General features: G+C 36.0%; 1 pseudogene; it reads left to right on the top strand.

The window, feature by feature from the left end:
* The first annotated feature begins 57865 nt into the window (after positions 1-57865).
* Positions 57866-60456, top strand: LOC101434115 (desmocollin-2 pseudogene; annotated as a pseudogene).
* The last annotated feature ends 11633 nt before the right edge of the window (positions 60457-72089 follow it).

Below are 72089 nucleotides of genomic sequence, written 5' to 3'. Positions count from 1 at the left end.
CAAAATGCCCCATGTTCCCTCTATTCTATTCATGCCTCACCCTCCCCTCAGGCCCCATGGTAACCACCAAGATTAACTAATTAAAGGACAAGATTCACAGTAACTTGCAATAACATTGAGGACTTGACGTGGTAGCCTGTCCTCCCCTATTAGGCACTGCCTTTTATCTCAAGAGACTCCTGTCCCTGTATTTGAGAACATAGCAGGACCCCCAGGGTGCGAGTCCAACACCACTAATAATGTGGGTGTCCACCCACTGATACAACACTCTATAATAAGATGAACACTACACATTTCCTAGGAGCCTGTCCCAGCTGTGCCCTGTCCTGCATGCTCCCCACATCCAACATCCTAAACCAGTAACCCTCCCCTGCCATATTTGCCAAAAAGAACATTCTTAACATTGTAGTTTCAGTCATATACCCACGAATCTTGAGAGTTCACCTGCTCCTCCCCACATCCTTCCCCCAGTTCCATGGACAGTCCAACCCAGCCTTTTCACTCTACTCCTCTCACAGATCAGCACTGCCTAACCCAATAGCATCACTGCACCACTGTCTTGCCCATTCATTCCACACATAACCCATAACCCTTCCACCTTATCACCGATTTTGCCCATATGGGCACTGGCTCACAGCCTTCTTCTCCCTTTCTGTCTCCTGTAAACCGATCTTCCAGACCCTAGCTCTGTGAGTCTGCTCAGTTTCCCTAATTCATATCAGTGATGTCATGTAATATTTGTCATTCAGTGCCTGGCTTGCTTCACTCACTGCAGTCACCCTCGGGCTGAAGTGTGGTTTGCTGGCCTGGCGGGGCAGCAGCCGCGGCAGGCCAAGCCGCTGCCCCATAATAGGGTGGCTGGTCGGACTCACCGCCACCCCTGAAAGGAGCTCGGCATGGGCGCAGAGTGCCCTCAGGTCTCCCCTTCTCGGCAGCCATGCTTCCGCGGCCGCCCCTCCTCCCCGATGGCGCCACACGATGCCTCTGGGGCGGCACCCTTCTTCTTCTTTCTCCCTGCGCAGGCGCAGGGTGGAAAATTCCAATCTGCCCTTTTCCCCTCCCCCGACAGCAGCAACAGCCAGGCGTGGGCAGAAAAATCCAGTCTGCCCTTTTCCCTCCCCCCGATAGCAGCAACAGCCAGGCGTGGGCGGGAAACTCAAGTCTGCCCTCTACCCCAGCAACAGCAGCCACCAATCACTAAACCCTGCCACTTCCCCCAGCAACAGCAACAGCCAATCCCTAATCACCACCCCTTCCCCGTCCAGTACCGCCCACTGACCTTTCTCCGGCAACCAATCAGAACAGGGCGTGGCTTCGACCAATCAGCCTTCCCCAGCCCCTATAAAACTGTTGCCTCTCCCTCAATAAAGTGGACTTGCGTGTTTACCTTGTCTCCGCAGTAGTTCTTCTGCCATGCACCCTCCAGTCCTGAGAGCCCCCGACAAGGGTCTGGCCTCCCTTGTCCCCAGTTCATCGCCTGCTTCTCTGGGTGACCCCCTCGTTGCCGGCTTCGCTGGGCGACCCCGTCAGCCGAACCGCGCAACCCCTTGTGAGACCGATCCCTCGTCTGCTGCCGGACCGACTCCTCGTCCCAAGCGGGACCGACCCCTCGTCCAGAGCTAGACCGACCCCTCGTCCGCAGCCAGACCCCACCTCTACCGACCGAGCAAACCGCCGCAGTTGGCGCCCAACGTGGGGCAAGGCAACTCCACCACAGCCTCACTCCATAACCTGGCGCCCCCCCCCCTTCTCACCGTGGGACTTCTCTCGTGCAACATTGCTGCTACCTGAGCCTTGGCTACCTCATATGATCCACGGCGGTCTGGGAGAATCACTGGATGGCTTTCTCCTTCCATGTCGGGGGCTTATACAGACCCGCTATGATTAAGAGGAGCCTTGGATTTCTCGGAAGCGCGCGCTTGCACGTCTGAAGTAACCCTCCCACAGCCCTACGCCCTCCTCTCTTCTCACCCCTATCTTTTCGCTCTGCATTGCTGCTCCTGAACCTTGGTGACCTCATACGATCCACGGCGGTCTGGGAGAATCGCTGGATGGCTTTCTCCTTTCATGTCGGGGGTTTATACCGACCCGCTATGATTAAGAGGCGCCAATAAAACTCTCAGGAGCGCGTGCCTGAGCACCTCCACCCCTGCCTTCACCTCTGCCTCTTCCCCTCCACGCTTGCTACCCTTTGCCTTGCTCCACTGCTCGTCGTTCCGCCCTCCCCTCGTCGGGGCCTTCCTTTGGCCCGCGACCACCGTCGGAGTCCCCTCAGCTCCGACCCCTCGTCTCACTGCGCACCTTGGCTCCCATCGCCGCGCTCTCAAGGTAAGGACCCCTTTTCTTATCCGCTCCAAAAGGCCATTAGCAATGGGTAACATCCTATCTGCTAAGCAAGCCCCACAAGTTCGGGCCCTCGCCGGTCTCCTAGACACTCACCAGTGTAAGATCTCTTTGAAACAGCTTCAAGTATATTGGGACCTTCTTCTCCCCTTTAATCCGTGGCTTACCACGTGTCAGCTCTGGGACCTGGATACCTACACTCGCCTTATAGATAGGGTCACTTCTGTTTTGGAGCAGGAAGGTAAAAGATTCCCTCCTGGCTTATTACAGGCAACATGAAGTCCAGAAGAAATCTTGAAGTGTATAATCTATGATATGCTATATAAAAAAGGATTTAAAAGCAGCTATACCAAGAAAGTAAGAATTATGAGTCAACTGTAAATAAATTATATATTTCTGTTAATGTGTTGTAATTGTTCTGTGTTTGTCTGTCTGTTCGTTCAATGTCAACGTATATTGTGATACCTCCGGATGGTAAATATAAATTACTAGAAATCTTTAAAAGAGCTCTATTCAAATGGCCAAAAATTAAATAAGTGCTTATATTAATACTTAAGTTTATTATATTAATACATAAGTTTAAATGTTAATAAGATATCTACAATTTAAAAAAATTGTAAGTCTTAATTAACAAAATTAACTGTACGTCTTCATAAAAAGTTGTTCTTGCCTAGATTAAAATGAATAACTTATTTTTCTTCACAGGATAATATAAAGAATGTAAAACTTATATGAATATTAAAAAGGTTAAAAGTTTGTAAAAATGCTAACTGAAATGTAATACGTTTTGCAAAAAGACGTATTTTGTCCTAAAGTAGGATGGCTAATTTTTCATAAACTCTTGAAATTTAATTTGCATGCGGCAAGTGTAAAAGGTATTGTGATAACTTTACGTAAGGGAATGTGTTCTGTAAAGATAAAATTTATCTTCAGTAGTTTACATTAAGGTATTAAATGGCTAATTCCAAAAGGTCATTCTTAAATATATATATATATAAAACTGAATTGATGATAATAATAATAAAAGGTAATTTTATAACATGAAAGATTAACAGCAACCAAGCTCCCCTGCCAACTTGCTTTTAGGAAACGGTTTCTAATATTGCATGCTACTAAGTATTTAAAGAAAAGTTATTCTTAAGGAAACAGAAGATGATTTTGTCTTTGCAGCCATTGTCTATTTAGCAACACCCCTCGCTATCGGCCTAGCCACTGTTGCGCCGGACGATTGGAACCTTAAAGAAAGACTCCTCCTCACTGTCATCTTCCTATCTATCGTTACTATATTTACTGCCCTCATTCTCCTTCGTTTATAAAGCAGTCTCCTACAAACCACAAAGCTTCTGTCTTAAACATACCATTCTCAACCCTATCCTCTAAATGATCTTCTCACTTCCCCCACAGCCTTTAATACTTTATTTCTTCCTCATAACCTTTGCTTTCTTGATAATATTTTCCGCCATCTATCTAGCTGCTACCGCCCCCAGAAGATTGGAACCTCAGCCAACGAATTCTACTCTCCATTGCCTTTCTGTTTATTATCCTCTTTTATGCTTTACTCCTTATCTTCCTCCCATAATGACTTCACCAAGCCTCCTCTTGTCCAAAACCATCACCCTTCCTTTCCTCACACTCCCCATTGCACTCATCAACCCCAGCCATCAGCCTTTTATTTTTTTTCTTTTTTTTTTTTTTTGCTTTTTTATAGCATTGTTTTTTTTTTAATTTTTTTATTTTTTATTGACTTTGTAATAATATTACATTAAAAATATATATGTGAGGTCCCATTCAACCCCACCCCCCCACCCCCCCTCTCCCCCCCCCCAACAACACTCGTTCCCATCATCATGACACATCCATTGGATTTGGTAAGTACATCTTTGGGCACCTCTGCACCTCATATACATTGGTTCACATCATGGCCCATACTCTCCTCTATTCCATCAAGTGGGCCCTGTGAGGATTTACAATGTCTGGTGATTACCTCTGAAGCACCATCCAGGGCAGCTCCATGTCCCGAAGACGCCTCCACCTCTCATCTCTTCCTGCCTTTCCCCATACCCTTTGTCCATTATGTCCACTTTTCCCAATCCAATGCCACCTCTTCTTTGTGGACATTGGATTGGTTGTGTCCATTGCACCTCTATGTCAAGAGGAGGGTCAGATTCCACCTGGATGCTGGATGCAATCCTCCCATTTTCAGTTGTAATCACTCTAGGCTCCATGGTGTGGTGGTTGTCCTTCTTCAACTCCATCTTAGCTGAGTGTGGTAAGTCCAATAAATCAGATGCCATCAGCCTTTTAATTGGACAGTAAGCCTCTGGCAGGAAAAAGTAATCCTCTCCTACAATGTCTTCTCTGCCAAGGAGAGATCAACTACCTGCAACGCGCTGTCATCCTGGACTTTTAACAACAGATGGATCTTATAGCCGCCGAGATCAACAAGAATTGGACATTGGCCAACCTTGCTTGCAACGGCAAGATACCACCCCCTAAATTGTACATTTATATCCCCGTCATACTCACCTCCCTCTTCAGCCCTGCTTCCCTCATTGCTTACTGCCTCTTGGGCCTCGGCTACTTGTTGCTGCTGCCATCCTGGCCCTTATTTGAAAAGAAGGGGGAAATGCGGTCACCCCTCGGGCTGAAGTGTGGTTTGCTGGCCTGGCGGGAGAGCAGCCGCGGCAGGCCAAGCCACTGCCCCCATAATAGGGTGGCTGGTCGAACTCATCGCCACCCCTGAAGGGAGCTCGGCATGGGCGCAGAGTGCTCTCAGGTCTCCCCTTCTCGGCAGCCATGCTTCCGCGGCCGCCCCTCCTCCCCGATGGCGCCACACGATGCCTGTGGGGCGGCACCCTTCTTCTTCTTTCTCCCTGCGCAGGTGCAGGGCGGAAAATTCCAGTCTGCCCTTTTCCCCTCCCCCGACAGCAGCAACAGCCAGGCGTGGGCGGGAAACTCAAGTCTGCCCTCTACCCCAGCAACAGCAGCCACCAATCACTAAACCCTGCCACTTCCCCCAGCAACAGCAACAGCCAATCCCTAATCACCACCCCTCCCCCGTCCAGTACCGCCCACTGACCTTTCTCCGGCAACCAATCAGAACAGGGCGTGGCTTCGACCAATCAGCCTTCCCCAGCCCCTATAAAACTGTTGCCTCTCCCTCAATAAAGTGGACTTGCGTGTTTACCTTGTCTCCGCAGTAGTTCTTCTGCCGTGCACCCTCAGTCCTGAGAGCCCCCGACAAGGGCCTGGCCTCCCTTGTCCCCAGTTCGTCGCCTGCTTCTCCGGGCGACCCCCTCGTCGCCGGCTTCGCCGGGCGACCCCGTCAGCCGAACCGCGCAACCCCTTGTGAGACCGATCCCTCGTCTGCTGCCGGACCGACCCCTCGTCCCAAGCGGGACCGACCCCTCTTCCCAAGCGGGACCGACCCCTCGTCCGCAGCCAGACCCCACCTCTACCGACCGAGCAAACCGCTGCAACTCACCATAGGGTCTCAAGATTTATTCATGTTATCCCATGTGTTAATACTGCATTCCTCCTTACAGCTGAATAATATTCTTTTGTGTGTATATACCACAATTTGTTTATTCATTCATCTATTGATGGACATTTGGGTTGTTTCCAACTTTTGACAATGGTGAATAATGCTGCTATCAACATTAATGTGCATATATCTGTTCGTGTCCCAGCTTTCAATTCTTCTGGGTATATACCCAGCAGTGGTATTGCTGGATCATATGACAGTTCCATAGTTAGTTTCCTGAGAAACCTCCAAACTTTCCTCCATAATGGCTGCACCATTCTATATTCCCACCAGTAGTGGATGAGGGTCCCCATTCTTCCACATCCTCTCTAACACTTATAGTTCTGTTTTTTTAAATAGTCTCCAGTGTAATGAGTATAAGAAGATATCTCATTGATTTGCATTTCCCTGATGTTGAGCATTTTTTCATGTGCTTTTTAGCCATTTGTATTTCTTCTTTGGAGAAGTGTCTATTCAGATCACTTGCCCAGTTTTTAATGAGCTATCTTTTTATTTTTGAGGTGTAGGATTGCTTTATATATTGAATATTGGGCCTCTAACAGATATATGTTTACCAAATATTTTTTCCCTTTGAGTATGCTGTCTTTTCTACCCTGACAAGCTTCTTGACAAAAGTTGCAACACCTACTCTCCTGTTCATTGGAATCATCTAGGACATCTATCAAGGAGATGATGATGGATCATGGTGATCCCAAGGAACAGAGAGCATCTGCAACAGCAAGCAAAGAGTTTTCATCCATCTGCTCCACGGATTTAAGCTTCCTCTCAATTAGAAACAGAGTGGGCATCACCATCCCAGAATCCTCAGGATTGGGGAATGAATGATGGACTAGAGTAGACTTAATGCTATTTTACTATAGACTTATGATTCTAGCAATGGAAAACTGTTATTGATGTGGTCAGTGGCCACTGAAGGTTCTAAGGGGAGGGAGAAGGAAAAACTGGTGTAATACATGAGCATTTTCAGGACTTGGGGATTGTCCTGAATGACATTGTAATGACAGATACAAACCATCATATAAATTATCATAACTTACAAAATTGTCCTGGTGTGAGTGTAAACTAAAATGTAAACTTTAATCCATGCTTAGTGGCAATGCTCCAAAATATGTTCATCAATTGTACCAAATGTAAAACACTAATGAAGGATGCTGTTACTGTGGAAAAATGTGCGAGAGGTGGGGCATAAACAAATCCCCCATATTTTTTTATGTAACCTTTATGTAATTGAAGTATCTTTAAAAAAAATAAAAATATATATTTAAAAATAAACAATTAAACAAACTAACTAAGAAAAAACGCATATTTGCAACCACAGGAGGAAAAAAAAGAAATAGACTGGGTACCTAAAATATAAGAAATAGAAAATTAGGCCAGGGACTTGAACAGTTACATGAAAAAATGTATTCAATTTGTCGATAAACATATGAAAGCTGTTCAATCTCCAATCAGAATCGTAATGAGATTAAATAAACCCTAAAATGTTTGTTAAAATCTAAAAGTTGGAAAATGCTACATGATGGTGATAATGTGGAGCTCTGCAAATATTCAGGCAGTGGTAGTGAGAGTATAAATTTATTCCACACTTTGGAAAGCTGGGAATATCTACTAAATCTAAATTTAGTAGATATTACATACATGTTCAGAATGGTACACCAATCTCAGTCTTTGATAAAACTCGGCAGAAACAAGTGGTTATATGGTCAAAAGACATGCAAAAGAATACTCACAGTAGCATGTTCATAATTACTCCAATTGGAAACAGCCCACATTTCCATCAACAAAGATATATAAATAGTTGTGTTTTCATGTGGTAGCAAACTATTTGAAAAACCAACATGGAGGCATGACCATAGAATTTAGAACAAAAGTATTTTCACAAATACAATTAGTGAAAACAGTCTGTACATATATTAAATTATATACTTCATTCATCTCCAGCTCCACGGGTGTGTGATCTATGCAGTCACACAGGATTTGCAGATAGTTAATATTCTAGTATCATTGTCTGGAAGTTCTTAATGATTTTCGAATAAGGGCCTCTGCATTTTCATTATGCACTGGGTCCTACAAATCATGTATCTGTCCTGACTGTCTAATTTCATTTATATAAATGTAAAAAGAAAGAGCCACACTAATATAAGGTGTTAGAAGTCAGGATAGTGGTTATCTTGGGGGAAAGAGAGGCTGATTCCTCTTTCTCTGGAGTTCCTGTAAGATTCTTTATCTGGATCTGGTTGCTGGTTACAGGGTATGCTCACTTCATAACTCATTGAGTACTTTTCTGTATGTATATTACACTCCAATTAAAAAACTTTCAGTAAACATACTTAACTCACATTTTAGAATTACAGTGCTGGTGATCTTAAAATTCCTTTTGCAATGTTATCTATGAGGTCCAGGGCTTGGGTATCTCATTTTGTCTTTCCCCAAATAGAAAAGAAAATAAGTGGAAAGCTGATTCCATTATCTGCACCTTTCCCTGAAATATATTTTGTGGGCTTGAGCCATTGTAATTACTCTAAGTTTGAAAGACAAGTATATTAACTACCTCGTCAGACCGACAAGCTGAGTTACTTGAGAATTGGGAAAGTGAATGAGAATTCATTCCTGTCCTCATTATGTGCCAGCCCCTTAAATTGTGTGAAATTTAACTAAGCCTGCAGCCTTCACACTTCAGAGGTAGGAAAACAGCATTTGGTTCCATCCAGCAAAGCAATCATACTTAACAGCCCTAAACAAAGTGATTTGATGTCTTGAAGTGGGTCTGGAGGTGGCTGAAACTCTAAGAGACTCTGGAAATTCGTGTGTCATCCAGGGAAATTTTAAATGAGAGATTTTAACCCAAAGATTTTTTACAGATGAAGCTTCTTTCAGTAAGTGCCCCATATTGTACTACAGACTTTGAGCCTGTGGTTTTTGGCATAGTATGGATTTATTTTTTAGAAATGACTGTAGTTGAAGAAGAAACCTTTAATGGAAACATAATTAAAACTAGATAGAGTTAAAATCAATGAAGAAATGACTGTTGTTTCAAGCTCTTTACCTGCCAATCATTATCTAATACAGTAAATACCAAGTGCTAAAAAGGTTTTCTTTCCTATTAAATGTTTTAATATTTCATCCTGCTTTAGACTTTTACAAAGATCCTGTGTGTATATGATATGCAACTTGAAACAATCAGAAAGTGAATGTAACTGAGGAGTGTGTGTTGATTTTTTTAAAGATTCCACTTTTGGAACATTTTACTGGTCTCTGTGCATGGGAATAGCTCACACAATTATCTTATGTCTCTAACAATTTTTCTTAGATTTGAAACTGTGCCTGGTGGTTGTCGAGCCAGATAGTCTTGGAAATCCTGCTTTTGTTTCTTACAATCACCCTGTGGTTGTTTTATCTCATTTAGTAGTAGCCAGGACTCTATCGTTAATGTTCTGATTTCCCAGCAGGGCTGCATTGTTGGAAGTTGTGCTTCAGGGTGTCCTTATACTTTTGTTGTTGCTGTTTTGCTTTTTTTCTTGTGCATGGATGACCTACTTCAAATCACCCTATAAGAACTGCTTCCTAGTCCTCACCCATAAGGCTGGAGCATTACATTATTAATTCTCAATTATCAAACCTCAGTCAGCCAGTTGCCCATCCCAACCCCAATCCCAACTCTGATATCATGGTGAAGGGTAGGATTAGCTTGATCAGAATAGAATAGAACTTGATCATTATATCTCCTTTTCCCCAAAGAGAAGCTTTTCTATTTAGAAAAAAAGTAGGACACCAAAACAGTATGAGAGTCACTGAGTAGTGTATGCCATAGTACATGCCATACTCAGGAATTAGCAATAATTTGAAGTAAAATCCATTTAGTTATAACACAGGAAGATACTTGAAACAGTGGCAACAACAGGGGAAGCTTAGGGTAAGAGATGAATGAGCAGCGGCGAGGATAGATAATTCCTTGGCCAAGGCCAAGAATATGGACTGTATGTATGTATAGATGAGAAAAAAACAGGAAGGGCAGACAGAGAGAGAGAGGACACTATAAAATTGATATGAACAGATACAGTGTGGTCTAAACTCTGGGAATACTAGATTGAAAGAATGCAAGCAAGGAAGACGTTCAAGGAAGAACTGATCTTTATAATTGGCTCTCTTAGACTTTCTTGAGAAAAACTGGAAGCATACTGTTGCTATGAAAATATGGATGCAGGAAAAACAATGGTGTAACACCATGTGCTTTTTAGGCAGAAGAATTCTCAAGGCTATTCATGAGAGCATGTGGCTCAGGGTCTCTGATTTCTGTTACATCTGCAATCTTAAAAAGCCTGTGACATTGGAATCCTGGCATTTGCTTAATTAAACAGCAAAGTCGTCTTTAAAATTTTGTGGTTGGCTAGGGAGGAGAAAGAAGAATGAGAAAGGAAATAGCTGAGATTCAACCAGGGAAAAACTATACATTTTTGTAATGGTTTCTCTGAGGTATTAGCTCCTCTCCCTAAATATTAATTTATTTCCTGCTTTGAAACTGAGTCAAGCTTTTTCTTCAGTCTTCAGAAAATTGAGATTAAATGAGAGTTGGACAAATTTAATTGTCAAAGGTGGATTTCTATGGATATTAAAGCTGACCATAGCATCTCCTCTAAAATGAAATAATCATTCTCTGCCAGCTACGGGCAGGACACTGTGCTCAGCAAAGGGTAGTGGTATACAGGGAACTGTAAGTTTGAAAACTTCCTGTGGTAGTTTAAACCCTATGTACCCCAGAAATACATGTTCTTTAATCTAATCCATTCCTGTGACTGTGAACCCATTTTAAGGAGGCTCTTTTGATGAGACTACTTCAATTAAGGTGTGCACCACCTCATTCAGGGTGGAGCTTAATCCTAATCCTATTACTAGTCTATTATATGAGAATGAAATTGAGACACAGAGAGAGAAAGCCACAGGAATTAAGAAGCTGAAATTAATGAAACCTGGAAGAGCAAGGAGAAATCAGGGAAACTGCTGTGAGATAGAGAGGAAGGGAGAGAGAGAGAGAGAAAAAAAAAAGCGTTCTGTTGCTTAACCTCATGGACTTCAAATAAGCATTTCTTTTAAACAAAGTTTGGGATTTTCTTAAAGTTCCGTTGTCTTTTTTGTCACTCCTACTAGGTTTTCTCCTTCCTTTTGGTTTTGTAGACCACTAGTAAGCTGAAAAGAAATGTCTTATGATTTTGTTTCTTTTTAATTTTTATTTCATACATGTATCATCTCCCCTGCTCAGAAAGAAATTTTATGAAATTATAGCCAGGATAACGGTAACATATTTCATATTCACTGAAGTTGAAAAGCATTACTTTAGTGATTTACCAAAACCACAGTAATATATGCAACATGAAATATTGAAATAATTAGAGTCATCATGTAAAAAGCGATCCATGTCTTATTGATTGCATTAATGGACTGAGGTGAAGTTATTTTCTTTTCTACCCTAATAAGTTTCAACGTATATTGATGCGTAATACTAAGACATATTCATATAGGGAAACAATTTCTCATTGGAGAAAATAGGGCTGTATTATTAAAAACCATGTGAGATATTAAAAGAGCTTTTCTTCCAGTAATGTGATTGTTAATCAATTTCTGGTAATGGGATGGATTAATAATAGTTACTACCATTTTTTTTCCTCCTTCTTTCTAGATGCCTTTAAACACTTTGAATTCATTTTCTCTATTTTAAAAAGTCATCTGAGTATATTGGCTTGCCCTTCTGACTCAGTGAGCATATCTGTGGGCTGCTTAGGCAGTTCCCTGCCAAAGAAGTGTCAGTATTATTCTCAGTCCCCAAAGAACATGGCTTTTCTTTAGCTCACATTAAATTGCTAAGTGTTTGCTATATTTCAATGAAGCCCTTGGACTTAGTACAAGAGCCTTTCAAATTCTAAGTGCTGTCTGACTGGTGCTTGGAAGAAAGCTCACTGGGAGGGCCAGAGGGTAAGATCCTGGTCTCAGTTTTGGGCTCTCAGTCCTCCCCATTCTGTGCATATACTCCTGTGCAGTTCACCTTGCCCCTGCCAGTTGCCAGCATGTTCATGGTCTCTCTGTTCTCCCCCAGTTCAAAACACTTTGAAAGCATGTTCTTAGAAAAGTGTTCAAAATTCAAACAGCGTTAAGTAGTATCCATTAGCTGATAATCACACATAAAACAAATGATGCTTCTCTCCAAGTCTTTGTGAATAATGAATTAAACCAGGTAACCAACTGGGGATAAATGAGGCAAGCAGGAGAGATTAAAATATCAATCATTAAAGGATATTGGTATTTTAACAATGATATCATCTTGCAATGGAAGATTAATGTCACAAAAGTGTGTTTCTCCATTCTAGTGATCAGCTGGGTTGATATTTTGAGAAAATGAGAAAAATAGTAGAATATGAGTGCAGTCTCCCAAATTGTGAATCTCAGGGAAAGATACGGAGATTTGGTGATGTGTGTGGTTTCTTTCTATATATCTGATATAAAAGACTTTTTTCAGATTTTGAATATTATTAGAAATATAGCAATTCCAACTGGAACCCTGCATAAGCACAATAAAATAGATAGCAGTAGTAAAATTTGAGAGTCAAACCATCCTCCTGAGCCAGAATATGCCTCTTAGAATAGCTGCATTGTCATACAATGGAATCACATGTTCTTGAGTCTTGGGATGTTTAACCATTCATCCATCCATTCATTCATTCATTCACATTAACAGTCATAAAAATATTGCTATTTATAAGATACTGCCTTACATGTGCTACAGAAACACTGTTCTAATTCCACGTAATTTTTTTTTTTTTTGCACAAGATGGACCTGCTTTCCCGTATCCTTTATACTGAGAGAACAGAGAGCAGAAAAAATTGCCTTAGAGCTGATGCCTTTTCTCTAATACTAGGTTGATATATCATATACATGGTCCTACAGGATTCAGATCATCAATGGTAAGAGAGAAAATCTAATATTAGACAAAGGAATGTTTTGTGGAGGCAGGAGTGGGGGAGATAAGAGGGATGAAGGAAGGGAAACAGAAGGGCTCCTAATCTGGGCGTTAAGCAGAAGATTTAACTTAAAAGTAGAAGAGACTAGAATAGTAAGAATGAATTTTTGCATCATTTCCAAAAATGAAGAAATAATTCAACTTCCATTATAATGTGTTCAACATTGTTCCCCTGTATGAAAATGTCTCTGTCCTGTTTCTCTACCATTTATCACCTACCTTTCTCCCTGTATATGCAACATAATTTCATATTTCCGAATATGTATCATCTTATTCAATAATTTCTATCACCCTTTATATAATTTTATCCATAATTAAGAATATATCATATATAACAACTGATATTATTGGTGGATTAATAATGCTTCATTAATTTATATACATAAACAAAGTTGACATAGCATATCAATTTTTTAAAATTTAATTTAATTTATTTTATTTTATTTTTTTTAAGATTTATTTTATTTATTTCTCTCCCATTCCCCACTCCACCCCAGTTGTCTGTTCTCTGTGTCTATTTGCTGCATGTTCTTCTTTTTGTCCACTTCCGTTGTTGACAGTGGCACGGGAATCTGTGTGTGTGTGTGTTTTTTAAGGTTTTATTTATTTATTTATTTCTCTCCCCCTAACCCCCCCACCCCGGTTGTCTGCTCTCTGTCTATTTGCTGTGTCTTCTTCTTTGTCCGTGTCTGTTGTTGTCAGCGACATGGGAATCTGTGTTTCTTTTTGTTGCATCATATTGTTGTGTCAGCTCTCTGTGTGTGCAGCACCATTCCTGGGCAGGCCGCACTTTCTTTCGCGCTGGGCGGCTCTCCTTACAGGGTACACTCCTTGTGCGTGGGGCTCCCCTATGCGGGGGACACCCCTGCGTGGCAGGGCATTCCTTGTGCGCATCAGCACTGCGCATGGGCCAGCTCCACATGGGTCAAGGAAGCCCGTGGTTTGAACCATGGACCTCCCATTTGGTAGACGGACGCCCTATCCACTGGACCAAGTCTCCTTCCCAAAATTTAATTTTAAAGAAGCTTTAGATAACATCAATGTTACATCAAAAATATAGGGGATTCCCATGTACCTCAACCCCTCCACCTCCCACACTTCTCCCCATTAGCAACATCTTTCTTTAGTGTGGAACATTTGTTACAATTGATGAACACATATTGAAGTATTGCTACTAACCCTGGCCTATAGCTTACATTACAATTTACAAATTGCACTGCACAATTTTATAGATTTTGATAAAATGTATAATTGCCTGTATCTGTCATTGCAATATCATGCAAGAAGATTCCAATGCCCCATTAAAGCCCCATGTTCCACCTATTATTCCCTTTTTCTCCACTCAGACCTCTTGTGACCACTGCCTCTATATCAGTGTTACAACATCTTCCATTGATAGAATAATAAAAAATCGACTTGAGTTCATAATTACATTCCCCCCCTTCATAGCTGAATCCCCCCTTATGTTCATTCCTCAATCTTAAGGAGTTTGGGATGGCAATACCCATTCTGCTTCCGACTGAGAAGGACCTTGGATTACATGGGGCAGATGCTTGCAGTTGTATATACTCTCTGTTTAGGGGGATAGTTGTTTTCTATCATTATCCTTTGTTAGTTGTCGTGGGTGAGTCCAATGAGCTGGAGAGTAGGTGTTAGCTGCAAATTTGCTGAGATTCAGAGCACAACTGGCATATGAACAGATCAAAGATTTAAGTCTCTGGGACATATACTTAATAGGTACTGTGCTAATTATAGGTTTAATTAAAAAGGGCATAAGAACCATATGTAGGAAAATTATAAATGAGTGTAACTCTGTTACAATGGGGAAATAATTCATTAACAAATATTCCAAGGTAAGGCGCACAGATGGAGTACCAATTTCCTGGGGTTTTCTTCTCTGCCTATAGTGTCTAGATGTCTCTAGAGCCATCAGGAGCACCCCTGCTTGAGACACTATTTGCTGTGGCAGTCAGTGAGATCTTTCTGAGATGTGCTTGAGTGTAACCTCTGGAATGACCTCCTGCCTCTTTTTGAAAACCTCTTAGTTGTAAAAAATCTTTTGAATTTGATGTCTCCCCCTTTTAGTCAAAGTCTTTTTCCAAATGCATCACTAGTTGGTGCTTGGTAAGAATTCCTCACTGCCAGGGAGGTTCATCCCCAGGGGGCATGTCCCACGTTAGGGATAAGGCAGTGATATTATATGCTGTTTGGCTTAGGGAGAGGTCACATTCGAAAACAAAGAGATTCTCAGGAGGTAATTCTTAGGCAATTTATATATTATTAGTCTAAGTTTGTCTTACAAGAATAAGGTTCATAAGTGCAAGCATTATTATCAAGGGCCTAGCATACTGGTCTGTCCTTTTGTCAAGGCACTGTCTTTGTGCTCTAGAGAATCTTGCCATTTTATTAGAAAATGTAGCAGGACTCCCCAAGATGGGAACTATTATTTTTTGGTTATTTTATGGGTTTCCACCCACTGAGATAACACCCCATTGCCACATGAACACATCCATATTCCATAGAAGCATGCCCTGTGTGCATCCTTCCCCACACATCCCACTGTCAACACCCTGCACCAGTGATCCTCCCCTGCCATAGCTGAAAGTTTTCTGTAATTTCCAACCTCCCCAAAAACAAAGCCAAAAATTTTCTTGCTTTGTGCCTTTCATCATCTTAAGATCTGTTATCTTTTACATATGTTTACAATTTTTTCTGTATGTTTCCCATTGTCTTATTTTTTTTCCCTCACTTTATTTACAGAGGCTTTAGGTTACAGAAAAGTCACATCAAAAGTATAGGGGATTCCTATATACTATATACACTCCCTACCCCTCTCATATTTTCCCCTACTAATAACATTTTACAGAGAATGTTACATTTGTTACAATTGATGAACAAATAGTGAAGCATTGCTACCAACCATGTCCAGTGGTTTATGTTGTGGTTTATACTTTGCACTGCACAGTTTTATAGGTAAGAATATTCCATGTTCATGGATTGGAAGACTAAACATCATTAAGATGCCTGTCCTACTCAAATTGATTTACAGATTTAACACAATCCCAATAAAAATTGCAACAGTATATTTTTACTGAACTGGAAAAACCAATTATGTCTTGCCCTCAATATTAATGCATGAAACTATGAACTTTATTCTTGAAAAATGGAGACTTATTGGTTACCATAGGTTCTGAGGGGAGAGGGAAGGAAGAATAGGTGAAACATAGGACATTTTTGGGGCATTAGAATTGTTCTACATGATTTTGCAATGATGGGTACAGGCTATCATGCATTTTATCAAACCTATAAAATTCTATGGTGCAAACTGTAAGCCAATTTTCTTCTTTTACTCAATAAATTGTGTCTGAGAGACAGTGTACTGTGCAATTTTTAGTCAGCAGATAGAATGCCCATGCATTTTCTACCACCCAACCTTTTCTCATCTGTTTTCATACTCCCACACACTGTTGCCTTTCTTCCAAGCTGTCCCTCTTTCACCTAACAATCTGCAGCTACTATTGTTTCTTGAGCATCCTACATTGAACCAAAAGAGGGTCAGAGTCCCCTAGTGTGTTCTGCCTCTTCTCTTGAGGCATGAACAGAAGCCGTGCAGGCATACCAAGCAGGGCCATGGAAGGCTCACTCGATTGTGGATTTACCGATAATATTCTCTTCTAGTCTGTACCCTAAGAGCTATGTCCTTGTCATTATTTAACATGGTAGGAAGCACTTTTACTGGAGAGAAGATTAATTATGGGGTTGGTAAAAATATTTTGACAAAGTGAGAAATAGAGTCTCTACTAACATTTCCACTTCTACGCTACTGTAAACTACTAAAAGAAGCCACAAATGCTTTCATTTTTAAGTTAATCTTATTTTAGACTCAGGTGCTCTCAATCAGCTGCTGCCTTTGCTTCCTGAAAAAATGCTCTTGATTAGCAGATTTCTTTGTTTACATGGTTGCTCAGACCATACTGCTACAGAGCAGCTAATTCAACTTCTCTCTCTTATATTAGGGAGTCAAAGAGTGTAACAGAGAAATTTACATTTATTTAAGTTTTACAAAGTAAAATATGTCACAATTTTATTGGATATGGAAGTTGCTGAAGGCAGGGAGAGGGAAAAAGAGTTGTGATATGGGGGCATTTTTGGGACTTGGAGTTGTCCTGAATGATATGTCAGGGATAGATGCAGAACATTATATAACCTGCCATAACCCACTGAAATGGATCTGGAGAGAGTATAAATTACAATGTAAACTATAATCCACACTGTGTAGCAGCGCTGCAAAATGTATTCATCAAAAGCAATGCATATACCACACTAATGAAAGTTGTTGATGTGGGAGGAGTGGGGGCTATGGGAAGCGGGATATATGCGGAGCTCTTATATTTTTTAATGTAACATCGTGTGTAATCTATGTATCTTTTTAAAAAAAATAATAAAAAATCTGTGAAAAATGCTACAACAAAGAAAAAAGGATTTTCTCTATGTAACTTTTACCTTATACCTTTATTTAAACTAAATTTCAGTCACCACTTAAAACTCTTTTTGCCTGTTAATAATATATGCATATGGCTACAAAATTGAGTACTTTAACACCTAATGATATTATTTTAATAATATTTGGAAATTCCAAGCATAGACTTAAAGACAGGCTGCTTTTCACCATCTGGTGACATAGACGCTCCATCAGAAATCTTATCCTCTTCTTATGGATGTTCATGATCTAGAAGCGATCATCAGAATAAATGAAAACCAGTTATCACAAAATCATATTTATTGGCATTAAAAAGTTCACTGTATCTCTACTTATATGAAATCTATGCTACCAAATATAAAAGGCCAAGCAAAAACTGTCTTGGCGCAAGAAGAGATAGATCATGCTAAAATATTTACTATTATTTTTCAATGTATGAGCCAGTAAAAAGTTAAAAGCAATAAATTATTTCTAGATTATGTATCTAGTCAGGATATTTTTGAAATTATCACTCTTCTGCTTATTGACTTTCATGATAATGAGCTATATAAATGTATTTCAACTTTTGAATTATATTTTAAATTAAAGATTTTAAACCAGTAGACTTTACTAACATTTTCCCTCAGGATCCTTGTTTACCAAATTTTTGAAATCAGTTGCTTGACCTCTGTCTATCTTTGTCTAGAAGGAAATCTCAGTCATTAAAGTTAAGCATTTCCTTAAACAGTATATTTAGTGGTCCTTCCTTCCTTCTATCCCTTTTTCATTTCTTCTCCTGGAGCTACTTAAAAAGTAGCTCTGTAAATCTAAAACTGCATTTACTAATTTCTCTTCTATACCCATCATTGAAAATATGAAATTCTAATCCAATGAGAGACATCCTTTAAAATAAAATAAAATAACTTGAGGCATTAAAACTGCATATGAAACGGACTTTGGCCCAGTGGTTAGGGCGTCCGTCTACCATATGGGAGGTCCGCGGTTCAAACCCCGGGCCTCCTTGACCCGTGTGGAGCTGGCCATGCACAGTGCTGATGCGCGCAAGGAGTGCCGGGCCACGCAAGGGTGTCCTCCGCGTAGGGGAGCCCCACGCGCAAGGAGTGCGCCCGTGAGGAAAGCTGCCCAGCGTGAAAAGAAAGAGCAGCCTGCCCAGGAATGGCGCTGCCCACACTTCCCATGCCGCTGACAACAACAGAAGCGGACAAAGAAACAAGACGCAGCAAATAGACACCAAGAACAGACAACCAGGGGAGGGGGGAGAAATTAAATAAATAAATAATCTTAAAAAAAAACCAAAAAAAACCCTGCATATGTGTGTGTATTAAATTGGACATGTAGTTATTGCCTTATAAATGGAAACTTCCTAGGCTATTGACTCTATTGTAATGTAAGTTATCAATAATTTAGTTCTTATGGGTGCATTTTTACTTAGACTTTCCAATCCACTAGTTATTTTTCTTTCCTGTAAATGAGAAACTTTAGGGCGCTCATGTACTCCATTGATTTCCTTTATCCAAGATTTGATTCCACTTTGTATGGAATTTTCTGAATAAAATAACCCTCTCTGCCTATATTTATTATTAATTTTTTTTGTAAAGATTTATTTTATTTCATCCCCCTTCTCCATTGCCTGCTTTCCACGTCCACCTGCACCCTCCTCCATGTCACTGGGAAACTGTGTCTCTTTTTTGTTGAGGCATTTTGCTGCTCCAGCTCTCCATGTGTGCAGTGCCACTCCTGGGCAGGCTGCACTTCTTGACATGGGGCAGCTCTCCCCGTGGGGCACGGCACTCCCCACGCCCGGCAGCTCTGCTCATGGGCCAGCTCACCACACCGGGCAGGAGGCCCTGGGCATCCAACCCTGGACCCTCCCAAATGGTAGGCAGATGCTCTATCAGTTGAGCCACATGCACTTCCCTCTGCCTATATTTAGAGAAAAAAATAGCAATTTAGAGGCAATAAGTCTGAACAGACTTTCTGGAAATGAGGCAATAAGTCTGAACAGACTTTCTGGAAATGAGTGTTAAAATCTGATAACCAAAAAGGAATGGTTGTGAAACTAAAATAAATAAAAAATAAGCAGTTCATTTCATAATAACCATTTCAATACATCTTCAAATGTGGTGCTTCAGCACAATAAATACTTTAATATGTCTATATAGCAAAGTTGCTTTTAATGAAATATAAGTTGGTTTTAATGAAATTTTATGTATTAATTTTTGCTATTCATGAGGATTGATGTTTTGAAGCTCAGTCTGTCTTATAGTCCTTCCTTGATGAGTATATGCACTTATATTACAAGGAGAAAATGTCTTCTCTCAATATCACTGCATCTTGAACAACAAAAAAGGACAGGTTGATTGTTTTGATATTTGCTCAGTGGAATGTCTTAGTCACCTTTTAAGTCTTTGAGAATCATAACTTTAAATTGAAACTTCCAATTGTAAATCACTTCTAAACTTTGCTTAGGAATATAAATTATTCATTCTTAAATTGAGTTGAAAAGTTATCTGTATGGATATCCTGCCTATTTTATAATGCTTCCTTTCAAACAGATCCTAGGTAAATTTTACCAGTGATTTAGTCATTGCAAAGCCTAAGCAGAATTGGAAGAAAATGATGTTTTCTTGCTCTACTTCTATCGCTGTTCCATATTTCTTACCTGTTTCCTGAGCTCTAATTCCTGTATGCCCCATTTTGTATTCTATTTAATTAGTAACATTACTCTCCTGAGGTTTAAGGTAAGATGATTGCATTTTATTGTGGGATTTTAAATGATCAAAAGAATAAAAACTCAATGATATAACTTTAGACATCAAAAACCAATCTAAGCATAAAGGATTTTAATTTTGACTAGGGGTCTTGGGCCTTCAAAACAATGTAATAAGGGACTGTTTATTGTGTTCAATAGTAAAAAGCAGATCTAGGATGTGACTTTATTTAACCTTTATTATAGCTCAGATATATGCAAGTCTTAGAAAGAAAGATACTTATAAATAAAATAAAAATTTAAAAACCCCTAATCTCTCCCCCCAGTGAAAACCATTGTTAATAATTTGGTGTGTAAACTTATTTTTTTATTACACAAATATACATTCAGAAACTTATGATGTAATTGGTTTCAAGGTTGCACTGTTCACATATTTTTCATTGAATTACTGCCTTTCATTATTTGAATGGGTTTTAATCTATCCTACCAAACCCCTGAAACTAGCCATTCTGTTTTGTATAAGAATATTGTTATTTCATTCAGGGTTGCTAAGACTATCTTCATAGCCAATTTCTTAGTCCCCTCTTTTCAAATATTTAATTATTTAATTCAGAAAAATTTCCCACATTTAGAAATACAATTGTAATGAATAATTGCATATATATTTTTTCTATTTATGAACAATTTTGGGGAACATGAGAAGACAATTGCACCTTGTTTATATTAGGTCGTGAATTCCTCTACTGGATTGATTTCCACCCTTGAGTTTTGGTCATTCTTAACATGGCTGCAATATAGAAGAGGTTATTAATGTAATTGACAGATTTTGATAAAAGATATAACTCGTCCATTTTTAAAGGTCTCAGACTTGGGTGTGATTTACTTCTCTTAATATGGAGTAATACTTCCTTACCCCAGAGGATACTTGCTGAACATCTGGTTGTCATGAGTTGGTAAAGGAGCATAGTAGTTGCTTTTCTTTTTTGGCAACAGAGTAGATTATATGGCAAATAATCTATTTTATTTTATTTTGCCTTTTGTGGATGCTTTGTTACACTTGAATCAAGTATAATGAAGTCATTTCATTTCTAAAATCCGTACCCAGTTGTGAATTAAAAATTTTTATTTTTCTTAAATAATATCTTTTTGGTCATTCTAAACTAACATACAGGTTGAGCAGTGTTGGGAAAAAAACATCATTCAGATTAAAGAATATTATCCTAAATTAATGGACAATCACCTCATTTTAAATGATTGAGTAGTACTCTGCAATTGTCTTTGTGTGAGTAATTGTGAGTGTGCCTGGAAAAAGAGAGAGACTGAGTTAATGACAACAATATTTATAAAGTGAAAGTTTTTCTAATTTATAAGTAAAGACATTGGAGAATGTATTGGGCTAAAATAAAAATTCAATCATAAGTCAGGAAACTTGGGCTCTCTCCTTTACAAAAATTACGACTAAGAAAAAAGTGAAGTAAATTCTCTACTTTAGTTTTTAAAACAATGATTATTTATTTATCATTATTGAGTGTTTTCAGTCAACATACAGAGGAGTATAAATTTAAAAACAATTACAAAAAGAAATTAGAGAAAATAAGCGCTTCAGGTAAGGAGATATAGCTATTAGGATTCTTTTGGTTTCAAATAACATAAAAGCTACTTCAAAAATTCAATATTGCCTAATAAAAAGAAAAACAATAAAATATATTGACTCAAATGCCAATGCAGTCCAAAATTAAGTCACAGTCTAGGTCCAGCTTGATTCATAACTCAGATTATATCCATACTATTCATCTGCATTTTGATAACACACATGATGGTTACGATTGTATTGAAGCTCAAATCACATCACTTAATTCAGGAGAAGAAAAACTTGGCTTCCTAAATAAATTAAACGAATTCCTCAAATGATGAACCATACCTCCATTACAAAATTAATTAATACTACCAGGAAAGCTCTAAGACACCTACTGCCTTGGTCTAAATCTTAGGCAACATTGAAACATCTGTGCTGAGAGTGGGAGAAGATAAATTTCCCGGAACCAAAATTGAAGGAATGCTGCCAGCTTACCCCAAGAAAATGGAGCAAATGCTGATGGATAATAAATAAATGAACAAATAAATAAGCACACTCAAACTTACATATTACTCAAACTTACATATTACAAGCACTTCATTAAGATGGTGTTTGTAAGACATCCCCCAGAAATGTCTTCTTTCAAAAACAACACATAAAAGGACAAATGTCATATTCTTACAACTTTCTGCAAAAGAAACAAACAAACCACTAACAAGAAGGTAAGAGATCTGGGACTTGGACCTGCCAATTCAGACCTCTCTCCCTAACTTAGTCCCATGCTACTTAGTCACACAGCAACAGCATGGCTCAGGTACCTCCTGCCATGGATGCAGATCACAGAGCCACTCACAGCAGTGGGTTAGAACCCAGGCCTATTGAGGAACATGGATTGAAGCCTGCATAGACCAAAGGCAGAACTCAAGCAGCTGGCAAGCATGTGCATACAAAAGGGACCAGAGGGGAAAAAAAAAAGATACTCATGGCAGAACTGTTAGCATGAGGTGCACACATCCATCCCCATCTCTAGTTGCTGGGGCACCTACACAAAAATAATAGGTGTTAAATTTTAACCTTATCTGACTCCTTGGGGCAGGACACCCTAACATGGAAATAAAAGAGAACTGTAGCAGAACTATCTGCAATCAGTGCACAAATTCAACCCTGACCCCAGCTGGCTCTCTGGGGCAGAATGCCTGTAGCCATTTGGTGTAATTGATGAATTCCAAAAATAAATATTGGATTATGATTGTTATCTGATCTGTACCTGGGCATGATTGAGTTATGATGAGGGCGCTGTGTCCCTACCCCTTGATGGGTGGGGACTCACAAATAAAAGGCATGGCGAAGAACAGAGTTGGGGATTTCTGATGTTAGAGTTTGATGCTGAAGACCCAGGAAGTCAGCACCCAGAGGAAAGAGAAACCAGCACTAGGAAGCAATGAACCTTGAACCCAGAGAAAATCAAGCCCTGGGAACATAAGAACCCAGGAAGCCTGAACCCTTGTAGATGTCATCAGCCATCTTGCTCCAAATAGACTTTGGTGAAGCAAGTAACTTATACTTTGTGGTGTGGTATGTGGTATCTGTAAGCTCCTACCCCAAATAAATACCCTTTATAAAAACCAACCTGTTTCTGGTATTTTGCATCAGCACCCCTTTGGCTGAATAATACAATACCCTAATGTGGAAGTTAGCCAGAAAACTATCATGGGATAAAAAGGGAAAACTTAAATGCTGTAAGGCAGGATGGGTGCCAGTACTGAAAATTGTAGTGAGAAAGGGATACAGAATAAGGAATAGCAGTTGAACAAATCATAGTAGCTGGGGACAAAACTCTGCACAAAACAAACAGAACAGATCAGGACTCCCAGAGAGTGAACAGAGGAAAGGAAGCCCTCTACTGGAGGTGACACAATTGCACATAAAGGCATAATCTTAAAAGTAGAACCACATATCCAGGGCAAGTCACAGGTATAAACCCTAATAGACACCAAGACATATATTAATCAAAATGTTAAATGCCAAAGATAAAGAGAGAATTCAGAAAGCATGAAAAGAAATGTGATTTATCAAATACAAGGGAGCCTTGAGAAGATTAAGAGCTGATTTCTCATAAGAAAACATAAATGCAAAAAGCAGTGATATGATTTATTTAATGTATCAAAAGAGAAAAATTGACAGTCAAAAATTCTTTATCCTGCAAAACTGTCCTTCAGAAAGAAAAGAGTAGTTAAAACATTCCAAGAAAAACAAATGTTTACAAAGGTCATCCTCAAAAGAACTGCCTGACAAGAATTGCTAAGGGAGCTCTGCAGGCTGAAAGGAAAAGACAGGAGAGAGTGGCTTGAAGCAGTAGAAAGAACTGAAGATCTTCAGTAAAGTGACTAAATGACTGAATTAAAAATCCAATAGTACTATATCCTCAATATATAACAATACCCTTTAATTCCTATTTAGCATGCAAATGAATAGGGTAATTATATTTCATGGTTACAAGCACACAAACTATGAAAAGGTAATGTGTGACAACATCAAGGCAAAAAGAAGGGAAGTGGAGGTATAAGGGGGCAGATAACTTGAATGCTATTGATGTTCAGATGGTATCTTTTCAAACCAGTAGTTTATAGGATTAGGCTGTGGAACCAAACTCCTGGGTAACCATGAAGAAAGCATTTAAAAACATGTACAGAAATAGAAATGAAAAAGGGATCAATTATATACACCATAAAAATCAACTATATGCAAAAGGGGGCTGCAATAAAAGAAAAGAGAGAGAAAAAAAGGGATAAAATACATATAAAAAAACAAAGGACAAAAGGCAGAAATCCTGAATTTAGAGTAATGACATGGAATGCCAATGGATTAAGTTCATTCCACAATTAAATGGCACAGATTGGCAGAATGGATTAAAAAGCAAGATCCAACTATATGTTGTTTATAAGAGCCTCACCTTAGACCCAAAGACACAAGTAGGTTGAAAATGAAAGGATGAAAAAAGATAATTGTTGCAAAGAGTAATCAAAAGAGAGCCAGAGTAGCTACACCAATATTAGACAAAACAGACTTGTTAAAAACCCAATAGTACTGTTGGAAGCTGCTAAAAGCTGTTACAAAAGAAAATTAAGGACACCATAGATACATAAAAGGATCAATCCACAAAGAAAAAAAACAAAAATAATTATGCTCCTAATTCACTGTACCCCAAAATACATGAGGCAAACACTAGCATAACTGAAGGGTGAAATAAACACATCTACAAAAATAGTTGGAGATTTTAATACAAAACTTCTTTCAAGGTATAGGACATCTGTGCAGAAGACCAATAAGAAAACAGAGAACTTGAATAATATAATAAATGAACCACACCTAAAAGACATGTACAGAACATTGTGTCCTTAAAGAGCAGGAAGCATATTGTTCTCAAGGGCACTTGGGTCATTCTCCAGGATTACCACATTTTGGGTCACAAAACAAGTCTCAAGAAAGGTAAAATGATTGAAATTAAACAAAGCATCTTCTCTGACCACAATGGAATAGACCTGGAAATGAATAACAGGTGGAGAACTAGAAAACCCACAAGTATTTGGAAATTAAATAACACACTCTTAAAAATAAATGTGTAAAAGGGGAAATCACAAAGGAAATCAATAAATACCTTGAGAGAAATGAAAAGAATAACACAACATATCCAACTTATGGGAAGCAATGAAGGCAGTGCTCAGAGGACATTTACAGCAATAATTGTCTACATAAAGAAAGAAGAAAGAACTCAAATCAAAGACCAAACCACATTCTTAGAAGACTTAGAAAAAGAACAACAAACTAAATCCAAAGCAAGCAGAAGGAAAGATTGGACCATAAATAAAATGAAATAGAGAATTAAAAAATTGAGAGAATTAACAAAACCAAAAATTGTTTCTTTAAAAAGATTGATGAAATAGAAAAAAAATTTAGTTAGACCTACAAAGAAAAAATAAAGAGGCTACAAATAATTAAAATCAGAAATGACAGGGAGAACATTACTATTGACCTGATGGTAATGAAAATGTTCATAAGAGGATGCTATTAACCACTGTATGCCTACAAATCAGACAGCCTGGATGTTTTGGACAAGTTCCTAGAAGCACACAACCTACAGTGACTCAGGAAGAAATAGAATTCTCAATCAACCAACTGCAAGGAAAGACACAAATCAGTAGTGTTTCTATGAACTGGAAATGAACATTTTGAGGTAGAAATCAAGAAAAAGTATTCCGTTTAAAATTGAAACTTGAACCAAATATGAAGAAATAAATTTAATTAAGGATGTAAAGGACTTAGACACAGAAAACTATAAAGCTTTGCTAAAAGTATTCAAAGAAGACCTAAATAAATGGAAGGACATCTGTTCTACCAAGAAAGAGGCAGAAACTCAGAATACTACCTAAAAGAGACTTAGTTTAGTTAAATGAAATAGGTCAGTTAGATAACATAAGGGAAAAATGAAAGTATATGTACAATCACTCACTAAAACAACACGTTTAAATTAAAATAGTTCGTAGAAATAGCTGCTTATTATTAACAAAAAAAAAGTGTGATTGTGAGCAGCAAACAGGGGTCCAATTGTCCTGGAAATGCATAAGCCACCAGATAGTTAATAAGAAAGTAAGTAATGATATATGTATATACAAACTTACCAAATGGGGGGACACACCAACATCTGATCTTTTCATGAGGTTAGGAAGTTCCATTCAAAAGCCGACCAGAGTCGTGATTGGAAACAACACCTGGGTAGAGCAGACTAATAACACCAGGTTCAATACAACACCAGGCCCTGGGTAAAATTCAACATCAGGTCCTGGATAAAATACAATACCAGGTCCTTGGTACAATATAACAAGTTCCTAGAAGCACACAACCTACAGTGACTCAGGAAGAAATAGAATTCTCAATCAACCAACTGCAAGGAAAGACACAAATCAGTAGGAAAGACACAAATCAGGTCCTGGGTATAATTCCACACCAGGCAGAGTGTCCTCACTCTGGGTGAGATTTCCACAGCAGTTTTGGGGCTGCCCCTTTTAAGGGATTCTGAATCTCAGAACTCTTGCCAATCTTGCAACTTGTGCATGGGGAAGCTTCGACAGAGCCGTCTGCGTACTTGCAGGCATGACCTTCAAGCACATCCTCCCACCAGCCAGATCCCAGGTAATATTCCTTGGTGCCTATGGGAAGAAGAATCCAGGCACCTGCACATTCTTTACTGTTGGTTCAGAATTCTTACCCATTCCTTGCTTACATTTATATTTTTATATCAATATCCCATACTCACAGACTAGAAAACTAATTATCAAGAAGCCAATTCCACCCAAAGTAGTTTCCAGTTTCCATGCAATCCCAATCAAAATTCCAAGTACTTTATTTGCAGAAATGGAAAAACCAATCATTAAATATGTTTGAAAGGGTAAGGGACCCTAAAATGTTAAAACCATCTTGAAAAAGAAGAATGAAGTTGTAGTATTACCGTAAGCACAGCTATTTCCAATAGAGAGGGCTTCCTGATCAAGCATTACAAAGGAGAAACATTTTTGTAAGTGAGAAGGTGATTTATTGTAGTGCAACAAACAAAGAACTGGGGGAATCTTCCCAAAATCTGTTCAAAGTGAGAATGGAAACTATGGTTTTAGAGGCGTAAGGGGTGGGGGAAACAAGTGATACCAGAGATCTTGAGAGGAGGGTACATGGAATTTCTCAGTCTCCCGTGTTGTCTCAAGCTGCAATTTCTCAGTCCCGTGTTGTCTCAAGCACGTTCAACTTGTCCTTGGTTCCACTGGCTAATAAAGCACAGTTAGATATTGCTGTGCAGGTGCAAGGCCTTTATGGCTTCTTTCTCAGGACATCAACCACTCAAGTGTATCAAGACCTAAATATAAAACTCCTAGAGGAAAATTTAGGGAGGCAACGTTAGGGCCTTGTGTTAGGCAATAATTTCTTAGGCCTTACCTTCAAAGTATGAGCACCAAATGAAAAAATAGATAAATGGTATCTCACAAAGTTTTAAAGTTTTGGGCATCAAAAAACTTCACCAATAAAGTAAAATGACTTCTTGCAGAATGGTAGAAACCACTGATCTGTGACGGGTTTAATTTCTAGAACATATAAAGAAATCCTACAACTCAGTAACAAACAACCCAAAAGAAAATGCTCAAATACTTGAATAGGCATTTCTCTAAAGAAAATGGGAAATGTCCAAAAATCACGAGGAAATATTCAACATCATTAGGCATCAGGGAAGTGCATATCAAAATCTCAATGAGATACCACTTTACACCTATTAGAATGCCTACTATTAATAATGGAATATAAGGAATGTTGGAAAGGATGTGGGGGAACAGGAGCACTAATTCATTGTTGGTGGGAATGAAAAATGGTGCAGCCTCTGTTTGGAAGTTCCCCAGAATTCCCACTTCTGTGTATATACTTAAAACAATTGAAAGGAGGGACTCGCACTGATGTTCACAGCAGCATTATTCACAGTTGCCAACAGATGGAAGCAGTCTAAGTATCCACCAACAAATGCATGGATGAGCAAAATGTGGTATATACATATGATGGAATAGTGCGCTGCTGTGAAAAGGAATGGAGTTCTGACACCTGTGACAAAATGAGGGAACCCTGAAGACCTCGTGTTGAGTGAAGTAAGCCAGACACAAAAGGACAGATTTGTATTATATCACTGATATGAAACAATTAGAATTAGCAAATTCATGAAGTCAAAACCAGGATACAGTTTACCAGGGGCTTGCAGGGATAGGAAAGGGGAGTGTTAAAGCTTAACTGATAACATAATTTTGTTGGGGTAGATGGGAAAGTCGTGGTAAAGGATGATGGTGATAGTTGCACAACATTGTAAATGTGATTAATGCCACTGAGTTATATATCTGGATGTGGTTAAAAGGAGAAATTTAAGTTGTGTTTATGTGTTACTCCAATAAATATTTTAAAAAAGAAAATTATGGTATATTACAATAAAATCATTGAGTGAAAATCTTAGTAATGATGATAAAATAAATGATCAAAGTTTACCAATACAAAACTGAAATAAATAGTGAATGCCTGAAATTATTGAAAATATACAAACTGAATGACTACTATTTAATAGTATCAGTGCAAAGAGATGAGAATAGAAACAGGAAGTTACCTTCATCTTCAAGCAAGTCCTACTCTTTCAGAGAGGGTATGGAAAATGGTAGGAAATTATATTTTAGATAGGAAATTATATGGATTCAGAGCTTTTTACTGAGTTAGATTGGAGAGGAACAGAAGAAAAGGGATGATTAGTATTTATATTATTGTTTTTATGACCTCGTGCAATGAAGCATAATTATTTCAAGTAAACATCTTTGTTATATTCTACTTGCTGTTCTAGCCCATGGAAAATTTTGAATACTGTGTATATATATCAAACGTATATGAAATATATATATATCTGAAAAATCATACCGCTTTTTGCCATAAGAAAGACTTTAGAGACTTTGGACTTCACTCACAGAGACTATGGAGTATTGGAAATGAACATGGAGCTGTTTCCTCAGTTATATACCTTAAGAAATGGCAGAAATTAAACTAAGGAATCCTAAGTAAAGGTTATATTGTAGGAGAAATACTGAAATCTTAAGAGTCTGAGTAAATTATACAGATTTAGAGCAGAAAGAAGTGAATGTTTTACATGTTATCATCAGGGCACATGTTGAAGGGTCCTGCGAGACTTAACAGGAAGTTAGTAAAAGGATTTGCATATTTCTGTGATCCTTGGTAAGATACTATAATAACAAAGATTTGAAATAATTCTCCAGACAGGAGCCTGTATTTACAAGATGAATGAATTTCACTCTCTATAAGTCCCTGGGTTTGTAACACAATTCTTAATCAGGAGTAGGAAATAAATGAGTAAAACTAAAGGAGAAGATAGAAGAAATATAGGCAAATACAAGAGTGGAATTTTGGGAGATCAGCATAGGATTGAATGATTGTAGGTAGGAAAAAGGGATGGGCAGATGCTCTGAAGTAAAGAAAATGCCTGGGAATGTATAGGTTAAGGTAGAGAAATACGTGTAAGATAAGAGTCACTCAGTCCAGACCTAAATTAAATGATAATCTATTATGGGAAGATGCATTCTGGATGAATTTATTCAATCATCAGGAGTAAATGTCTCCTTATGGAAACATGAGGATCAATTAATTATTCCTCCAACACTACCTTTTCCTTAAGTTTACTTTTTATAATTTCTTTTTCTCTAGGGTTTTTTATTCCTAGCACCCTAATTCTGAACCGTTTGACCTCTGTATTAAAGAAGACTCTTTGCTTTATTATGAGCAGTTGTCCTTTTATTTATGTAAGGAAATAATTTAATCTGGAGTCAATAATACTCAGTGGTTAAGAGCATGAGGGTGGTGTCAGAATTCCTGAGATAAATTCTCTGATTTTTAACTTGTTAACTGTCTGATCTTGGACTAGTCACTTAATCTGTCTGTATCCTCGGTTTTCTTTCATTCTTTCTTTCTATGTAAAAGGAAATAATAAAATGCTTTAAGTATTAAATGAGATACTACAGGATAAGCTCTGGCAGAGAGTAAGCACTCAATATAATTTGGTTATTTTTGTTATATTTTAAAATCGTAATTCACGCTCTCAGAGTATCCTATAATCCTTGTATCTTCTTATTGTCTTAATATTTTCTTATTTCTCTATTTCCTGAAAAATTGCAAGATTTTCTTAAGTCTAAGCTATACTTTTAATCAAAGTCTCCATTGTTGCCATGTCTTGCCAAATGATTTCTTAAATTAATCCTATATGGGAAAGACCAACCTCTTATTCTCTCTTTTATTTTCTTCCTTCCCATTGACATACAGTGGTAGAATGCCATCCTAGTTTGGTCATTGTCTCATACTTTTGCTTTACTGTTCTCTAGTTCTCTTACTCTTGGATCTCATTGAAGCAGTCTGGGTACCAAACTATTTTGGACTCAAATTTTAGCATAGGAAAGAAGGGATGGTAAAAAAGCAGAATATCCTGTGGACATTTTGTTAGAAGCTTAAGTAGGGATGGCAAATGCATGCCCCTGCTGGCTCAATTCAGTGTACCAGAACCGAGGAGTCAAGCAGAACCCATACTTAGCAATAAAATGGCACTTTGCTTAGCTTGGCCACTCTTTCGTCTTGTATCTTCTGAGGGTATGTCATAAAATGACTGGGGCCCAAGGCAAGATGTGATGCTCCTTTTTCATTTGGCTGTAGGAGTGCAGCTATTTTACCAAATTTTCTCATTTATCTTCCTGCATTTAATATCCTTATTTCTCTTCTGTTCGTCTGATTTTCGAAAGTTACTGGTGTTTAGTTAAATTGTTTTAAGTTCAGTTTTCTCTAGCATCATGAGATTAAATCCATCAGTCAAGAAATTTGAAACCATTTAGAAAGTAGATATCTACTTTGTTTTTCACATTTTAGGGTTCCTTTCCATATTGTAAATGCTTAATTTACCCAGTACAGATACATATTTTAAAAATATATATTAGTATATATTGTTCATAGTTACATTTGCAAAAATTCCATAATTTTAAAATGATAAAACAAGAATAAATATATTCAATGCTAAAATTTATCAGCTTTCAAGGATAAACTTGGCAGAAATGTCTCCAACAAATTGAACTAAAAATCATAACATAATATTGAGTTAAAATTGATTTAAATAACATTAGTGTTCCAATATACAATTGGACACAAATAGATAGTTTTAAAAAATAAAAAATAAAGCTAGCTAATAAATATCATTCAGTAATCAAATAGACAAAAATGAAAAGAAAAATACATGATGTTATTTAAACTAAAATAGGTTTCAGTGTGATTATTGTATGTAAAAACAAAATCTATGTATTAGGTATTAAAAAGTACAACTGCAAAGGTAGACACCAAAGCAGAAATAATGATCTTTTCTAGTGATGGGAGCCTTGTTGATATTTTGATCTTTTTTCCTCTTCCTCTACTCCTATTCCTTCTTTTCTTTTTTTTTTTTTTAACACATGAGGATTTGGAATTATTTTAAAAGTTAGAAAAATACACATTTTAATAGCAAGAAAAACAAAAGGAATTGTCCTGTTTCTTTTGCACAATAGGAAAAAAAATTGGTCTATTACCACAGTATTCTTAGAATCACTTTTCTAGGTTTCTTTCACCCAACTTTTCTTTCTGATTTTAATCTAAAATCAAGAAAATGTTAAAGATGGACCTATGCATTTAGTCTTGTATTCCCACATTTACTGCTCGTGCAGCAGATACCATGCAAGGCCCCTGGGATCTAAAGATAAATAACAGCATCCTTGCCCTCAAAGAATCCTGATAGAAAGACATCGTTATGTAATAGCAAGACTATTATCTAATTTGGAAAATATAATGATAGAGTTAACATGATGCAGTATTATAGCAGCATAGATGGACACCTAAAATAACCTGTGGCAGAAGAGTTTCATAATGGATCCAGTCTAGGTTTCTGGATATCTTACTACTTAATTGTGAACACAGTAGACTTATCTGTAGCATTTCTATATTTATCAGAAAAGGATACCCTTCTTTTCTGCAACATTTCTTTCTATATAGGTTCCAAGTTATCACCTTGTTTTACTTAAAAATAAGTTTTTAGCATTTTTTTTCATCGCATAGATATTATTTGCTAACAATGCCTTTGACAACTCTTTTTAACGTCATGAAATACATCGAATCTAAACGTGTGTATAAGGATGAAAGTTTGAACATTAACGTATTTTTTTCTCATTGTATTTCTACCTTTCCCTTGTTCCCAGTCAAGCAGATAATCAGGGCTGTGCTCTTTACCTCAAGGGAGGGTTATGCCCTGCTAATCTCTCTGGCTTTAGAGTTTCAATAGCCTAAACAAGTAGAGGGAAATCTAGAAAACTTGTATGGTATGTTCGATCAGAAGTTTCAGGACCATGAAAATGCTTTGGCCAAAACAGAGTGGAGGCCCTGGCTTTATCTGTGAAAGAATTCTAAGATTTCCCAGAAACACAAGAAGCGTGAGGAGATAGACCTGTACTGGGAGGAATGCAGAAGTTTAAGGCTGAAATTGGATTTATTGTTAAAATTGTCAGCATCCGTTTCCCTACACTGGTTCCTTTTAGGTGCTGATTCTCAAACTTGCAGTCCATGAATTCTGCACGGGGCTGATGCCACTCTAGTTCCAGAGCTGGGCACATGTCAAAAATCAGACCATTGTTCACCTCTATCCCCTGTGTTTGGTTTAGGAATGATCAGGTGATTTCCATCAGGTAAATAAGAAATACCAGGTACTTTTCCTAAAATGATTGGGAAAGTGAATTTATCTTTCTACTGGAATAACTTCTGTGAAGAGAATGTCAACTGGGACTATTGAGGAAAATTTGAGGAAGGAATCTGCCTATAGATGAAACCATATTAGAAAAGTAGACCTGAGGTGGCAAAGGAAAGAGATTGGATGCCTGATCTGCCATTGGAGGGGGTGGGGAAGGAGATGGCTTCCTTTACTGGCAGCAGTGAGGAGGTAAGTTCCCAAAAAGGAGAGGAGTAAGTTGTCTCTATTCTGAAAGGTACAGGTACAGAAAGTGAAGAAGCTAAATAAAAGAGCACACAGAGAGCCATGGAAGCAAATATATGCTGACCGATAACAGGGGCAGCAAATACCTGGGCAAACAGTTGGCCAAAAATCAGATGGCACTGGAACCCCAAAATGTCTTGGCATTAATAAATCCACAACTCTGGTGAAATATGTTAATGGCTATAGATTTGGATTGGAAATAAAAATTATGCTATATAAAAATAAAGTTCTCATTCGTGTACATAAGTACCCAATTCATGGGCATACAGAGATTCATATCCAATATGTGCAGGCTTTTACCAAAGTTGAATAAAATTCTGAAATATGTGGAAAGTTTAATAAATATTTCTAGGGAGGCATTTAGCCCCTCACAGACTTAGGTTAGGTTAAGTTCTTTCTTGAGGCAAGAAAAAGATTAAATGTTCTTTTGAAATTCTTTTCAGATTAATGATTAAATGGTGTTTGCTTTTATGTGCAATATAAAAGTCAGTATTTATGCTTGAAAACCATTGGCCTTTATGATTTTTAAAAAAATTCTGTGAAAGTTTTATTATTTATATAGGAAAACTTTGAATCTTCATAGGCACTACATAATAAAAACTATGTAATATAGAAGAAATGAATTTCCTTTTTACCTTTGGTCACTGTTGGTTTGAATAGCAGGATAAAGACATCCAAAACCGATCCAATGGAAAATTGTATAGCATGTGAAATGTATTCATTTTAAATCTCTTGGCATTTTGGAAACTCTCTTTTTGTTTATGTAATAGCTAAGTGTCAATAATCCCCAAGGATATTTTAGGCTGTCTTCATTCCAATATAGGGACTGTGTGATATATCACATTTGAGAGTCTGGTAAGAAATTAAGAGTCATAGGCTATTCTTCTAGTTGTTTAAGACAGGCAGAAATTATTTACTGATTCAGAAATTCCTTTCTCATAAGTAAAATTAACATGAGTTAATTAATCAAATATAATGTGAAAAATGTAAAGTAGACACAAATTTTTAAAACGCTTTTTATTTCATATCCTTCTTAATCAAAATTTATTGAACTTTTAAAATTGATTCTTAGTATTTGATATTTCGTAAATATTAAATCTCAAACTAAAGTTTTATTTAATAAACCCAAACACTTCAATTGACAAAATATTTCAAAACAAAATCATGTGGCTAAATTAAATTTAATTACATGCGATCCTCAAAATGTCCCTAAGGGTCTGTGTTTTATTTCATTTTTACACATGAAGAAACTGAAACAGAGTAAGTTCTAGTTAAGTTGGCACCAAGTTTCTTTCCTTGAAAGTGGCCGGGAAGGAATTTAAACAAAAGTCTGACTGAGTTCAAAACATAGAATCTCAGCTAAGTGTTTTGCTATAGTCCTGATCTTAGTTTAATTGGTGGTATGTCATTCAAGTGAACCTATTATCTCCTCCCTGCTTCAATATTCTTTTTTGTAATATAAGAGATTGGAATTTGGCAATCTCTAAATTCCCTTCTGGCCCAGATGTTTTATTCTCTGAGACAATAACTGACTCTGTGGATAATTCCTTAAATATTTCTTCAGTCATTCACGCCCCACCCCACTCTCTCTCACTTTATCTGTCTCTCTCTGTCTCTCTTCCTCTCTCTTCCACCCTCACTTTTCTTTATTTTTCTCTTGATGGACACTTGAGTTGCGTCTACCTTTTGGCTATTGTTAAAAATGCTGTTTGAATATTGATGTACAAATATGTGTTTCAGTACCTGTTTTCAAGTCTTTGGGGTATATTCCTAGAGGTGGAATTGCTGGGTCGTATGAAAATGCTATTTTAACTTGCAAAGGAACTACCAAAGTTTTCCAAAGTGGCTGGACCATTTTACAAATCCACTAACAAAGTAAAAGGGTTCTATTTCTCTGCATCCTTTCCAACACTTGTTATTTTCCATTGTTAAAATAATAGCCATTCTTGTGAATGTGAAATGGTATCACATTGCATTTTGATTTGCATTTCCCTGATAGCTAATGATGTTAAGCATCTTGTGTGCTTATAAGCCATTTGTATGTATGTCTTCTTTGGAGAAATGTCTATTCAGTCCATCGCACATTTTTTAACTAGGTTGCTTATCATTTGTTTTTGAGTTGTAGCAGTTCTTCCTATATTCTGGACATGTAACCCATATAAGATACATAATTTGCAACTATTTTCTCCCTTCCTATAGGTTCTCTTTCCCCTTCCTTGATAATGTCCTTTGAAGCACAGATTCTTAATTATTGATGAAGTGCATTTTATCCATTTTTTGTTGTTGTTGCTTATGCTTTTGCTCTCATAGATAAGAAATCATTGTCAATAAAGTGTTGCAATGATTTTCTCCTGCTTTCTTCCAGGATTTATGGTTTTAGCTCTCATATTTAGGTATTTGATTCATTTTGTGTCATATGGAGTAAGGTATGATTCTAAAATAATCCTTTTGAATGTGGATATCGCGCTTTCCCAACATCATGTATTGAAGAGACTGTTCTTTCCCCCTTTTAGTGTACTTGACACCTTTGTTGAAAAGCAGTTAGCCATGGATGTGTGGGTGGATTTCTGAACTGTCAGCTCTATTTTATTAGTCTATATTTCTGTCTTTATATCTGCAGTACCACACTCTTGATTATTGTGGCTTTGTAGTAAGTCTTTTTTAAGATAGGAAAATGATATAATAATGATAATTTTTAAAATAAATAAAATACACAATATTCTTATAAGTTTGAAAAAACAAAATTCAAAAATATAAAAATTTTTAAAAATTGACATTGTGTCTTTCATCACTGTAAGGTCTCTTGTCTCGTATTTACAGTGATATTTTCTTCCGTTTTTTCTCCCAGTGACTAGTTTTTCAATTTCGTTTTCAAAGAAGCTTTAAGTTACAGAAAAATCACATATAGAATATAGATGATGGAACTGTTCTACATAATCTTGCAATGATGAATACAGACCACATTAAACTTCATCAAAATCTATAAAAGTGTACGGTCCAAAATGTAAACCATAATGTAAATCATTGAGCAATGTTAGTAGCGATGTTTCAATATTTGTAAATCACTTGTAACAAGTGTACCATACATATTAAAATGTTATTAATAGGGGAAGGGAAAAAGGGGGAGGATGTTGGGTATATGGAAATCATTTACATTCTGTAGTAAGTCTTGAAATCAGTTAGAGTGAGGCCTCCAACTATGTTCTTCCTTTTCTAAGGTTGATTTAGCCATTCAGGGCCTCTTGAAATTCCATTTGAATTGAGGATTGGTTTTCCATTTCTGCAAAGAGTGGTGCTGAAATTTCAGTAGAAATTACAATAAATCTGTGGATCCTTTTGCTACATTTTTATAACATTGTCTTCCAATCCTTGAACACAGGATGTCTTGCCATTTATTTAGATCTTTTATTTCTTTCAGTATTGTTTTATAGTTTTCAGAGTATGTGTATTTCCCCTCGTTAGTTCAATTTATTCCTACATACTTTATTATTTTGCCTTCTTTTAAAATGTGATTGTTTTCTGTGTGCATAGAAACACAACTGATCTATCTGTGATGTCATACACTTCAAATTTGCTGAATTCATTTATCATCTATAACAGTTATTTGTGTATTTTTTTGGATTTTCTATTTCTATATATAAATCATGTCACCTGCAAATAGAGATAGTTTTATGTTTTCCTTTCCAATTTGGATGACTTTTATTTCTCTTTCTTGCCTAATTTCTCTGAATAGCTCTTCCAGTAAAATACTGAATAATAGTGGTAAAAGTGGGCATACTTGTCTAGTTCCTGACCTTCGGGTGAAGGCTTTCAGTCTTTCACCATCAGGTTTAATGTGAGCTGTGAGTTTTGCAAATATTCCCTTTATCATTTTGAGGAGGTTACATTCTATGTCTATTTTTCAGACTGTTTTTTTTTTTTAATCACAAAAGGGTGTTGAATTTTGTAAAATGCCTTTTCTGAAACGTTTGCAATGATCATGTGATGATTTACCTTTAATCCTATTAATGGAGTATATTACATTGGCTGATTTTCTGTGATAAAACTCTCTGGGTTATTGAGCATAATCTTTAATGAGCTTTGGACTGGATTTGCTAATATTTTGTGGAGGATATTTTCATCTATATTTAAAAGCGATGTTAATCTAAATTTCTTTTTGTGATATTCTGGTCTCATAGAAAGAATTAGGAAGTTTTCCTCCCCATCATTTTTTGGAAGAGTTTGAGAAGAACAGTGTTAATTTTTCTTGAATATTTGGTACAAATCATCAGAGAAGCCATTTGATCCTGGACTTTTCTTTGTTGGAAGGTTTTTGATTCCTGGTTTAATCATTTTCTTTGCTAAACTCTTCTGAGATCTTATATTTCTTCCTGAGTCAATTTAGATAAATTCGTATATCTAGGAATTTTCCCATTTCATCTATATTATTAGTGTGCAATGTTCATTGAATTATTTTATAATACTTTTAATTTCTGCATGATGAGTAGTAATAGCTTCATGTTCATTTCTGTGTCTTCTCTTTTTTTCTTTTTCAGTCTAGCTAAAAGTTTGTCATTTATTGATTTAAAAAAACAGCTTTTGTTTTTGCTGATTCTCTCTCAATTGTTTTTACGTTCTCTGTTTCATTTATCTTCACTTCACTATTTCTTATTTCCTTTCTTCTACTAACCTTAACTTTAGTTTGCTCCTATTTTTTAGTTCCTCAAGGTGAGCAGTTAGGTGACTGATTTGAGGTCTTTCTTGTTTTGTAATGTTGTCATTTATAGATATTAATTTCCCTTTGAGTGCTGCCTTCACTGTTTCCCATATATTTGGTTACATTATTTTTCCTTACATTTTCACTCATCTCTAAGAATTTTCTGTTATCCCTCATGATTTCTTCTTTGGTCCATTGGTATTTTAAAAGCGTGATGCTTAAGTTCCACGTATTTGTGAATTTTCCAGTTTTTCTTCCATTTTTGACGTTTAGCTTCATTCCATTTTTGTTGGAGAAGATGCTTTCTATGATTTCTATCTTTTTAAAATTCATTGAGTCTTGTTTCGTGACTTAACGTATGTTCTATCCTGTAGAATGATGCAAATGCACTTGGGCAAAATGTGTATTCTACTTTGTTGGGTGGAGTGTTTTATACAGGTTGGGTGATTCCTTCCTGTTTCTTTGTATGCCTTGTGATTTTTTTTTGCTGGACTCTAGAGATTTGAATATTTTGATGTGCTAACATCAAAAGACTCTTTCCCCAGAGTTTCCTGTCATTTTTGTTTGTTTTTGATTGTTGAAGGCTATAGTGTAGGTTGGCTCTGTGGTGAAGATCTGTTCAATGCCTTGCCCACATATACTGAACCTATAGGTCAACCTGTAGTGGCCAGTTAGCGTCTTCTCAGTTTTTTCCTGAGCATATTGTTGCCTTGGTCATATGTAGAAGCTTTCAAAATTCCCTATATGCATGTATGAATTTTCCTGTGTTCCTAGTTTCCTCCAAAATAAAAAACAAAAACATCTCTCCTGAACTTCTTCTCTCAGGGAGTTGTATTTTATGTCTCAACTCTCAACTTCAATATTTTGTCCCAGGCAGCTGTATTTTGCTTAGTTTCATGTCACCTCTGCATATTGCTTTTCCACCTCAAGTGAATTCCAGGTTAGGTGAGATACACCCAAGCACCCTAATTGGTCTCTCATGGAGGAGGTTGGAGCAGACCTATACTCACACAAATCTGTGCATTCGCTGCGCTAATAACCCACACTAGGAACATGAACCTCTTCCTTGGGAACGTGGCTGCCATGCGTCCCCTGACCGACCACTGTGCCAATCTGGGGGAGGGAATGGGAACAGGGCAAATAAAAGTGTCCTGCGATTTTCCTACAAATTTTAGATTTTCTTTTACCTGATTCAGAGTTTGATTAATTTCCCTCTAATTTTATTATTGACTGTTTTCAATTTCGGGGAAAATTGGTTCTGACAATTTCTGCTTGTTTTTCTTTCTGGTGGGAAAGGGCCATTCAGTAGGAGCTTCTGACTCCACTATCTGATTACCATACTCCAGTCTTTAGTAGGAAAAGTGACTCCATTAAATCTATTGCTGATTCAGTCCTCCAAGTATGAGGTTCTCTCCCAATAACTTCTCTTCCTATAATGCTCTCTTTCCCACTTTTTTGCTTCTAATTCTTTCTGTGTTGGAAACCAAATGAATCTTGGCATTAGCATTCCACCTTTCCTGCATAGTGCTACTTATGCACTTGTGACTCCAGTGAAGCAATAGAGATGACCCATGTCTTTAATGTTTCAGCTATTTTCCATTGTGTGAGAATCTGGTATGTTTAAGAGATTTTCTGAGTGTTGGAGATTTTAAAGGGATTTATATCATAGGACTGTTCTGAATTGTATTAGATCAATATTTCAGTTCAAAATTATTTTGTCCCTCATTTTCTAAACTTGTTTTTACTAATAACCTTTGTTAGAGAAGTTGTACTTTTATAGAAATTTCACACATAAAATATATAAATTCAGGGTTCCCATATACTACTCTATTATTAACACCTTTCATTACTGTGATACATCTGTTATAATTCATGAAAGAACATTATTATAATTGTACTTTTAACTATATTAGACTAATAAATAGAGGTAAATGAATCCTATAAGTCTCCTCTTCCACAATTCCATTATCATGTGATTCTTTATTAAAGCAAGTCTCTGAACAAATTATGCCACCATAAATTCAATTATCATCAAATAAGCTTTAAACTCTCACAGTTTTCCCCTTTAAATTCCATGGAAATTTTAGCTTCCTTCCCCTTTAGAATTAGCAAATACCTAGCATGAAACTAGCATGAAATAAAGGCTGAACTACTTCTGCAGCTGGATTCAGCTAAACCTCTTATCATATTAGTCTATATAACCCTCCGAGGAAAACTAGGAGCCAAGAATTACACTCCAAATGAATTCATTTTCTGTATTCTCTGGTTTCTTTTACTACTGCTAATTCCAACATGGAAGCACTAATATATCTCTAAGCAATCAAGGCATGTATTGAACACCATTCATTTCTCAATAAAAAAAATTATTTTATCTTTATGTTAGTTAACAGAACTTTTGTGCATGAGGAGGTAGTGTAGCTTCCATTGGAATGTATCATCCTTTTTAGTCTTTCAATGTTAACAACCACCACTGGAGTGTGAATTCTGAATGAGGTTATAACAAGGTAACTAATTCTAACCACTGAGCAGAATCCCTGATATTGCATGTGTTTTTATATTTTTAGCCAGCTTTAATTCTCAGAGTCCCTTCTCTAACCTGTTCTCTATAATTGTCATAGATAACTCTCATCTCCTTCTACAGAACCATTTCCCAAGATGAGAATTGGTGACAGTTGTTCTTCTCCCTTAATTTCCATTTAATTTCCTTGTTATGTAATAATGGAGATAGATACATACATGCACACTATTAAAATGAATATGTAAATAAGTGATTATTATAATGGATCATTAGTGATAACAATACAGCCAAACTATGGAAAATCTAGGCTGACAATTTCCATATGTTGGAGAATCTAAGGGCTGTGATCTAAGAAAAACATTAAATAATCAGATAAAAGTTGGATTTTGAAAACTATACTTAAAAACAAGAATACCTAAATATTCAATATGTTTTCTATATGCTTTATGTAATTTATAAACTGCAATTCTGAGAGATTAGTATCACATGATTTTATTAGATTGCATATTATTTGAAACCTACTACCCACTATGTACCCAATAATTGTAAAATAACTTTAGGTTTATTTAGCTTGCTGTCATAAGGCAAAATGAACCCCTTGGGAATAAATAAAAGGAGTGGGAAGAAGTTTGTAGAGGGTTCGGGCTTGTATTGATTGATTCTAAGAAAGCCCAAGGAAACTGAAGCCGGTTCTGGATTGGTTGCTGTCAGGTAGCCAAGCATGTTCAGCAATTGGATATCTCCATCCTCTTTGTTCAGGAGGTGAGAAAAATGAAGGGCAGTGATGCTGGGGGTGGATTGGTGAAAAAGAAACAATACTTCAAATGTAAGCTTTGTTATATGCTTTTTACAGCCATGGCATGGCCATTGGAGAAACATGTTTTAACAAACCTTCTCCAGATCCCACTGTAAACACACTGTTTATTCTGTTAAGAATATCACAATCTGATTATCAGCAACGATGATTTTATGTTCATTTTCTTACACCTATGTTCCCCTTTGAATGACTCAAGATGACTAACCATTTATTTATTCTAAAATTGTTTGTTAAAGCCTGTGTACACAGACCTGAGTAAGATAGAAACCCTGCCTTCAGACAGTGTTTACTCTGTTACGAAGACAGTCACTGAGAGCAATAGTCATAGTACATTGGCAATAAGAGCATTTCATGACAGCACTATTGATACAAACTCACCTAGACTTCTTTGATTTGTTTTATAAAATAAATTTGTAACTTGTCGATAAAAAGATTATTTTTAAAGGACGAATTTTACCGTCCATGTGGAATGTTCTAATGAAAGCAAATCTAAGGTTAAATTTCTCCAAACATATGAATGTAATTAGGAACCAGACCCAAGAGTCCTATACCTCTTCTGTCATTTGGGGAATTTCCATTTGCAGCCCAAGACACCATAAGTAACACTCTTATGAGGATGACTTGACGTTGGTGAAATTAGATGAGAACAGCAGAATCAGCCTTGTAACTGGTTGAAGGGGCTGGTCTCTCCTGAAAAGGAAGTATCAGTTCATGGATATATAGGGACTCTGTGGTAGTTGGTTGCTGTTCTAAGCTGTGGACTTATTTCAATATCGGATGAGACAAAGATAGTCATCAAGGGAGAAATAATGGGTTTGTACTTTCTACAAGTACAACAGCAAAACAAACATGCAAACATTGTAAACACTAGTTTAATTGTCTCTTCACCTGCCTTAGATAATTTTCTAAGTTTTTCCTTAGATATTGACTCCAGTATCAACATTCCAGAAGAAGCTTCAGCACAGGCTCTTTCTCCCAGGCTGCAAAACCTCTTCTAAGCCTTCCACTGTGTTTTGTACTTTCCTTCCTTTGAGCCTAAACTTCAACACAGTTTAAGTGAACAACAATTGTATTGAAGATCTCACACTACCTTAGTTATAAAATGAACATAATATAGCCCTACCCTCCAACATCTCAGTGTTCTGTGTGTAAAAAATCCAGCAAGATAAGTTCTAACACAAGGACAAACAAACTTGGTTATATTAAAGAGATGTACTAAATCTATCAATCAACTGTTGTTGTGAATTTTTTATTCTGAAATTTGATAATATGCGTCCTGTTCAGTTGTTCTTTGAAATATTTATAGCCAAGGATGGCCATTAAAATTTTGTTAAATGTTGAAATCTACCAATGTTAAATGGAGGTAATTATCATACATTTTAAATAAAGTATGTGTGCAATCACTGTTGCCTTATCTCCTTTCAAACACCTGAATCAGTTGATTACACCTCTATCAGGGTACTTGGCTGGGGCCCCAAAATTATCAACATAATACTCCAGGCAATTGGTACCAACAAACTCTTGTTAGAAATCAAGGGAAAATTTATTTGCAATTGTTAACTAAGAAATATTAAAGTAAGCTGCAAGGCAACAAAGACATTAATTTTGCCTTATGACAGCAAGCTAAATAAACCTAAATTTATTTTACAATTACTGGGTACATAGTGGGTGGTGGGTTTCAAATAATATGCAATCTAATAAAATCATGTGATACTAATCTCTCAGAATTGCAGTTTATAAATTACATAAAGCATATAGAAAACATATTGAATATTTAGGTATTCTTGCTTTTAATTATAGTTTTCAGGTAGCACAGATTCAGTTAGCAACCCAAATTGTGTCCTCTTGACCTTTTCAGGTAAAGAAATAGGTCATATAAATTATTTGTGGTTGATGGATATTTCAGGTACTCCAGTTGTCCTTCAGGTGAGATAATTTATTAAGTTCTTTACCTTGTAGTTTGTTTGTGGTGTCTGGATGCCCATAGGGTTTAGAAGAACATTGTTATTTGAGGCTTGACACACTTTGGCAGTTTGTGATATCTGACTAATATTTGCCTAAGAGTAATTCCAGATGACTTCCTGACTTCATTTTAAAACTCTCAGCCATAGTAAATCTATTTTGTTTCATTTATTTTTATCTTTGGTAAAGCTGCTATGATCTAATGAACATGTAATTTTTTTTTAAAGTATTAAACTTTATTTTATCCACTTGTGTAGCCAAAAGTAAGGTTTCACTGTGCAAATGTATTAGGAAGCTCTATAGAACATAAAACATGTGGTTCCTTTGAAAAAGCAAGCTAAATAATGTATTCCCAAATGAGAAGTACATTGTGAGCAATCTAAAGCCTTTCCCACATAGCCTTTTAAATCAAAACCATCAAAGGATATTTTCTTAAGTTTCTTTTGGTTTTTTAGAGTTTCTGCTAACCCTTGATGCTTGACACAGTTTCAGGATGTGTTTGCTAAGTTGTGCTTTGACATGTTGTAGCTTCATCCAATTCAGCTTCCAGTTTGCGCTGCCTTTAAAAACAGCTGTGCTTCATCATCTTTTCTTTTGTCCAGAGAATACTAAGTGGTATCCTGCTGTTATGCCTCTGCCAAAGCAAATTAGTTGCTGTGATTCCAGCGTAGTGCCCCAATTACAGGTAAGGTGAACACTTACAATGCAGTACATGCCCTGATGTATTAAAGTCACAGATTTCAGTGACTTTTCTCTAGGAAAGACACTCATAGCTGATTACATATATTTGATATGATTTCAAAATTAGGAAAACCAAAATGTCTATGAGTGCCTAACGATTTTGTAAATGTCAGTGTGTATAAGATATTGAAATACCAGTTTTTGGCAAGGAATTTGTATAATATTTTGGATGAATATAACCAAGAATTGGAGTCTAAATTCTATGCATGGATCTTTACATATTTGTAGGTTATCCTTTTATGGACTAGAAAGTCTTGGGAAATTTTTCCTTTAAAGAAAATGTTTTTAAAAATATATTTGCGTGTGGCATATTGAAATGTTTACATGCTTACATACTATATAAAGTTATATATATACATGTAATAGTATACAAATACATGTTTCTAAAATTTTGTGTGGTTACTCTTATTTTGTTTCTGGGATTGTAGAATAATTTATAAAATGTGTTTCTGCTTTTGGAGAAATGAACGATTCAAAGGTGGCCTTCCTTTTTTTGGTTATTTTGTTTACTTGTTTTTCCCTTGCATGGCAGGAAAGGAATAACTAATTGTTACCATAATATATATTATGTTTCAGGAAATTGGCTAAGCATTTTACATGTATTCTTTTATTTCATTCTCCAAATTAAATGGGTAGATTGTTATTATTTACATTTTACAGTTAATTAAATAGAAAGGCGTAGAAAAGGATAGAAAGTTAGAGTAAAGTAACCATGCCAGAATTCTAGACACATGGCCCATAACAATTGCTGAAAGCAAGCGACTGCTCCTGTACGGCCATGAAGGAAAGTTAGCTCAGGGACCTTTCATGTTTCACCTTCAACCCAGAGCTCATTAATGGAAGAAGCAAATTTGACTTCACAATTCGTCTAACTTTATGTTGCCTCCTGCTCCTTGCTCAATTGTTTCTGTCTTTTTCCCAGCTGCTGTTGCCTTTTCCCTTACCCTGTAAGAGCCTCTCTATACACTATCCCATCCTTTAATTAGCCATTCAAGGACCATGTTTCCAGGTTAAAACCGGCCAATTAATCCATATTTTCACAACTCAAACTTACCCAATTCTTGGCTCTTAGTATCTGAACAAGCCAGCTGGCAATTTATAAAATATCAGTTTCTTTAAACTTTATCACTCAGTGTAGGATTTTTCTATTCATCTGTATAACCATGAAGTAAAATGTCCTTTTCTATAATAGTAGAATTAGCCTTTTTCTGACACCTCACCTGCTATTTTGTTGTATATGGATATCTTGTCCCCTCTCCCAGACTGAAGAATTTTGTGAACAAGGGCCTTATTGCTCACCTCTTTTTTAGCTCTGCAGAGATTTAGCCCAATACTATCGCCATAAAATGTGTCCAAAGTACTTGATTGCTGTACCTGAACATACTACTTAGTAACCTCAGAACCAGACTGTTGCTCTAGACACTAGATTACCCTTCTTGTTATGCCACAAGGATTGGCACTAAAGTTTGAATTAATATACATGAGTAGTTAAAAAAAACACTCCCAATATAATTCAGGTCTGGTGACATTTCGTACTACTGTGCTTTCAAGAAATTGATAGAAAATGTCAATTCTACCCTGTGGCAGTTTTGTTAATTTAAACTAAAATGAAAAGTAGGTATTGCTGGGCAAACCACCCAATTTCTCCTGCAAAAACAAAGGTGTTAATGAGCAAAGTGATTTGCTTCCAGAAAGCATGCACCCAAAAAATGATATATAATGCTGAAATTAGATGTTTTGAGCATATAAACATTGAACTATTTTTATTATTTAATTAACAGTCTGAGTTAAGTAACTATGACCAATTTATAATTGATATAACTTCTCTGAGTATAAGGTAAGAGTGCTTTTGTTTAGTTTAGAAGTAAAATCCAACACTTAATCAAGTCAACAAATACCTCCTAAGGGACCATCAATATCTCTGTTAGACACAGATGATCTTTATTTGAATATTTACTGGTCCTGAATTTAAAGAACTCGTAATCTCATAGAGAAGTGTAAATCAATATGAGTTCATTGTGATTATTGGAATATTAGGGGCATTTCTAAACTAAACTATTGGAAGCAAGAAGCTTTTAAATTGGTCTCAATGGTGGTTGATTTAATGTGCCGACTTGGCTAGGTTATGGTGTCCAGCTGTTTGGTCAAACACTGTCTTACTTGTTACTATGAGGATATTTTGCAGACGGTATTTGCATTGACAATCAGTTGATTTCATCATGTGATCACAAAAGGAGAGTGACTTTAGCAATGTGGGTAGTACCCTCATCCAATCGGTTGGGGGGCTTAAAAGACAGAACTAAGGATTTCAGAGACCAGAAGCAGAATTTCTGCCTCAACTTCAACAGTGGCTTTTGCTAGAATTCCCAGCAAGCCAACATTCCCTGGGAAATTTAGACTAAGGGATTTGCCATCACTTTTATTGGCGTTTCCAGCTTGAGGTCTGCTCAATAGAGTTTGGATTTGACAGTTACCATGTTGCATAAACCAATTAAAAATTCCTGATTCATTATAATGTATTATTACATCCCTTTCTGTGTGTGTGTGCACGTGCACACACACACACACATATTCTGTTGGTTCTGTGTCTCTAGTGAACCCTGACTAATATGATTTCAGAATTAAAACAAAGATGGTTAAAGAATCTCTAGATGAGGTTTAAAGAATGAACAGGGATTACACCAAGAAAATGAAGGAGAAGGTCATTTCATCCCATTTAAAACTGATGGTTTCTAAATAAATAATTTTTTAAAAAAATTTAAAAAAAACCCATAAAAGTGATGGTTTGGGTAAGTTTATAATACACAGTAGAGGTGGGAAGTGAGCTGATTTTATGAGTCTTTGTTTTGTGTCCGAGGTGCAAAGTTTGGATGCCTTGTAAAGATTTAATGGTTTTGTGCAGAAAAGTGAGTGAGGTCACCTTACTATAAATAGACCCCTCTGGCAGGAGGATTGAGCAAGGGCTGATGGGTTCAATAAAGTCAAGAATAGTGAGAAGACATTCCTATCAATGCAATGTAACTGATTATGAGTGGTGAATATTAGATTGGTCAAGACTGGATAATCTCAAAGAATTTACTATTGGCTTTCCACTTCTCAAGATCTGGAACTTCAAGTTTTAGGCTCTTCATTAAGAATTAGATTTTAAAAATTTGACTACTGTAAGAAGATATAGTTTTATTGGACTAACATCTGAGGACTTTTCAGTAAGAAATACCTTTCAGGATATCTAAATTATGAGTGAAGGTGACTCTTTTTTTAGGATTGTGTATACAGAGGCTATCCTACCAATATGTCCTGGCCTGTCCAAAGCCCCAAAGCAAGATTAGGAGGTCCTCCATTCTCAACGCCTGCAAAGACAATTTCCCCCATTACCCACTTAACTCCCATTTATCAGTGGAGGGGAGTCACATCGAGAATACACTTAATTTAATGCAATTCTATGGGTAGAGAGAATGAAAGCTGTAGATTGACTTTCAAGCCAACTGGCCTGACAGGCTTCTCCTACTGCATTTGAGCATGAGTTGGAGAATGCCAGCCATTCCCTGATGCACTCAGCTTCAATTGAGTCTCAGAATATAAAGCTGTAAAAAAAATCCGAAAAACTGTATATGTGTGAATCTTTAAATTTACCCTATTGGTGATTTAAGGAAGTTTCAAGGGTATATTTGACCCTATCATTTTTCTAAAATACTCTTCTAGGGCTCTGACTTTATCAATGTTTATGTCAAAAATTATATCCTGAGTGATTCAGAAGGAAATCTTCTAATGCCCAGTTTTTTGATCTCTCATTTATGTGATTTGACTTTCCCTAATGTAAGTTTTCTGTATGGGTCTGTTCTTATTCCTTGAGCTTTTCTTCACATGAGGCTGTATCATAACAGATTTATATGGATGATGAAATGGTCCCTGGAAACCAAGTCAGATAATCTGGGTTAGAACTTGATTTAATAATACAGTTGGTTAGAGATTTGGGGTATTACATAATTTCTGAATCTTAGTTTTCTTGTCTATTTTAGGTTCCTGTGTTGCTGTAACAAATTACCATAAGCTCAGTTGGTTAAAGCAGCATACATTTATTAACTTACAATTTGGGATGTCAGAATTCCTAAAACCAAAGTGTCATTAGGACTGCTTCCTTTCTGGGGGCTCTTGTGGAGAATCAATTTCCTTGCATTTTTCAGCTCCAAAAGGAACATGCATTCTTCCTTAGCTCATGGCCCCTTCCTTGCTTCACTCCAACCCCTGCCTGTATCATCACATCTCCTCCTCCAAATCCAACCCTCCTGACTTCCTCTTTTAAGCATCCAAGTGATTACAGTGGACCAACCAGATAATCCAGGATAATATGACCATCTCAATATCCTTAATTTAATCATATTTGTAAACTCTGTTTTGCCATGTAAGGTAACATGCACAGGTTCTGGGAATTAAATCTGAGGCATCTTTGAGGGTCATTATTCTGTCATTATTCTGAGAAAAACACCTTTCCTATTTACTATATGTTTGTCATTAGGTACAAATGAGATAATTTACGGGAAGGTTTTTTGTAATCTGTAAAGGTATCATTTATTACAGGAGGACGCATTCTATTGCTCCCATTTCATGCATTTCTTTTGATTACATACAATATTTTTTTCTATATTTGGATCATTATATGAATTGATTTCAATGCTGTGATTCATGCATTTTATAGTACAGTGTGCATTCTATGGAATTATTGTTTTATTTATTCTTGGAAAATATATTAATGATGTATTGACGAAAGATATTTAATAACCAAAAATATGAAACTCAGTATTGCTTTAAAATACTTTAGCACAGAAAGGATTAATGCAAGAACTGAATTCAGGAGAACAGAAAAAGAAAATATTGTCTTTATTTATTTTTCTTTTTCATGGAGGTGCTAGCCATCAGACTCAGAAGTTAGCAGCTCTCCAACTCCACAATATTTTCCTTTTATTTTTCAGTAACCTAGGCACTGAAAACTTATGGACAAGTTTAAAATGAAATAAATTCTAATTTCAAGATCAGAGATGCTTGTCTGTAGATATCCATGTACATATATATTGAACTCCTGATAGAGATTCAAGCTCATCTGTTTCGATGACATTAACCCTGTTTCCAGGTGTTTGTGTTTAAGCAAAAAAAGCTCTACACATATACACACACATAAATGACTGATATTGTCAATGATTGCCTTTGCGTTCCTGAGGCAGTATTCTGAAACATTACCACCAAGTATGTACATATGATTATAAAATTAATTCTCTCTTTGTAAGGCCACTACCCAATGAAGGAAAAATGCTAGTAGAAACTGAAAATTGATATTCAGTTTTGCAGTTTTTAAATTTTTTTCTAAACTGTAACCACTTGGCTTTCCTAGAATATTATTTTTACATCTATGTTCAGTAAAACTGACACTTTTATTGGTGAAGAATTCAATGGCATTTAACATGTATGATTGTAACAGCCACCACAAGATCTGCTGATCATTCCCCCATGATAAAACGTTATGTTCATAACAAAAAAAGTATGTACACAAAAGTTTACAGCAGCTGTGTTACTAATTGCTCCAAGCTGGAAATAATCCCAATATTATTTGTCTCAGAAATAAAAAGGAATTAATTAGCAATGGGGCCTTGGCACAAGTCAAGGTGGTAGTAACAAACTGTATTAGTAGATATTGTAGACATGACCATACACTCTCATATTGAAAAGAAGAAAAAAGTCCAGTTTCCTTTATGAATCTCCTTGCTTGTGGCAATGTGGGAATGTGCCTTTCCAATCTCTGACTGCAGGGCCACCTTCTGGATTCTAGAATCCTCCAGCTCCTAGTCACCCATCGGTGGCTGAAGACATCTGGGACACTAGGGCAAGCTCCCTCTTGAGAGGTGGGCCTCTTCAGGCAGGCAGTTTTGGCTGAGAGACTCGCCAAGTGGCCTTGCCAATCATTCTATGGAATTGAACTGTAATCTAATAAGCTTTCAACAGTTATCTTTTCTTCTCTTTCTTCATGACTTGGAATCAGATGTCCACTGAGAGCCCTTCCCAACCCACGTGGCTCCCTTCACATTTTCTTTCATGGCTATATGCCCCCCTAAATTTCTTGCAAGTCTGTCTTTGAAGTATATTTCTCTGAGGACCTGAACCAACACATTATTGAAGCAATAAAAGTCATTCATTTTATTAAGTTTGACCTTTGAACTACACATCTCTTTAATATTCTGCATGAAGAAAACAGAAATACATATAAAGCATTTCTGCTACATACCACAGTAGAATGATTGTCCCAATGAAAAACAGTTGTGTGACTATTTATCACAAAGATAAAGTGCCATTTTCATCACATATCGAAGCTACAGATTATCATGACTTACCTTTTTTGTTGTTAACCTGACTGAGATAGGCTTCTCCCATATAAAGTTACTCTTTTACCTCCCTTTCCATAAACAACTCTTTAGAAGTAAATCCCTGTGCACAGTGCAGATTTAAAGCATGGAGATTTATCTTCCAACCTGAAAGATGCATATTTGTACAAAGTGCTTGGAATTTTGCAGGAGATATGTCTTATTATCCTCCTTCATTTATTTATTTATTATTTCTTTATATCAGTACGGACTCAAGGATATTTACTTTATTAAGAGATTATAATAATATTGCATTTTTCATTTTGCTGCTCAGATTGTCCTGATTTGGCCAATGGCAGCCCTTTTTTTTAAAAAAAAAGATTTATTTATTTACTTATTTCTCTCCCCTTCCCGCCGGTGCCCCCGCCCTTGTTGTCTGTTCTCTGTGTCTATTTGCTGTGTGGTCTTCTTTTGTCAGCTTCTATTGTTGTCAGCAGCACGGGCATCTTTGTTTCTTTTTGTTGCGTCATCTTGTTGCGTCAGCTCTCCATGTGGGCAGTGCCATTCTTAGGCAGGCTGCACTTTCTTTTACACTGGGCGGCTCTCCTTATGGGGTACACTCCTTGTGCGTGGGGCTCCCCTATGCGGGGGACACCCCTGTAAGGCACCGCACTCCTTGCGCGCATCAGCACTGCACATGGGCCAGCTCCACACGGGTCAAGGAGGCCTGGGGTTTGAACTGTGGACCTCCCATGTGGTAGATGGGTGCCCTAACCACTGGGCCAAGTCCGCTTCCCAATGTTAGCTCTTTATATTCGTTCTTCTGTCCCTTGTCATTCTCTATTGTGAGTGTTTTTTGTATGTTTGCATGTGAGTGTGCACATAATCACATGCACATGCGTTTCTTTCCTTTCTGACATTACAAGATGATCCAGACTCATCGTCTATATACCCTGCCCCAACCATGGTATTAGCATTTCTCAAGGATCCCTGGTTTCTTTTATTGTTGAAAGGTGTTAGGGATCAAGATATGGGAGCTTGTTTACCAATGTAATTTAATTTAAGAGAGCTTGAGGTTTATAGATATGTTTTGATTCCATGTGGCAAATTCTTATAAGAAAATACCAAGTTGTATGAGCAAAAATGATCAAGTAAGTACACCTCCCCCCAATTATGGCCTTCCTTAAAAATCAAATACACAGCAAAACCCAACAGAATCACTATTTAAAAACCGTAGATATTAGCCAAATCCTTGTAGCAACATTTAATTAAAAAATTCAATAAAATGTCTGAATTTCAGTAAGAAATACAAACTTTGTGGTATTTTAACTTACCCTATTCCCATATCCTGGTCCCTAAGTCTAAGATACCCTTGAAAATAATAATCCACATCTCCAAAAATTAGAAGAATGGACCATATTCAAAAAGAATTATCATTTTTTAACCTATATAATGGCTCTCTGGAAGACTAGCTTAATAGAATTTTTTCCCAAAAGTCAATAAACAAACAGATACTACAAAAACAATCAACAGCAAGAACAAAATGTAAGGAAGATTTGATTTCCAGAATTGCTATGTTAAAAATTTCCAGTTTTCACCAAAATTTATGAAGTTTGCAAGGTATGGTCAATACACAGGGGAAAAGAGAATTGAAAGAAACTGTCTCTGAGGAAGCCCAGAATTTGGACTTTCTAGACAGAGATTTTAAATTTGTTATTTTAAATATGTTCAAAGAGCAAGAGGAAGCTGTGTCTTAAAAAAGAGAGAAATTTATGTGAATGATGTCTCTCCAAGTAGAGAATTACAAACCAATATCCCTTGCAAATACATATATGTACATACACACACACACACACACATATACACATATATATATGCACACACATGCAAAAATCCTCCACAAAATACCAGAAAACCAAAATCAGTAACATGTAAAAAACCATACACCCTAACAAAATGGAACTTATTCCAGGAATGCAAGGTTGGTTCAACATACAAAAAGCAATCAATGTAATATAACATATTAATAAAATAAAGGGAGACCAAAAACATGATGAAGAAAAGGCATTTGGGAAAGTCCAAACACTTTAATGATGAAAATGCTCAGCAAATTGTAATAGAAGGGAATTTCCTCAAACTGTTTAAAGGCATCTATAAAAAAATCCACAGCTAATGTCATACTTAATGTGGAAAGATGGTTTTCTCTCTAAAGCCATGAAGGTTGTCTACTGTTTTAGTTTGCTAGCTGCTAAAACAAATAGCAGACTGTGGTTAGCTTAAACAATGGAAACCTATTGACTCAGAGTTTTAAGGCTATGAGAAGTCCAAAACGAAAGTGTCAGCAATACGATGCTTTCTTCCAAAAGACTGTGGTGTTCTGGGGCTGGCTGCCAGTGATCTTTGGCCCTTGAATTTTCTGCCACATGGAAATGCACATGATTGTATCTTATCCTTTTTCCTTTGGGTTCTGTTGACATCCATCTTCTTGATGGCCTTTTTAATCCTTTGTGTCTGAAAACCACCTTTACCACCCATATGTCTAGCACTAGTTTCTTCAAAGCAATCTAGGCATTTTCTATTAAGCAACTCACAACTCTTCCAACTCTTTCCACATTTTTAGGTATTTGTTATAGCAGCACCCCACTTTCCATTATTAGAAACCATTATAGCTTCCTAACTACTAAAACAAATACGTTGCAATGGGCTGGTTTAAACAATAAGAATTTATTGGCTCACGGTTTTGAGATTAGAAGAAGTCTAGAGTTGAGGTATCAGGAAATATATCAGAAAGGTATCAGGAAAGAAGACTGTGATGTTCTGGAGCTGGTTGCCAGCAATTCTTGATCCTTAGCTTTTCTGTTACAAGGCAATGCACATGTTGACATCTTCTCCTTTCCCTTCTGGGTTCCATTGACTTCTAGCTTCTTGATTCCTATGGCTTTTATTTTTCCTTTTTATATGAATTTCATTCTACTTACAAAGGAAACTGATAATCCAAAATAAAGTCCAAATTGATTCAGTTGGTAACACCCTAACTAAAAATATTATCTGAAATATTTTAAAAATGGGTTTACATCCACAGTAATTGGCTAAGAGTAAGAGCATGTTTGGGGTACCTAATTCCAAGCCACCACATCTGCTCTTACCACTTATATTCATGATAATTAGTCAAGAAAAAAAATAAAAGATAAAAATTTTAAAAGAAGAAATAAAACTATTTCCAGTTATAGTTTACATGATCTTATATATGGAAAACCCTAAAAATTCCACATACAAAAATACTATTATGGTTGATATGTAGGTTCAGCATAGTTGGAGGATACAAAATCAATATGTAAAAGTCAGTCACATTTCTATCCACTAGCAATGAGCAATCTGAAAATGAAATTAAGTAAACAATACCAATTACAATATCATAAAAATGAAGACAATAGTTAAATATAAATTTAACCTAATTAAATATAGATTTATACAGTGAAAACAAAGCATTAAAATTTAGGAAGAATTAAATAAATTGAAAGATATTATGGGTACATGGACTGGAAGACTTAATATTGTTAGGAAGACAATACTCCCTAATAATATTCAGAATCAATGCAATCCCTGTCAAAATTCCATTACTCGCCATTTCTTTCTTTCTTTTTTATTTTATTTTTTTGAGAAATGGACAAACTGGCACTAATTTCATTTGGAAATGCTTGGGACACTGAATAGCCAACACAATGTTGAAAAAGACTTCAAAACTTACTAAAAGTTGCCATAATCAAAACAGTGTACTACTTTCTTGACAGATGTATAGAATAGAATAGAACTGAAATCCCAGAAAGAATCTCAATACATCTATGGTCAATTGATTCCCAACAAGGATGCCAAGACCATTCAATAGGGAAAGAAATTTTTTTTCATCAAATAGTGCTTGTCGTTTGGATATTCTTATACCAAATAATGAATTTCACCCCTGTCTCACACTGTATATAAAAACTATCTCAAAATATATCAAACACCAGGGTGTAAGAGAAAAACTATGGAAATATTAGAATTAATATTTGGATTAGTAAATGGTTTCTTAATATAACAAAAATGCACAAGTAACCAAAGAAAGCAAAGATAAATTTGACTTCATTAAATTTAGAACATTTGTGTATCAAAGGACAATATAAGATAGAAAAAAACTTGTACACATAACAGAAGAAATATTTACAAATCATATATATGATAATGGCCCTGTATCCGGAATATATATAGAACTCCTACAATTATACAACAAAAAGATAAGTCAATTTAAAATTGGCAAAGTATTTGAATAGATATTTTCTTAATTTGCCAGGCTGCTATGACAAATACCACACAATCAAGGATCAGCAAGGTCATGCTTTCTCCCAAAAGTCCATGTAATCTGGTGCTGTCTTACTACAATCCTTGGGCATCCTTGGCTTGTGTCTCTCCTTTCTGTAATACAAGAACATAGTAACATAATAACCTTAATAAGTTATTTAAAAAGTAGCCAATAAGCATATGAAAAGATACTCAAAATCATTAAGCATTAGACAAATGCAAATAAAACCACAATGAGATACCATTCCACACACACTAGGATGGCTGTAATATTTTTTAGAGGGAAATGAAAATGGTTTGTAAGGCTGTAGGGAAATGGGAACACTTGTATGTTATTAGCGGGTGCAAAAAATGGTGAAGCCACTTTGAGCAATAGTTTGGCACTTTCTAAAAAAGTCACACATATTTAAGAAATCATTGATAAATCCAAGGTCAACAGATTTGCCCCTCTGTTTTCTTGGAAGTGTTTTATAGTTTTAGCTCATAAATCTAGGTCCTTCATTCAATTTCAGTTAGTTTTTCTTTTGGTAACAGGTAAGGGTTCACCTTCACTGTTTTGTATGTGCATATCCACTTTTCCCAGCACCAGATTTTGAAGAAACTCTTCTTTCACCATTGAATAGTCTTAGCATCCTTGTCTAAAATCAATTGACCCTACCTGTAAGGGTTTATTTCTGGAATATTAATTATGTTCCATTTTACTATATGTATATAATTATGTTAATACCACACTTTTCAAATTATTATTTTTATCTTTAAAGAAGCTTTAGCCTACTTAAATGTTACATAAAAAATATGAGGGATTCCCATATGCCCCACTCCCTCTCCCTCCCACACTTTCCAACATCAAAATTATTAGTGTGGTACATTTGTTACAACTGATGAAACCCATACTGAAGCATTGATACTAAACATGAACTACAGTTTACATTTTAATTTACACAATTTTGTAAGTTATGACAAAATATGCAATACCCTATATCCATCACTGCAATGTCATGCAGGACAAATCCAATGTCCCAAAAATGCCCCCATATTACACCTATTCTTCCCTCACCCATCCCTTAGAACTTCTGGTGGCCACTGTCTCCTCCACATCATTGATAAGAGTTCTTCCATTGCTAGAATAATAGTAACTCTATCATATAATAAAAATAAGTCTACTTTAGTCCATTGTTTGTTCCTCAATCTTGAGGGTTTGGGGATGGTAATACCCACTCTGCTTCTAATTGAGAGGGGGCTTAGATCCCATGGGGCAGATGGATGGAGCTATCTTGCTTGCAGTTACAGACACTCTCTGTTCTTTGGGATGGGTGTTGTCCATCATCATCACCTTGTTAGTTGTCCTGGGTGAGTTCAATGAACTAGAGAGTAGGTATTGCAACTCTACTGAAATTCAGGGCTCAACTGGCACATGGACAGACCAAAGATTTAAATCTCTGCGACATAAATTTATCAAATATTTTGCTAATTATAGGTTCATATAAAAGGGGCAGAAACCTTGTCTCCAGTTATTGGGCCCTGCCTACATTCTCGAGGAATTCTTATCCCTCTAATTGAGCACATACCAGGACTCACCAGGATGGGAGCTTGATATTTTCTTGATTATTGCGTGGGTCTTCACCCACTGATATAACTCACTTGGACAAAATGAACACTTACGTATTCCACAGAAGCCTGCCCAGGTGTGCTCTGTCGCATGTAAACCCCGCAACACACAGAGCCAACACCCTATACCAGTAACCCTAACCTGCCATATTTGTTAAAAGATTATCCCCTACACTGTAGTTTTAACCACAGACCTGAAAACCCAGAGCTCATCTGCTCCTTCCTCCAATCCTTCCCCCAGTTCCATGGATAGTCCACTCACTCAATGCCACCAACCTACTCCCCCCTACAGATCAGCAACATCAAACCTAGTCACATCACTGCACCACTGTCACACTTTTTTGATTGCTGTAGCTTTTAAGTAAATTTTATCGTAAGTTTTTGATATATATGTGAATCATCCAAAGCTGTTCTTCTTTTTCAGGATTGTTATGGTTATTTTGTTTTCCTTGTTCTTCCATATGATTTTTGGGATGGGCTTCTCCATTTCTGCAAAAACAAACACAATTGTAATTTTTATAGGGTTTGCATTAAATCTGCATTCATCCTAAAAATATTGTCTTCCAATCAATGAACTCAAGATTTCTTTCCAAATATTTGTCTTCTTTAATTTCTTCTAGCAGTGTTCTGTAACATTCAGTGTACAAGTATTGTGCCTCTTTGGCTAATTTATTCCTAATTATTTTGTTCTTTTGGATGCCATTGAAAGTATGATTTTACAATCTTGTGAATATACTAAAAGTCCTGCTGAATTGTACACTTTAAAATGGTGAATTTTGTGGTGTGTAAATTACATATCAATAAAAAACTGCAAAAAATGAAAGTGCCACCTTTCAAGTTTTGGTGTAGTAAAAATATTTACACAATTACCTGAAAAGCTATGAAAGTTATTAAAATATTTCTCTCTTTTCCAAGGGAGTTCATATTATTATGTGAGACAGGGTTTTCTTTATATATTTCCACCAAATTAAAAATCAAAACAAAAATAGAAAAGCAGATTTGAGAGCCTATTCTTGGCTAAGACATTAATAATATAAAATAACTACATGTTTCTTGCTGATTTGTTTTGAAAAATAAAGTTATTTTCATTAAAGTGTTATTTATTTTAACATTTAAATTTTAAGAACGTTACTGAGGCCTAAGCAGCATTCAATAAACTTCACATCTTTAAATATAAAATTTAATCAGTTTTTATGTACACAGAGCCCTTGAAAACATCACCACAGTCCAGACAATGTAAATATACATTGCGCTCAAATGTTTCTACGTGTTCCAATCTGAAAGGGGAAAAGAAGGGTGTCTCCTGGAAATGAAATCAACACAGCAGAAAAAAGGAAGCTCTAACTGCAAGCACCCATCCCATCTTGTGGCCTCTAGTTACAAACTGTGGAGCTGCTTGTAACTTGTAAGCTTGTAAGCCTTGGCGCTCCAAGGCTGCTCTGCACATCTGGTCCTGGGGAACTGGAAGTCCAGCTTTTGCCTTGAATCACGGTTCAGGCCATGGAAATGCTTCTGGGAAAGCGTGTGTCCTTGTACCTGAACATTTGCCTGTGACACCTGCAAAAAGGCGACACCTTATGTTTCTCCCAAGCTAGACGATGAGAAAACTGTTGCTAGAGTTAACTTGAAAGAACACTTTAATTCTGCAATCGAATTCATTCAAGTGCTCCATCTTTTAGAAGATGGTTCAGGTTATGAACAAATGTAATGTTCTGTCCTCAGAGAAGATAAATTTTACCATATTACTTTCTGACCCTGAAAACCGAGAAGAGAAGAAAATGGTTGTTCTTTTAGAGCAAGAGTTCTTAACCTTTTTTTGTTCCATGGACCCCTTTGCCAGTCATTTGAAAACCACGGTCCTCTTACAAAGTCCACACTATACTGTGCATTATTTACTAAATATATCACACCCGCATCAACATGTCCCCACAAAGAATTTTTTTTTTTAATTTAAATTCCAGTTCATTGAGCCCTTGTTAAGAACCCCTGTTCTAGAGCTTCAAACGAAGAAGAGGCAATCTAAAGAAAAAATTCTCGGGTGTGCCACGAGAAGATAGGCTCCTATTCCTTGTTCAATGTTAGAGAATTCCTTAGAGCCTTTCCCACTTTTCCTTCAACAGATTCAGTCTGACACAGCTCCAAAGTATACCTTATATATTCCATCAGAATATACTTATTCCATTAGTAGAAAGAGATACTGGAATCCTATATTTTATTGTCCTGTAAATGGTGACCAGTATAAATATTCTGAACTAATTGCCTTTGCTGCAACTCCAGATGGGTATACTCCAGAACTTCTAATGGCCCTATTAATTCAGATTTAGGATGAAAATGATAACTATCTATTTTTTACAGAAACAACTTATATTTTACCATTGCTAAAAATTGCAGTAGGTTGTACGTTGGGACAGGTGTGTGCAACTGGCAAAGATGAGCCGGGAACAATGTATAAATGCTGAGCAAGTGCCAGCATCGCCTACCCTATTTTTATGCACCCAACCATAGGTGTGCTCACCATATCATCATCTCAATTAGACAGAGAAGTAGTTGATAAACACCAATTGAAAATAAAAGTTCAAGACCTCGATAGTATATTTTGATTTGCAGATGACTTCAATTTGCATCATACATATTAAAAGCATGAAAGGCAACCTGCTAACATTTACCCATACTTCTTATGTAACATCAGTGGAAGAAAATACAATGGATGCAGAAATCTTATGTGTTACTGTTGAGGATAAACATTTAGTTAACACACCTAATTGGGAAGTTAATTATACCATTTTAAAGGACAATGAAGATGGAAATTTTAAGATTGTAGCAGTTCCCCAAATCAATGAAGGCGTTCTGCATGTGTGTGGTTAAACTTCTAAATTATGAAGAAAGGCAACAGGTCATCCTGCAGATTGCTGAGGTTAATGATGCTCCGTATTCTAGAGAGCCTACTTCATATTCACCCATGAGCATGGCACAGTTACTGTTAATGTAAAAAATCATGATGAGGGCCTAGAGCTTAGCCTTCCAATACAAACTGTTCAAATTAAAGAAAATGTGCCAGTGGGAACAAGGAATAATGGGTATAAAGTATATGACCCAGAAATAGGAAGTAACAGTGATATAAATATAGGAAATTAAATGATTCAAAAAAGGGGTCACTATTGATGAAAATTTAGAATCAATTGCAATATTTAGATGCCTGGATAAAGAGGCAGAAACCATCAATAATGATGTATATAATATTGCAATCCCTTATATCAAATGAAACTAGAAGAACGTGTACTGGTACACTGGGAATTTTACTTGAAAATGTGAATGATAATAGCCCATTCATACTCAGGGGAACAATGATAATCTATAAAACCATCATGTAATCTACAAAGAAGTTGCTGTTGATCCTGATGAACCTAGAAATGATCCACCCTTTGACTTCAGTTTGGAGAATGTTTCTGGTTCAAATGTATGGATAATGTGGAGACTGGTAAAAAAGAATGATACCACAGCATGTCTTTCCTATCAGAATGATCTTCAGTTTGGATCATAGACAATACCTGTCAGAGTAACTGATAGGTAAGATAGACTTGGTCAGTCTCAAGTCACTTCCCTAAATGTTAATCTATATGACAGTGTTACCGAAAATGACTGTACACTTCGTACAGGTGCAAGGACTGGAAATAAAGAAGTAAAACTTGGAAAATGGGCCATCCTTGCAATATTGTTGGGCATTGATTTGCTATTTTGTACCCTATTTATTTTAGTCTGTGGGGATTCTGGTGCAGTCAAACATCCAAAATTTAATTATGGATGATGAGTCCAGCAGAACCTAATTGTATCAAGCACTGAAACTCCTGGAGACAGCAAAGTATGTTTCACAGACAGTTTTGCAACCCATACGGTGGGCAGCATTTCTTCTTAGAGAATTTGTGGCACTTTGCATCAGCAGTCAAAAAAAGGAGAGTAGGAAACCATTGAAATGGTGAAAGGAGGACACCAGACCTTGGGGCTTCACCTCAACCTGGATTCCTGCCAGAGAGGATACGTGGAGATGGACAACTGCAGATACACTTACTCAGAGTGGCATCCTTTTATCAGTCTTGCATTAGTGAAGCATCCATTAAAGGACACACCGTGATTAAAAACTAAAAAATGAAAGAAGGTTCCACTATGTATTCAGGATGCTGATCATAAGCATGCTCAGGACTATGTCCTTTCATACAATTGTGAAAGAAAAGGATCTGTGGCTGGTTCTGTAAGTTGTTGCAGTGAATGACAAAAAGATGGGCTTGAATTTTTGGATGATTTGGAATCTGAACTTAGGACATTTGCAGAAGCAGGAATAAAGAGATAGCTTGTTCTCTCTAATAAGTCTACAACTGCAATTAGCTTGTCACCTTGAGCTTTTTTTTTACAATTACAAGCCAGGATTTTGAAAAATTAAAAAGTGCTTTTTTGAAGTCTTTTCACTTCTATTTCGGTGGAAGCTTTTTAGCCAAAAGCAAATTAACACAGGGATATTATAAATAAATACATAAATTCTCCAATTTTTACATAGTTTTTACCTATTTGTCTTCTACTCAAGGTAATCTACAGATAGAAAAGTTAAGGAAATCTACATTGTCATTTAAATTTATATTTGGCTATAATGGTAGCAGTCAATTTATAGTGTAATAAGATTTAATTAATTCATCTGTACTATGGACTACTTGAAGTATAATCTAGTTAAAGATTGCAGGAAACTTGCTTTAACATTATCATCAACTAGCCAATTAAGTGATCATGTGGTGCTTAAAAACTGTACATTCTAACATGTGTACACTGCAGTCTTGATTCTGTTTAATTCTTTAAAAATTATCTTTCTTCCTAATGCAAAAGGATATGCCAACTAGGCATTGGCTTTCTCACAATTCCATTTTGGTAGAGTTTAGTTTCTCTGTTTGGGTTTATATGGAAATCCTGCACTGAATCTACATTTCTTTCTATGTTGTCAGTGAAATTTAAATTTCAAAAATTTTTTCAGCATATATTTTTACTCTTGCAAGTCTCTGGTCTCTAAAATGCCAAATGACATTCTCTTTCTCTCTCTCTCTCTCTCTCTCATGCTCTAATTGGACTGGAGAATCCAAAACATTTTTAAAATGTATATTTTTCCTTCTCTATGAATCATTTCCTTTTTGTTTGTAAAGCATATGCATTTGTGATTTTTCTTAAAATTAATATAATTTTTCCCTTATTATTTCCAATATCTTGGTGATTGCTTTGTTAAATCCTCAATAAAGAACCTTTAATTTTGTCATTGAAACTGTAAAACTCTATTATGATTTTACCAGAGGCAACTAGAGGTTTACTAGAGTTAGCAAAAGAAATGATGAATTAAAATGGAGATATGGATATTTAGTATGTGACAGTCATTTACAGTTAATATCTTTAATATACAGATACAGCTTATAAAGGAAAAATAGTGATGATTTTTTGCGTGTGATGATTTTTGAAGTAAGCATTGAAATAAAGGGGTATTCAAAGCTATCTAGGGATAAGTATTTTACAACTTTTTAGATGAGATGGCTAGTCATATCTGTGTGTTTGTAGAGTTATTTTTTAATATTTTAAGATTAAAAATTTTTGAAAATATAGAAGTAGGCCAAACCTTTTAAATTTTGAAGTGATAAAGCAAAATTACAATTAATAGTCAACAAAAATCCAGGTCAGATTTTATAGCAGATTTCAACCAATGAATTATGTATGTATATTAATCATACTGGCCTTTTAAATATTTCTAATGTTTCTGATTGTTAATAATGTGACTTTCTTGAATTGCCAGGGTTGGATAACAGCAATTGTTTTTAAGGTTTGACATCAAGTAATTATTCAATAACTAGTTTATTTTTTCTTACAGTTTCATTATTGCTCAGTCAAAAATAAGCTTTCCAAAAGCTATTTTAATAAATTATGTGCAAAATTGTTCTATAATACTAATTATGATAAGTCACTCAAGCATGTTTACAAAATTAGTATAAGTTTGTTAATCATATTTCTGATATAAGCTTAAAGGATTGTATTTTTCTTAGAGAAGTAAGTCTCCTATTTAGAAACCTATGTTATACATATTTTAGAACTTTAGATTTGGTTTTGAACAGTCCTGTGGTTCCTTTTTATCACTACATTTATATAGTTACATATATAGCATAATTTTACTATTCGAAAGACTGTGATGTGACATGATATTAGCTAAGTTCCAAAAAAAAAAAAAAGAAAGAAAATAGAGTCTCCACATGTCTCCCTGTAGTATCTCCCTCCAGCTCCACCCACCCTGCACCTCCCCAGGCATCCACTTACCTTCATTCCATCACGTTAGATTAGTTTCACATTTCAGAATTTTACCCAAATGGAATAACACAAGATGTACTCTATGCAGTCTGAAATATCAAGAGGACTGTAAATGAATATCTGTCAATCAGTAAAATAAATGAAAAATGGCTTCATAGATTTGTGATTAGAAAGCCTTATAAAAATTAATAACCTATGCCTCACAGAAAATGTTATTTCTATTAATTTGAAGGTTTCTACTTTAAATCATACCACTCTGTATATATTAATTGGAGGAATTTTCTGGTTAATTTGCCTTTTATACTAATGATCACAAGGTTTTACATTTTCATTTCAAAATTGAACTTGTGGTTATAACTTTGTGGGTTTTTTTGTCTTGTTACGTTTAGAATATATTAGCAGGCAGATATATAGTGCTTCAAAAGATTTTTTTTTGTTTAATAGAAAAGATCTACTTTATGAATAGATGATTTTTAGATTATAAAACATCACCAAGGAAATTAACAATCATAAACATCGCCTTAAAATGATTTTGATAAAATGTTAACCTTCTGTATTTTGTTTATACAATTTTATTTTTCTCTCAGAATAACCCCCCAAAAATATACTCTTTCTTAACTGAGAGAGAAAAATACCAAGTTTTAAATTCTTTCTTCATCCATTTATTTCATCATAGTTGGAAGTCCTTAGTGTAAGAGCTTACTGCCTATCATATTTATAATAACAGTAACAATGACATGATATTCTCATTTATTTGCCATTGTTTATTCTCAAAGACATGAATAAGAAGCTGATGATAGTTAACAATTAATGATTAATAACCCCAGTTGCATTCTTTCTACCTTTCCTGTTAAATTCACTGTCCCTTTATCTGGGGCTTACTCTACATTGTATTTGTGAGGAGGGGCATTCACCTTCTTAGAAATGAGAAATAAGAAAAGGAGCACTAAAGTGCTGAGGGTAGAGCTGTGTCAAGAAGCAGGATTCTTCCCTCTCTAGCATGATGTGACAATCCTATGAAGGAATGTATTGAATATACCTCAAAAAGCTATGGCCACATGGAAATAAGTAAGCCTCTTCTCAGTGTTTGGAGACATAACTCAACTGATTCATGCCACTCATTTCGACTGTGCTCACAAAATATAATTCTGTTATAATCTGGCTTCCCATTTGGTTCTGTTCACATGGATCGAATAACATTGTAAAATGTATAATATCAGCAGAGGTAATGTATCTTATTTTAAACACAAATATTTTATTTAGGTTTATTCATCAACCTGATCAGCCATGCCAGAATATAACAGGTCTTTTATTCCACTTTAAGGAAATTGGTCTTTATCTTTAAGCCTACAAATATAAAATATGATTTTTAAATATAGAAATAGAATAAACTAGTTTGCATTTTAAAAAATGTTTATTTCACTAGTGTAGTTAATGGATTGAATTAAAATGATACTTGTTATTAGAGGTAAGAAATATTTTTCAATAGTCTATCATTGTGCTTTAATTCATTCAAGAGTATTGAGAATCTAAAAGTGAGTGATTAAAGAGAAATTTAACTAGCAAAATTGTCCAAGCATTGTGATTTTCTATTTTGAGAATTGGGGAGGGGAGATAGTTGCCTGTGACTGTGAGGAATCTGATTTGTCAATTAAGTTAACGGGGTAGATGATAATGCTATTAACTGAAACAGGGGATATTGGAAGAGAATACTGTTGCTATCTTTGTTGTTTTTATATAAATACTAACAGTTATAATTTTTATGAGATATTTAAATATAGTTATCCAGTGTAAAGCAGGGTTGTTGGTCTGGAATTCAGGTCAAAGGGTGCAACTGAGTATAAACCTTTATGAGTTATTGGCATTCAGATTATGACTGAAGTCATGGAATACACTGATAAACACAAAGACATACTTTCTAAAGTTGAAAAAGAAGAAAAAGAGAAACAATAGTGTAAAGGTAAACAGAGGGATAAAAAAAGAAGTAAAAAAGGAATGGTCATAAAAAGAATTGTTGAATAAGAACAGGTGTATAATTAAAGTTACATGAACAGAGACTTCAAGAATGTGAACTGTTACAGATGACACAAAAGAGTTAAATGTAATAATTTTAAAGAGGCCATAGACATTGGCAATGGTCTTTGTTGACATTAGTAAAAAGAATTTCAATCAAATGGTTGCATCAAACTGTTGGAATAAATGAAAAGTAAATAGGTTCAGCTAAACTCCCTTTTAGAAGATTTATAATCAATGAATTTTTAAAATTATATACTAACCCAAACAGAGATAACACTATTTGGCTTACAAAAATACTTATTAATTTAAAATAAATATCATACAAATTTCCTTTAAATCAGGTATTTATGGAAGAATAGTCCTGACGGCGTTTGTCTCACTCTATGTCATCCTTCTAACCTCCCCACCTCCCATTAACTTCAATCACCATGGACAGGTAAAGACTGAAAACTTCATTTTTCCAATTCCACTGCTTAGACAGTTCTTCTCAAACGTCTGATGGGTGGCGAAACCCAGACTGGGATGATGAGCAAGAAAGTAGAGCTTTTTCCCTTCTGTGGCAGCTATGGAGAGTCAGGTGGATATTACCAGATGGCAAACACTGTGATTTATCGGCTGCTGTCAGAAGATGGGTTGCCTCAGAATCACTCACGATGGTCTTGCTGATAGCTGATGTCATCAGTGTGACTTCAACAGTTCTGAACGTTCTCTGGAAAATGCCCACTTAAGGGCCACTGGCCGCCGAGACCACGCCTACCACTCCTGACCTGTGTTCTTCTAGCATCAAGTATTGTATAAGCCTCGACTTATTTTAAACCTCTTCCTCCTCAAAACAACTGGGGAAGGTTTTGTGTTCCTGACTAAATGCTGGGTAATAAACAAATAGGTAGTATTGTTACGTTGAGTAAATAAAAAAAAAAAAAGCTTCAAACTTCAGAAATTACATTTATTCTTTAGGTGAAATAAAGCAATGCTTATTTGTAGTTGTTCAAATTAAGAGAAACTTGTTTAGATTTTTACTTCCAGAATGTGTGCGCCTTTCATTACATTTTTCCATTTATAAATAAAGTTGAAACTAAAAGCATTTTCTATTTCTTACATGAGACATTCTCTAACTTTTCAATTTTCAAATTCATCTTATTTTCACAATCTAGTTTTTTTTTACAGTTGCCAATAATGTCCTTGAAATAGTTTGCTGTCTTCATCACTTTAATTATCCCATGATTTGAAATTTAAAAAACTGAAGACACTTATTGATAAGCATACTTTAAAATTGGTTTATTAAATGTCAATGTGTTTTTACTGATCTTCAAAAGTATTAGTTAATGTATAAAAGCCAGAGCACCTGGAATTCTTTATTTTTAGAAATCCAAATGTAAGTCATTTACAAACGTTTATCAAGCTCTATTTTCCAAGAAGTTTAAAAATAATAGGAAAATTAACTTAATTGTACTCAATTTCAGTAACCATTACTAAATGTATGGATACTGAGGATAAAACAATCATTAGAGAATTATAATCTGCTGCACATTCACTTTTCTGAAGCAATTAAGTTATTGTCTATTAGCCTCAACTCTCAAAGGATGCTTTTCTGGCCGTAAATTCTTTATAATTTTTTGATAATTTTTAGAGTGATTTACTAGAGAACTCTCATAGATTCTGTTCTTCTGTTAAAATTTTTTCCTAATAAACCCTAATAAATGTATATTATAATACTTGGTAGATGACTGCATAAAGTCTATAGACTTGGTTGCCCCATTACTGATTCTGGGCAATCTACTTTGATTGTGAAGTTTCAGCCCTTTATAAAAAGATACCTTGATGTACTTGCAGTTAGGAAACAAAGCTTTAAAAATATTGGCTATATAACTATAATGTACCCTCAAACTGTCACTCAGCTGTACAGTAGAAATATATACTATGCTAACTAATTTAAATGGCCACCAGGGATTCATATTTTGAAGTTATAGATAATTTGATAGTTTCACATCTTTAATTGCATAGCCATGGACCATAAAATTAATTACTTTGTAATTCTTCTCTCATGAAACATACAAAAGTGTGCATATTGACCTTTCTGCAATCTACAGTTAATAACTAGTCTAAGTTACGTTGTTAATAAAAATGCTTAAGGATGAAGTCTCAGAATGATTTCAGATGTCTCTACAACTATGGCACATTTGTTCCTTCAATATTTTATCATGGTCTAGGATCCCTGGTAAACTGAGTCAGCATCCTACTATTTCCAGTTACTAGAGGACATTGAATTTGACTTTGATTATGAATTATTGGATGTTTGTTTTTTACCACAACACATTTACAATTCAATCCCACAAATATCTGAGTGGCTATAATTTTCCAAACATCACAATGGAAGCTAAAATCACAAAAATAACAATGAGCTCCCTGCCCTCCACAAGTTCACACTTCTAGTGGAAGTGTGCAGGTGTTTCCCAGATCATTCATTTGTATTTAACGTAAGCAGTTGTTTTTAATAATGGTGATGGTCTAGGCAGATTATACTTTATGCTATCAAGTCAAATTTGTATAGTTGCTACAACCGTTTTTTATATTAAATGTATGAGTACCAGATAATTATTTACTCCAGACTTACTACAGGCTTAGCCAGCCAATGTTCCAGGAATTGCAAGCATTAGCTTAGTTTTTCAATTAACAATTGTGTTGACTGGCCTCTAGATTTCAAATTTAAATTTCCATTTGGAATGGTGTCACTCACCTGAGGGATTGCTGTTGAAACATAATACTATGAGCATTCAGTTTCAAAACAGCCATGTAAGAATCATTTCTCCCAGTGATTTTGGAAGAGATGTTTCACCCTTAACTGTATTTCCCTTTCATATTTCCTTCCAATAAAATTTGATTAAGCAAACAGTACAGGGTCATATTAAGACTAATTATATAAGAAATTTGTAGAGCCTCACAGTCAATTTATCATTTTTGCAGAAAGATATTTTTAAAGTCTTTAATTGATTAATGAATTCCAGAAATTCTCATTCTGTATAACAATTTCAGTTTCTAAAAGATCCTGACCCACTCATGCAAAAAAGCTTGCTTACTGGAACAACTATGAACAGAGATTAAGTGCCTAGTTATGTCTCATTTGCATGCTTCTTAAAGGTGAAAGTAATTTTAAAAATCTCATGTGAAGTTTAATCTCGTTACAAGTTTATTTACCATATATTTTCAATACATCAAACTTCATTAACTTGTTGCACATTTTGCACATTTTTTCTCACTATCTCTGGAATTGTATATAGTGATGGCATCTAAAAACAAAATTGCAAGTGTTATTCTTTCTTAGTAGTACATAAAACAATTGTGGATTTTAAAATCAATGACATCTTAATTTCAGTGAAATATGATATTATTATATTTGTGCAGACATAACTTCTGTAATGAAATAAAAATTATGCATTAAAAAAAAACCTCCCTGGGTTCCTTGAAATAAGATTTTACTCTCACAGACATCTGATTTACCCCTATGCCTTAAACAATTAAACACAAGAAAAATATAGGAAAAAAGAGTTTTTAGGCATTGGACAATAAATAAAAGAGGACAGTGATTCCCTAGGTAAGAGAAGCAAAGGGGGTGAGCCCTATAATTGTCCTATTTTCCTGCCTAGAGAAAGCTTAGAGGACTCTGCACACTGAGGGTGAAACTAACAGAAATCTGCAGACTCTTGAGTTCAGCAGACAGAAAATTTAGGGAGAGAAGAGCAACAAAAATGAATAGGTCAGAGCAGTGAAAAAAAAATAAAAGAACCACATAAACAGGACAGAAATGAACAGACAGAGTGATCAAGAGGTTTCCTCATTATTCTTCAGCTGAGCAATAATCTATATTGGAGGAAACTACTGAAAGAAAGGAAGAACCATTGGAAAGGAGCAGAGAAAACCATCCCTGGAACCCTCTCAATAATGGGAATAATTCTCCTTCCCACCAGCCATACTGGGAAAATACAAAATAAAACTTTGTAAAGCATCAGATATGAGGAAGGCGACTCAGAAGAGTATGGATTCAGTAAAGGGCCTAATTAATCCTAGGCTAAGGGCTGCACTGATCTCAGACTTTCTAAGCCGTCTTTACTGAGGAGAAAAACCAATCAATGCATAAAGAGCCAGAAAGGACACAGATGATTGTATTAGTAGATTAGGACATTAAAATGATAACTATTTTAAATAGTTTAAATAACTATTTAATATATTCAGGAATATAGAGGAAAGTATGAGCATGTCAAGAAGAAATACTGATAATAATAAAAGAATATAATAACACTTGTATATATAAAATAAACAATGCCAGGATGGTAAATATTCTGGATAGGACTGACTACTTACTAGTCACTGCATAAGGAAAGGTTAATGAATCTGTTACATAGCAGTAGAAATTATCCAAAACAAAGAAAATGTATAGAAAAAAAAGTGAACAAAGCATCAGCAAGTGGTCAATTTCACATATTCTATAAATAGGCCAAAGCTGAGTATACTTTGACCCCTATTTTGTTCACTTCACAGTTAGGCCTGTTCACGCAAAGGACTTTCAGTGTCACATTGAAATTCTTACACATGCAGTTGTTTTAAATATAGTCCACAGAAGCATGTTTTTCAGCTGGAGAAAGAGGTTGCTTTGCATTCCCTGCAAAAAAGCACCCCACGCAAATGCACCCAGTATCTGCCAGCCATTACTAAGACAAACCCTTGGCCATAAAGCCCTCTTTTTGGAGCTCTCCGTGGTAGAGATGCCCCAATGTGGTGTTGAGCAACTATCACCTAAATGAAAGCCGCCTCTCACTTCTCCTCTCTTCCAGGAATTCCCTTGCCCTGCTCCCCTTCAGGATATCGCCTCATACAGCTGCCCTGAAAAGTCCTCTGCTGAGAGGAACTTACCTTTTGAAAATTGGTCCATACAGTACCCAAATCAAGCTCATTGTGTTCTACTGCCATCTCATGGTCAACTTGTTTTCTTGGTAAATTCTGAATCCCTTAAACTCACCTCAATATGTAAGTCCCTGAAAGAGAGACAAGAGAGGAGATGAAAAAATCAAAAGTATAAAGAAGAGCTAAAATATGTATGTTTTTAATTTGGTGAAAATAGTAAATCCACAAGCCAAAAAGCTCAAAGAAACCCAAAAGCAAGAAACTTGAAGAAAACAACACCAAGGCACATCATTATCAAACTGCTTAAAATCACATATGCATGGAAAATCTTTCACGAAGCTGGAAAAAAAAGACAGAGAAAATAACTGCTGTTAGCAATTCAAGCTGTGAAACATTGGTGCAACATATTTAAGAACTGAATTTCATATCCAAATGAAAATATCTTTTCGAAAGAAGGAAAAATACTTTTTATGCATATACAAGTACAATCATTAATCAGTTGAAGACTTACACTACAAGGAATTTTAAAGGAAGTTCTTGGCGGCGGACTTGGCCCAGTGGTTAGGGCGACCATCTACCACATGGGAGGTCCGTGGTTCAAACCCCAGGCCTCCTTGACCTGTGTGCAGCTGGCCCATGCACAGTGCTGATGCACACAAGGAGTGCCCTGCCACTCAGGGGTGTTCCCCGCGTAGGGGACCCCCACGCGCGCAAGGAGTGCCTCCGGTAAGGAGAGCCGCCCAGTGCCAAAGAAAGTGCAGCCTGCCCAGGAATGGTGCGGCACACATGGAGAGTTGACACAACAAGATGATGCAACAAAAAGAAACACAGATTCCCGGCTGCAGACAACAACAGAAGCGGACAAAGAAGACACAGCAAATAGACACAGAGAACAGTATCAGACGGATATTTGTTACTGCACAAAGAAACGAAGAGTGCTAGATTTGGTATATAAGGTAAATGTAAATAATAAAAGATTTTTATTTTTTATTTAAAAAATAATTGTTTAAAACAAATTATGTATTGTGTATTGAATATATATGTAGAAATAAAATGTATGATATCAATAGCACAAAGCCTGGGAAAGGAGAAATGAAATTATACCATAGTAAAGACCATATGGTCTTTGTAATAACTGTACAACTCTATCTTCATAGTGAGGAAACAAACATAAAAATATACAAATGAATGGGCATTGCTTTGTTTCAATAAAACTTTATTTACAAAGGGGCACAAGGAAATTTTTGGGGTGATAAGTTCATTATCTTGATTATATTGGTGACCTTGTGGGTGTATACATATTTCACAATAATCAAATTACATAGTACAACTTACTCTAAATGAGTATTATAAATCAGTTATTACTGTTGGAGGGAATTCAGTTTAGTATAAATCAATTATACTTCAATACAGCTGTAAAGAAATAAACTCTCACATGCATTCAAAAGAATTGTCAAATGATTATGATTATAATTTTGAAATAATTTGTTGAGAGCATTGATTATTATATATTACATGACATTTTAAATTTAGACATATTAAACATAATTCTGTGTAACACTTCCATAGTGTTTTATAATTTAAAGACTTTTTTTCCTTACTTCTTTCCACTTATCAACACTATTAGGTATAACATATTCTTAGAATAGCTTGTATGAAAGCCCATTGAAGTCTAGCATTAGAAACCATCCACACAAATATTTATTATGGAACCATTACCAAAGGATATGATATGCAGATCTAACAAATTAGCCATCTTTTATCAGCACTGAATTTTGGGTTGTTTCTAATTTTCCCTTAATGCTATAACAAATATTTTTAATATTATTCTTTGATACATTTATTTTTGCATGCTTTGAATAGTTACATACACAAAAATTCAAGCATTATGTATTTTAAAAATTAAATAAAACTGTAATATCATATTACTGTTTCTTTTTACCTGAGAATTATGTAATACATTAAATATATCTTCACTTATACCTAATATTCAGCATGCATTCTCAGGGCTGCTCTATTTAATAGATTTAGGCTATTAAATAATTTGGAAAAATAGTTGTAAGTAAACTATTAATATTTCAACTAATCATCTTTCAGCTTTTTCCTATTAAGTGTTAACTCCATATGGTTTTATGGTGCCTATGAAATTTGAGTAGAATTTATCTAATTAAAATGGAAACTCCTTTTTGGAAGTATAAAAAAATAATAGAAATGAAATTATCTAACTAATGTTAAACCATATTCAGAAAACTATTGATGTTTTTAATACCTTGCACTTGAATTCAACAAGTTATTTATTCTGCCCTACCTCAGAGGTATATTAGTACAACAAATCTAATCATAAAATTCTTGAAATATGAAATTATGCAATTTGATATATATATATACACATTCAAGTCTTAATCTGAATGTTTTGTATTAATTTCAAATGTATTTTTCTGTCTCAATACCAAATTTCCAAGGAAAGAAAGAAGAAATATGTTGATGCCACTGGATTTTGAATCAGTATGTGAATTAAATGTTTCCTGCTACTGGCT

Source organism: Dasypus novemcinctus, chromosome 1, assembly GCF_030445035.2.
Source record: "Dasypus novemcinctus isolate mDasNov1 chromosome 1, mDasNov1.1.hap2, whole genome shotgun sequence".
Classification (NCBI taxonomy): domain Eukaryota; kingdom Metazoa; phylum Chordata; class Mammalia; order Cingulata; family Dasypodidae; genus Dasypus; species Dasypus novemcinctus.
This window is presented reverse-complemented; position numbering and strand designations above follow the sequence as displayed.